Source organism: Buteo buteo, chromosome 15 (genome assembly GCF_964188355.1).
Source record: "Buteo buteo chromosome 15, bButBut1.hap1.1, whole genome shotgun sequence".
In the NCBI taxonomy this organism is placed as follows: Eukaryota; Metazoa; Chordata; class Aves; order Accipitriformes; family Accipitridae; genus Buteo; species Buteo buteo.
The window spans coordinates 21,975,434-22,036,381 of record NC_134185.1 but is presented as its reverse complement, the minus strand read 5'-3'; the positions used below and the strand labels follow the sequence as shown (position 1 = coordinate 22,036,381).

The 60,948-nt window shown below is 39.4% G+C and overlaps 1 protein-coding gene across 1 annotated transcript; it reads left to right on the top strand.

The window, feature by feature from the left end:
- Window positions 1–14,171: 14,171 nt before the first annotated feature.
- Window positions 14,172–50,944, top strand: RFX6 (regulatory factor X6). Its single transcript, XM_075046382.1, has 19 exons — window positions 14,172–14,349; window positions 14,640–14,796; window positions 16,408–16,531; window positions 18,080–18,141; window positions 25,915–25,992; window positions 29,097–29,124; window positions 33,557–33,664; window positions 36,038–36,115; window positions 36,210–36,323; window positions 38,381–38,430; window positions 39,217–39,376; window positions 40,866–41,010; window positions 42,291–42,400; window positions 44,443–44,560; window positions 45,656–45,778; window positions 47,151–47,360; window positions 47,900–48,409; window positions 49,403–49,621; window positions 50,778–50,944. Exons 1-19 carry the CDS (start codon window positions 14,172–14,174, stop codon window positions 50,942–50,944), a joined length of 2,739 nt encoding a protein of 912 aa, XP_074902483.1.
- The last annotated feature ends 10,004 nt before the right edge of the window (window positions 50,945–60,948 follow it).

Here is a 60,948-nt window from a genome sequence, read left to right as displayed (position 1 = left end):
TTCAGGAGTCTGAGGCCAGTGCATGTTGTGTTTTCCCATCTGTTTGGTTGGTCTTTTCTTTTTTTTTTTTTTTTTTTTAAATCAGTATGGTTTCCTTCTTTTCACACAACAACTTGTTTACATAGATTTCCATCACTCACTGGGGAAGTCCTGTTTTCACTTTATTCCTAGTGATAAGAAAAAGCATATTTGTGAGGCACCTCAGAAAACCAAATCATAAACTTAAAAAAAGTCTTGATTTAAAGGGAACTACAGGTCTGATTTCGTAACCAATGGTTACCAAAGTTGTAGTATGAACTAATAACAACTTTAATATCCAAACTCATTAAAATTGTTCATCTACCTCAAATACACTGAAATGCAGCTATTGCTTTCTGTAAAACTATAGAATAAATGTTCTTGTTTACATGGATTCAGAATTCTTTAACATATATGTGTCTAAGAAGTTGTATGTGGGGAACAGATTCTTATACTCATAGAATGTTTGGGTTGGAAGGGACCTTTAAAGATCATCTAGTTCCAACCCCCCCTGCCGTGGGCAGGGTCACCTTCCACTAGACCAGATTGCCCAAAGCCCCATCCAACCTGGCCTTGAACACTGCCAGGGATGGGGCAGCCACAACCTCTGGGCAACCTGTCCCAATGTCTCACCACCCTCATTGTAAAAAATTTCTTCCATATATCCAATCTAAACCTACCATCTTTCAATTTAAAACCATTGCCCCTTGTCCAGTCGCTACAGGCCTTGGTAAAAAGCCTTTCTCTGTCTTTCTTGTAAGCCCCCTTTATATATTGAAAGGCCACAAAAATGTTCTTATTGTTCTTGAGACAATGTTTTGTTTTTAAAAGGTAATGTCATTATTTCCACATACAAGCATTCATAAATCATCAACCAGGCACAATAACAATAAGATGATGATGATAATGATGGTAGGTAGCATTTCCATTAATTTTCATTAGAGTCTGTGAATATATCTATAGGCTAATGAAGGTGATTCATGATTACATGATTCTAAGAAGTGAGGTAGTAAGAAATGTTTCTGCACAGGTACCACATCTAGTCCCATCTCATTAGTGAGAAATTAGAAAACAGAAAACTAAATTATTTTCTGAATTACACCATAGTAATGCACAGCTTAATCCTGAAGAGTCGTTTTGGCTATACTAGACTGATCTGTACCCTCCAGGATTGAACCATGGTGGATCTCCCATTTAGGAATGCACCGACATACCTTCAAATTCAAAACACAGTGCAATCTGTTAACTACCAAGGTCTTTGAAGACAGTATTTTTAATATATGGCAATGTAACATATGCATTGCATTATTAAGATATAAATGTTAATGGAAGAATGAAAGAAAAGAAATGGAAATAGGTCATCTGCAAGAAATACTAGCTTTGTATATGTATTCAAGTAGCAAGCAAAAGCAAGAAGCTGGAACAAGGAAAACAATTACAGAATTATTTTGCCATGAGTATGACTGTCTATTATAATATTCCTGACACACCATTCAGTACATGTTTGTCAAACAGTTCCTCACCCCCCATCCTCTGTCCTTGCACAGATCATGCATTTTGATCACAGACTAACGTTCAGTGCTCGCTGGCAGACTGATTTAAAACAAAGTAGTGGAGCAGTAGACAGTGAGATGTCAAGTTTGAATGCCAGTAAAAGACTACTGTGTTCTATTTAAATATTCCAAGATTACGATGGCATCATTATTGTTTCTCATGCACAAAAAACCCAAATGAACAACAAAAAAAATCAACTATAATCACAAGGGAATCTTCTCAGTAGTAATTATTATACAGCCTTTATTTTGATACCTAAATGACTAGTCCACAGCTAAACAACAGGCAAAACAAATTCCCTTCCCTACCAGTACTGACAAGAAGTGCTTTAAGAATTAAATGGACTTGTTAGTGACAGAACTCTCTTAAATAGCGCAGTCTCTGAAGGGAGGCAGAATGAAGAGATGGATGAACATATGAACTTGATCTAATTTTATCCTAGTAGCCCAACATGACACTAGATACCACTGAGCCAGAAAATTATTGTCATATCTCCTACCCTACCCCTTATCAACAACAGAAAAACTCCTTTATAATAGGAAAAGAAAAAGGAGCACTCATCCTGGGGCTGTTCACCTCTGGACAGTGATCTACACTAAGTAGAATGAAAACCTCTATAGCAGTTTTGCACTGAAAATCCCAAACTCCGGCCCCTGGAGGTTGCCTGTAGTTATGCTTCTCTAGGCTTGAAGTTATCCTGCATTTTCTGGCATAGTAACCAAATAGGAATCAGAAAATACAAACTGAAGAGACATTAAAAATTTAAGTAGGGGGGATCTATTCAAACAAATATTCACTTTAAAAATAACTTTATTGTGTGAGATGAGTAAATAAATAAAAGGAAAACATCCCTGGTCCATGTTCACTAATTGGAAAATTATGTTTCAGAGGATTTAACACAGATGCACTGTCACTAACAATCTCTCTCCTAACCCCTTTTGCACATAAATACACAACTTCCTCTATGCTCACATTACAGATAATATCCTTGTTTGAAGACTAACTTAGGCACAGAAATTTTAAAAGTACTTCTTCAAACTGCCTTCCCAGGACTACATTAATAGAGGACTTGAGGAAGTTGCTGCTGTTTCAGTAGCCATTAATGTGTCTATTGTGGGCTATATAAAATATCAGATAAAAAAAAAATCATTCTTAAATGCATATGTAGGTGTTCAATAAAAGTTTCATATGTGAATTTTAGGGTCAGAATTGTTTAATCCCATTGGTCCAACACAAAATGTTTTGAAGAAACATAATCTCCAGAGTTTCTCATCATGAATTTCATTCCCATGAGAGCTTTCCTGTTCTCACCAGGTCTAGCCCTTATTCAGTCTGTTTTATTTATGTTATTTCCCATTTGTAAACAGTGCATGTCCAAGTGCCTTGTTTTTAATGAAGTGTAGCAGTAGCATTTGATTGGAATTTAGATAAACGAGCAGATAAATCCATGTCTGTTTTCTGCAAGTTTGTACACATATATAAGAAAAATTAAAAACGTAGCTAGATGAAGACCAAAGGCTGGTCTTTGTTACCACATCTTATAATTTTTTACCCCAAAATAGAAAGTATTATGTGATCAACAAAGTTCTTTGTGGGATTCCCCTTACTGTTGAAATAGAAGTATTATGGGAGAATCTTTTGTGGAGTCCTTAGAAATAATAATAGGAGAGTTGCAGGGAAAACTCAGAAAAAAACCTATGCCTATACAAAATTAAGAACTTCTCTGTCATGTGCAATATAATTGTAATGGCCCTTTTCATAAATATCAGCATATACTACTACTTGTAATACTTCTGTAGTTAGAAACTATAAGCACCTATAGTCTACTAGGCACTACGCATAATAAGAAACAGTTCTTCCCCCAAAAGATTTACAGGCTAACTGAACTCAAGGAACCATTTAACTTTATTTTACAGACAGAGCAGGTGACTTTTCCAAGGGCAAATCAGACATGCTAGAAGCAAGTAATAAGACCTGTCTCTTACAGCACCCTTTAGTGAGTACCATCATAATAACCCACCCATCACTCCAGTACGCCATTAACTCGAGCACACGTTAGGTCAGACTGCAGTGGGATGTACTGCTAAATCCCGCACAAATGTTCTGTTCGCTTCATCTGTTGATAAGAGACACAGCAAAGACCTTTCTGCTGTTTTCAAAACACGTAGCAGGTTGAACAGGTGGTATTGAAGGTGTTCTGGGAGAAGAAGAGGACCGGCTGAGGCTGGCTGGGGCTGAGGAGATACTCAGCCTCCTTTGGCTTGGTCTGTAAAACAAGCAAGCTTGCTTATTTAACACCAGTGGTTTGGAAAGCACCATGCCCACCAGGAACCTGACCATTACTGAGCATATCTACTATCCCTTTACCAAGCAGCCCACATCAATGCAGATCTCTCAGTCCTCTCTGGCACGTGGAGCTTCACCCTGTGCCCTCCCCACGGCATGGCTGGGTTTCTGTCCACTGCCCCAGGAATCTTGTCTTCAGCCAGTATTCACGCTCAGAAGCTCTGAAAACAGCGTGACCACTTTGTGGCTGAAGATAAGAGATCTTTGACAGTAAGCAACATCACTTCTCTGACACAGATATCAGAGTTCATTTTCCTCCTGAGCAGGTTCCAGAATCTGCTACAGGCAAGAACTTGTGGTTTTACTTAGAGCACAATACTTCCGTGATCGTGTACATGCGACAAACTCAACCTGTATCTATTGTTTACTTAGCAAATAAGGACCTAATCAAGAGCCCATTGAAGACAGCGGGCAGAATACTATTGCCTCTGGATCAGGCATTGAATTGCTCTGACATTGTCTGTCATTAAGTCTAATATATAAAAAAAATGTTTTTAAAAATATTGTCCAAATACATCATGCAGAAAAACATAATTTTTTCTTCTGTCCCAGAATTTAAAAATAATTGGCTACAATATATTCATTTCTGGCAAGCACCATTTTGTCAGTGACGATCAGGGACAGGTAACTGCAAACACTCCGTTCCTAACCCTAGAAAACACTTGCTGGTATTATTAGAACTTCAAAGCTTCACCCCTGCATCTCAATACAGACCATATGCTACAAATGGGAATACACAAAAGGACAAGTACTGCTCTTGTTTTCAGGTTAATTGAGGGCCTGAGCAACTTCTAAGTGAAGGCCCTGTCTGTCCCTGAGGCTTTCTGTAGACTGTGGCTAATCAGTCTCAAGAAAAAAACATTTTTCTGGAGTGAAAAATAGAATTACCCAAAGCAACAGAACACCAGACTCAGATACACCCAGTCATAGCACATATTAAAAAAAGGAAGAGGTTAGTTATACATTACAGAACTATAAAGTTGCACAGTAACTGTGTGAAATCATTTGTTCAAAGAAGGCTACACATATATTAAAAAAAGCACCTTTTGCCAGATGTACATCACCCATGACAACTATGAATAGGTCTGTGGTTCCACAGGCAGTTCAGCAGATTTTACCACTGCAGCAGTGAAGAAATGTCCCCCTCCACTCTCACATACCCTCTCCCTCCTTTATCCTACCCCATCCTCCTTCTATTTCCCTCAGTCCCAGCTGTTCCGTCCCACCCACACTCTGGCTCTCATCAACACTCCCTGGCTCATTTAACTCATTGAAATGTCAGAAAGCTCTTAATTGCTTTTTCCTGATTGTGTTTTCTGTTATTTCAGTGAATTAAACTGACACAGAAGTGTCTGACAAGTGTTGAACCTGGCAAAATGTTAGCAGGGGGAGTGTGTGGCCAGGAATAGCGTGGACAGAGAGACACAGAAGGGGAAAACAGTTTTCGGCAGTGGTGAGCTGTCTGTGAACGCAGCACTTTAGGGAGCTGTACCCAACTGGTAGTAGAGCCTTTGGGACTCAACTTTACATAAAGAGAATAGTCCCTTGACTTTAGTGGTTTGCTTCTATTAACACCTATTTAGCAGTTATTTGCGGATAGGCTGGATATACAAGAACAAGTGTTGCTAATAGAGCTGTTTGGAGTATCTGTAGAAACTCTCAAAACCACTTCTTCAAGGGTGAACATATCCTCTAACCTCAGCTCTATTCTTGGATCATTCCCAGGGAAACTGGAGATGTTTGTATAGCTGCCCAGTGAAAAACTCGGCTGGCCTCCTTACTTTTTTTTTTCCTGGGTGCTCCCCACCAAAGCACAGTGCAAATACATGAATAGTGAAGTGGCTGGTCAGCCTGCAAGCTTGTAGGAGCATGCACTTATATGAATACAAACATTTTCTTCCAGTTTGGCAAAGGAAAAAAGAATACGTACTGAAAAACAGTGTTTTAAAACCAAGATAAGTAACCTGAGATAACTGTCTAACATCAACTCAAGAGAGAGGTAAGCATGGGAAATTTTTACTTCCATGTAGCTACGTAAGGTCAGACTGTGAAGTCCCTACCTGCCGCTTACCTCGACTACCTACAGAGTGTAGAGTCTCCCTGTGTTTGTAGAGGATAGAGACGTGAACTGTGAAGGGATTAGTGTAATAGAAACATATGCCAATAGTTTATGTATTTTGAAGTTTGCTCTTTGGGGAGAAAAACAGAAGTGTCCACTTCTATACAAAACAGAATGGGTTTTCATTTAAAGATCGTAAGAAAGGGAAGCAAGTAAAATACTGGAAGGTAAAGACAGACAGACATGTCTGGCTTTATCAGCAGGAGATGGAGCAGGAAATACATTATTAAACATCACCATCTACTGGATACCAGCATTTGTTCCTTACAAAGGGAACCCTAAGCTTCTATGCTGAAATAACTTGTCAGACAAGCCTCTGCTTTCACAGATCTGACACTGCTCATATAGTTATTGGCAGGCCAAGGTTTGTGGACCCTTTCAGCACCAGGTTGGGAAAAGATTTTCAGCATTATGAAAACAAACTCCAAAGCTCAGGGTGATATAATACAGGCTGTGAAATTGTTAATAAGACACAATGGGAACTTAAAAAAAGAAGGTGGGGGTAGTCAGGCGTGGGGGCAACAGCATCCTTTGGGTAACAAGTTTGTTGACTTGTGGTATGTTTGGGTAGACACACACGCACATATGTATAGCATGGGGCTGCACTGCTGTCCCCCTGGGTAGCACACGATGACTACAGTTCCATACTTTTGAACATTATCTCTTGGCTGCACAGATAATATTCAACCATATCTGTGTGATTTTACGCCATTGGGACTAGCAGCGGGGCTCACAGAGCTTGCTGAGGGCAAAGGCACCGGTGCAGGTTGTAGTCCCTGGCTGCAGGGGCTGGGCTGGCCCCGCTGGGCAGTGAAGGGTGCTCCTTCCCTTCCCCACTGAGAGCAGAAATCCCTGGCCCCACAGTTAAGGATGGTCGTTTCTTTGCCTGATGCCCAACCCTTTGCAACTCTCCCCACCTCCTTTTTTCTTCAAACTCCAGAGAAGTCACAGCGCTGTGTGGCAGCAACATCCTCCTCCGCCATCAGAACTAAATAAAATATTTAGAAAAATTTCAAAAACGTTGCTGAGGTATAAACACCTTGGGAAGGGCTCAGGAAAAAGCTGCAATAAATGCGCAAAGGTAAAGAAATTTTTCTTATAGTGAGTGATGATCTAAAGCCGTCATTACAATTAGTTTAGCAAAAGGAATGACTGGATAACTACTGGAAACAATAAACCTAAGATTATGGAGGATGCTTCAATGCTTTGACCCTTTAATTCACAGATAGATATTTCCCTAAATAAATTTGTGTGATTAAAAAGCTTCTTCCTGGCTATATCCTTTCAAAAGGCATTGGCAGTGACAGGGCTAAATGCACAGGGGTTTTTAGCTTAGTGCACTAGGGTTTTTTTTTCCCAAGAGCAAAATACTCACAAAAAGTAAACACTGAAATGTGGTAAGGACCAAAAAAAAACCCAAAACAATGGGAAAGCTGTATTGTTTGAAGTGTTGGTAGTTAAAACTGTTCCTTGTAATGAGTTGCAGGAAATGAGAAATGGAGCTTTGGAAAGAGCTAGATTCATGCTATGTCAAGGCAGAGAGAATGACAAAGACTGATGATAATGAGAAATTACTTTATTATTTCCTTGTGGAATACTGGTATGTACCGTACTGTACTCTTATTGTCCTGTCAGCATATTTGGAAAGAAATAGGTGTTAGGGTCTACCAAACAGTCTTGATTTTAACACCATATCAGAGCTTCTATGTAGTTCATTAGTCTGGGGAAGATACGAAGTGAAACAGTTCCCAACACTTGCGTAAACATCATGAAATTACACAGGAACAAATCAATAACAAATTGTATTTCTATTGCTGCATTTATCTTCCAAACCTTTTTCAGTTCAACACACAGAATCCCTCAAGTAAATTGTTGTTACTGGCAAGTCACACTGATCTAAGTAAAGTTGAAAGCATTTTGTTTCAATGTGCTGTGTTGGCAACAAGAAAAAGGAACATTGCAGTAAGACGACATGGTCCAATACCTGAGTGTCAATATAAAAGATATTTCACACATAAATTATGAACAATAATTCTACTGAGCTGCAGAGCACATATATCTGAGCATTTATTTACTCCAGGATGTATAACAGAATCTGTTGAATTTTGGTGGGATTACACCATTACAAAATTCACCTAAAACTAAGCAAAACTTCTAGGCTCGCAGTGCAGACAAGGAAGAGAAACCGATTTGCAAGAGGATAATTTGTTTCAGTGGGTAATTTGCCTGATGTAAATTATCCCTGGGAGACACCTTTTCCTCTCCACTGACTGTAAAGGGAGACTGAGGTGACCAGATTAGACTCAAAAAACTAACTTTGAGAAAAAGTTAAGCAAGACGTATCCTATACTTCATGTCCAGGGACAAATACCATGATTGCAACTAACATATATATAAAAGCGCCATTTTTGAAGAGGAAAATAATAACAGATATATGTGGATATATGTTTTAACAGTTCTACTTCATAGTTTAGGTTTCACTCAGTAATAAGCAATATCGATAGGATCCCAATTCTCAATGGACACACCACCAAATGATAATAAAAATTCCTAGGCACTAGCAGTGCTGCAATGTCCATGGTACTAATGGCTCCAGCTAGCTCAGCTCTGCATCTGCCCCCTCCCTTCTGTCTCCCAAAAGCTGAGATCAGACATCTTGGGTGGACTGTCCACTCCAGCAGCAGGGGGTACAAATGGTGGGTAAGATGGATTGTCCACCTGCCTTAGCTTTTTGTGTCCCTCCTTTCCTCCAGCAAAGAGCTGAAGTATGCAGAACTGCCAGTCAGGGAGGGTGTGTGGATCTCAAAAGAGGATTGAGGTAGGGAGAGGTTGTGTGCTGGAATAGTCAGTCTCTTAATCCCAGGAACAGGAGAAGAGGACAAGGAGGTCCCAGTGCCCTCTGGCTCACTTTCCTCTGCAGCCTGTACCAAACAATAAATTGTCACCAAGAGCTCAAATCTGGAGCTAACGATGAGAAAAAGGAAATTATATCCTAGGCCAACACAAACCACCCTGAGCCTCCCTGGCTTCATCTCCACGCAGTTCAGCACTGCACAGTACTGTTTGATTCTAGTGTCAGGAAATGTTGAAATAGTCTTTCCCATCCCCACCTCTAAGGCACTGCTTAGCAGAAACCAACCTCCCGACTAATACAGGATGGGAGCCGTGTTCCCAGCTTCCTGGGAAACTTGAAATCCACCTCTTCTCAGCTGTGACAGCAAGTGTTCGAAAGAAAGATGAGAATCAGATTTAGCCTTTGGGAAAGGCTTTTCTTTCTTATGGCATTACTAGCTTAAATACCTATTTTTTAGGCAAAATATGAAGTATCTTGCTCTAAAATTATGCTTCTTTGACCCCTAAGACACCTACAGAACATCTACCTGTAATCAGTTCAAGTACGGGGATATTCTCCCCATCTACTGCACTATTTGTTAGGTGCTGCTGTGCTGATTTGCACACAATGCAGGGAGAAAAGCAGTCCCTGCTGCTGGAAGGTTAGTCCTAAAGTCCATTCTTCTAAGCACATTGAGGCTATAGACGGACAACAACTTAAAACTTGAGTTAGATCCTGAAAATTTGTTCCTAGCATGGAACCCATTTTGAAAATTCTGGATTTGCAGCTCAGAGACGTTTGCTAAAAAGGACTCAGAGCACTTTTCTAGCCATGATGCTAGCCTTGGAAGAGAGTACAAGGATAAGAATGTTAACTGATAATGAAAGCAGAATGTTTTGTTTATATGAAATATGACCTTTCCATCAGGATGAATGCTTCTGAGATTACATCAAACAACAGAAAACTCAGAATTAACTCCTTGAGGTAAAAGAGTAGTTCACAGTGTGTTAGTTATTTTGTAAGGGACTTTTTCAGTTGCCTCAAATCAACACCTTCAATAGGCAGGTGTGACAACTTCTTACATCTGAGGTCCAGTAAACAAAAGATAGACTTGTGATGGTTTGCTTACGCTGGAATAGGTACTTCAGAATGCATTAGTGAGACAAAGGCTCTAGGGAAGTCAGGTAAATAAACAAAAATAATAGCAAAGGTGTCACTGAAGGCAGAGTTGAAGGCTGGCTCAACAGACTAGTAAATGGACTTGAAAATGGAAGCAACATGGTACAAAGAGAACGGTAGGAACTGGATGGAAGCAAGAATGGTCTGAAAGAAGGTAATGGGGGATGAAATAAGACAGAAGATGAAGACCAAAGCTAGGGCAAGTGTTGTAGTTTCAAAAGTCTGAAGGTATCATGATTTTTAAGGAAGTTAGAAAGAAAACTGCAAAGCTGCGAAGAAAATTACTTGAGTCTGCAAGCCTGTGGACAACTCCCTGGGGTTTTTGGCAGTCCATGTTGGGAGCGGTGCTGGTAAAATGCCACAGATGTACCATGCAGGTACCAGAAATGTGACAATTAAAACTACTCCGAGAAATCCCTGAGAGCAAAGCATGACATGGTGACTGCTGAGTAGGTATACTCTGAGGAATGGAAAAGAAATCTTCCATGTGATAAAAAAAAAAGCAAAAATAAGTTCAAATAAAGAGAAAAACTAAGTTGAAAAAAGTTGGGAGGCAGGCGCAACACTGGAAGATACAAGGAGATGCAAGGAACTGGTACAGTCAATTTAATCATACTGTGTAGGGTTCGGCGTTCGGAAGATCTCGCGATGTCACGGAAAGTTAGAGGGTTAGTCACAGCCTTGTGATGTACCTGTAATCCCGCCTCCCCTTGTTAGTATAAAAGGAATTAACTGCGCAATAAAAGGCGGAAGTTGGCGCTCACACTGTGTGTGTTATCTGTCTCTTTCCCTGGTCCGGGCCGACCAGTGACCTAAGTGTGGCACCTTGATATGTAGCGAATGCTACAATACTGGGGTTTTTTTAGTAATGAAATGACAAGAGAGTTGGAGAGGAGACAGGACAACAGCCCTCAAATACTGAAAATGTGATGAAAATAGAAAAAGAGTAATCATGTTCTTAGGCAGAAAAAAGCAGCAATGGACACAAGCTGAAGGGAGATTGTTTGACACTAAGAAACATTTTTCATTGACAGATGATCTGGGAATGATGTGACCTTCCATCACCGGAGATCTTTAAGAACAAGTGAGACAAACAGTTTGGGGAATCATAGAGGTATGGCATATACCTGTCTGTAATCCTGCCTTGTTTCCACTGGAAGGGATGGGATGGAGAAGATGATCTCTATCAGTCCATTAAGTCCTTCAGCACTATGGTTCATGACTGTGAAAATGAGGCTGAATGAGAGAATAAGCAAAAATTTCAAGAACATCGTCAGGAATAAGTGGCAGAGGATAAGATACTGAACTTGAAGACTGTATGTCCATATTGCCAAACACACCTACAGCATTAGTATCAATAGGAGGGACAGGCCCATAAGGACAAGAATCATAGGCTGGCTGAGCTGAGCAGCAGTCCCTGTGACTCTGTAAACAGACACAGCACCAACCTCCAACTATAGAAAAATATTTTCCATAAAGCAAAAGAATTTGGCTGTTTTATTGCTACAGAAGCAAATAGTTCAAACACCACAATTCCCCTTTGCTTGCTAGGATTAATCTTTCTGTCCTATAAACTACTTTAATGGCCAATGATTTCATATAGAACCTTTTTAAAACAATTTGACTTTATTAAAGAGCACTGTCTGTCCCCTGTCAGAGGGAAATATTTTATATTTCATTTATTGTATATTACTTATTAAAAAAAATCCCTTATTTCCATTAATTATAGAGTAGATATGTTTGCTCAGATATTGGCACTGGATGATGTACCTGTTCTTGTGCATGCCTTAAACATTATGTGTTTACTTAGGAGCACTGGCCTATGCACTTTTCTTTCTTTACTACTGCAAACATAAGCTTAGTTTTACAAAGCTGGTAACACCACACAACAATCTTTCACTGGCTTTGAAAGAACAAGTAGGAGACCGTTTGTATGAGCCAGAAAAGGTTACTAGGTCCAAGGAGAACTTCTGTTTACTGAAAAAGCTCTTAAAATCATCATCAGTTTTAGGTAAAGCTAATTAAATGAGTGCCTGGCCCTCAGAAGGGACAGGAAGGGACTACAAATGGCTGTTGCCCCAGGACAGAAACTAGCTGGTCCCTGGACTGGACCCCTTACTCAGTTAATCCCTGTGTTGATGATGGCTAGAATTCATTAGTGTCACTGAGGATATTCTCACATCATAGCAAAGGAGAACCCTGATCTTATGCAACAAATAACTACATTTAGCTGTATATTACCAAAAAGACAATGACACATCGGATTTTGCTCACAAAAGATTCAACACAACAATTAGTAGCTGGGAGGTTCTCTTATACTGTAGAAATACTGATCCTCATGAGACAAATTCTGAAGTACTTGGGTCAGCCTAAAGTCACAGAGAAGTCAGAGGGACAAATGCACTTTTACTGTAACCTCAAAAACAAAGCTATTGAAACCTGAAGCTGAACTGTCTCAGCCAGTTACGCTAAGAACTGATGCGCTGACAAAGTCATGTATGGACATAGGCACATGGACAAAGTCATGTACAGCGTCACATATGAAGTAAGAAGGGGACATGGGAACAGTGAAGAAATGTTTGAACGGAGTAACCAGTAAGGAAGGAAATATATTTTACACAGTTAAGGGAAGAGGTGTAAGTAGGAGCAGCAGAAAGTTCAGGCTAATGGCCATTTTTGACTCTGGGACTCTCTCACAGGTCTTCTTCATTTCTGAAGCCCGTCATTCATACATACGACGTGTTTTGGGGCCTTTTGGCAGCTACAGGCACACCTGGGGCTTTGTTAAATACGGCTGCGACAGCTGATAGCTGGTCTGATAATGCATCTGTGCAGGAGTGGAAGTGGTGATATTCTGCTGCTTTGTACTGCTGGTGGGATCAATGACTTGAGGCGCAACGGAAGACTGGAAGAGAGTAGAAAGAAGAACAGGTCTTCACAAGGTTGTGTCTGTGACAGCCCAATGCTACTTGATGGCTAGAAGAATGCCTCTAACATTCCTCTGATACAGCATTTCAGGGCTGCTTGCCACCACAAGCCATACTACGATTTCCCAGCCCTTTTCTGGGAGAAGCACAATGCCCAGGATTTTGCTTTAACGAGGATGTATTAGAACAGTGGATGTTGCAGTGATCGCCCTAATTTTCCATCCTACTGACAACTTTGGAAAAAGCAGGGGCCACCTTTCTGTGATCGTCCCCCGCCATCCCTCTCAGTCAGCACGCTGAAACAGAGCGAAAAGCAAAGCCAGCGTCTGCCAGATCAGCGTGATTTATTTATTCGCACAAAATCAAGATGTTCTGCTCCAACGCCCACCAAATTACGCTAGGAAACAACGGAATACTGACGGTAAGAGACGGTGCCCAGGGGCCTGCCAGCCAGGGCCGCTGCCCCTCTCGGCCTTGTGGCTGCCAAGCGGCTGCTGCCAGGAGCAGGGGGCCCGTCGGCCGCCCCTCGCCCTCACCCGGAGGGGACGAGCAGACCCCCCGCGGCCGCCCCCTTGCCTTCGCCGCGCTGGGGCCGGCGGGCCGAGCGCTAACTCCCTCACGCAAGCGAGAGCCACCGCCGGCGGGAGTTAATCATTAAGCCCCCAGCAGATCCGCTCCGGGCCGGCTCCCCTGAACGTCCCCGGGCCTTCAGCCATGCCCCGTCCCCTCCCGGCCAGGCGGGACCGGCCTGACTGAGCACGGCGGAGGGCGGGCGGCAGGGGCCGGCAGAGCTCCCCGCTGCCGCCCGACAGCGACCTCCGGGACCCCATCCGAGGCGGAGCCCCCCTCCGCGGACGCGGGGGAGCTGCCGTGAGGAGGGAGTGGCGCCCGCGGGCCCGGCCGCCTCAGCCCGCCCGGGAGCCATGCAGCCTCCCTGGAAGGCGCCGTAGGGCAACACCTGTCCCCCGCCGCCTCCCCCGCCTCGTCGCCTCTCCTCCCCTCACGCTGCCGGCGCTCGGCTGACACCGTCTCCCCGCCGAGGTGCCACAAGCCCCGCGCAAAAGGCCGGCGCGGCCCATGCCCCAGCCGGCGCCCTCCGCTCCCTGAGGCCGCCGCCGCCGCCGCCGCGCAACGTCCCGTCCCGTCGGCTGCCGCCGCCGCCCATGGCGGGTCAGGGGAGGCGCCGGTGAGGAGCATGGCCAAGGGACCCGAGCAAGAAGACGCCTTCCTGCACCTCCCGGCCGCGCAGGAGGATCGCTACGAGGGCTTGGTGGGGCGAGGCTTGCTGCCCTACGCCGAGGAGGGGCTGTGCGGCGCGGCGGGCGCCGAGAGGCGGCTCCCGGAGCCGGCGCTGCCCGCCGGCATCAAGGCAGGTAAGAGGTGGGGTGCCGGCAGCGTTCCCCGTCCAGCCGGCGGGCAGGGCAGGTGCGGGCAGGCGCCCCGAACCGTCGCTGCTGCCCGGGATCCGGCGGGGACGCGGGGTAAAGCGGCTGCGGGGCCGCGGGGCGGCCCGGCCCGGCCCGGCCCCTCAGGCAACGGCGGGCAGGGCGGCCGGTTAAACGGGCGCCTGCGGGGCCGCAGTCGCGTCGGGAGGAGGGCGGCGTGCTGCCGGACCGTAACGATGCCCTTGGGTATCTCTTCTTGTTCCCCCCCCGGCGCTCAGAAACACGCTTCGCCAGCGAAGCCCTCTCCTCGGAAGAAGAGGATGCGGGTGCTGGCGACGGCGCACTAAAAGCCGCGGACCAGAGCCCGTCTGCGAAGAAGAGCATCACGCAGATCATGAAGGACAAGAAGAAGCAGACGCAGCTCACCCTGCAATGGTAGGGCTCCGGCGCCGGCGGCGAGCCCCCGCTGTCCGCCCCCGCCCCGGGGCGGCCGCGCTGCGGGGCCGGCGGTGTCGGAGCCCCCCCGGGCTCCGGGGCCGCGGGCCCGGCCCCTCGGCGGGGAGACCCCGGGTCCTCCGAGCCGGTGTGACCGTCAGGCCCAAAGGGACGTTTCTTAAAAAGCTGAGCCGGCTAGGAGGGTTGCATCTCACGGTTCTTTTAGAAATACCTGTCATCTGTGGGATGCTTGGTTAGTTGGGTTGGGTTTTTTTTTTTCGGGTAAGCCTCGTCAAAAAACAAGGACATCCACCCCCAAATTTCTGATTTTTTAAATTGGCAGAGGTTTATCATTTAGCAGAAGTCTCTGTCAGGTTCTCACAGTGCGTGACTATCGATGAAATATATCCAAAAAATGTAGAAATGAAACATTATTTAAGAATTACATTTGTGAATGGATGTTTTAGTTATCCTTTAAGGCTATGACTGTTAGATTTTCACTGCCTTACAATGTATTTTTTTACATTATATTCTAGCATCCTTGGAAGCCCTAACTTTACTTCATTTTATCTGGGCAAAAAATTAACCAAATAAGAGGTCAAATTCTGCAGACATTAACTGATAAGTGTTTCTATTAAGGCACACTTGAAATTAGGGAGGAGCGCTGTTGCATTGAATTGGAATTTAGTTACTGAATGCAGACTGAAAAATGAGAGTAATCCAAATTATCCAGTTTCTTAGTCTAGTTTAAATCTGCCTTCTGAGTGTAAATTGTAAGGATTTGAGTCTGATGAGTCAGTGCAAAATTATTCAGTATGCAGCATTTACTACAAAGTATTTTCTGACAGATTTGTATAATTTGAGAAATAAATTTATTGCACATCATCCCAGGAGTAGCAAATAATGTAAACTGATAAAGAAAAGAAACAAGACAACAGTGAAATACCCATCTGTTTCTAAGAGTTCAGTTCAAGTGAAGACAGACAGTTTTTTACTTCAGTTTTTAAATTTTTACTTTAATGATCATCACTAGGCACTTGTATCCTGTAAACTGATTGGGAAGCTACATAAAAATGCACCTGCTTCAGAAAAAGACAGTTCTTTGCTTTTCAGTATGGTTTCGTCAATAAACAGCTTCAGGTCCAGTGTGGAAATCAAAAAGCAAAAGTAGGAAGAGATGAGACATTACCTCGGTGTTAAAGATACAGTGGGACAGAAGACACAAGTTCAAGCCCTTGCTCTGTTCAAAGGACAGACTTAAACCCAAGTCTTTCATAGTCTAGTTCGCGCTCTTATTTTCAAAGCAAGGCTGCCTCTTAGGTGATGACCATTTACTTATTTATGTAAAGCAAAAAAGTCCAGACATTGAAAAAGACTAGTTAAGAAAAGGGACCTGGCCCCAGGTTTTCCACATTCTGCAACTAACCTAAGCACCAAGTGTGCAGTCAGTCTCTAGTGTCTCTTTTGTTCAGGACAAACTCATCTGTGTGCTCTCGTGGAATTCTTCAGTAAAATTAAAAAAAAGAGGGCAGTACCAAAACCCAGAAGGAGAATAAAATTGGGAAGCATGGCGTGTTGCTTCTGACTCTGGCAGTTTCTTTCTCTATACAGGCTGGAAGAAAACTACATTGTCTGTGAAGGAGTTTGTTTACCAAGATGCATCCTTTATGCACATTATTTAGACTTCTGCAGGAAAGAGAAGCTTGAACCTGCATGTGCTGCAACTTTTGGGAAGGTAAAAAATAAATGCCTTCATAATTTGTTAGATTAATTCTTTGACAGAATCACAATTTAGTACACCTGTGTCAAAATTCGACTCAAATTCACATGTTTTCTACTGCTCGTGTACATGGAATCAGACTAACTACACTGTTCCATATGAAGGGATTTTATGACAGCTTTAGGAGAATGAAACTGAAATTCCCTTTGATTTATTGTTATTTCACACAAAAAAAGGCATTCTCTTCGAGAGCTTTTTTTTTCCTCTTTGATGATGACATTAATAGGGTTCTTTCCACAAAACCACATCTGACATGGAAGACACTTTTAATTATACTAAAGGCAGTGTAAAGTGAGATGTAACGCAAGAAGCAATACAAGAAGGGGAATAAAAATTAATAGCACAGATTGCTCCTGAATGAAAAATTGTTGATTCATCCTCTTTTGTACCCTTCCCTACAATTAATCCTGAAATCATTTAATGAAAGGGAGATGTGAACTCTCCACATTAAATCCTGAGTAGTTAGTGAAACAGGAAACCAAAAATGCTTCAAGGATCATCTTTTTTTAAACATCACTGATCTAGTCATTGTTCATACATAGCAAAATGCATTAATTTAATGAAATAATAATAATGGATTTAAAATCCAGTTCATAAAATCTTCACTTACTAATTTTTTTCTCTTGAATTGGATATACTGAGAAAGTATATGCCTAATTTTCATTACACAGTTTCAGTATAAATGAGGAAGACAATAGTTTTCCATTTAAATATTGTTTTGACAGTGATCTGTCTATTAGATATATCTATTAGATCTACCTCTATTACTGAATTACTTTTTTACTTAATAAACCTTTTGCCATAAGCATCATTCTTTACAGGAAGAGTAGAATGTTTTTAGGGCACTAATCTCAATCTCAGGAGTCCAGTGACAGAATCTTCTGCTTGACTTGGATTAAATCACATAACATGAATTCTTTATGTGCAGCATAGAGCTAACAGAAACTTTCATAGGGTTTCGGTGAGCATAAATAAGTTTAAGACAATGCAGCACTTCGATAGTGGATGACACACAAGTACCTGTTAAGCAAATATTTGCTTGCTTTAACCTTGAGATCACACTTTTCAAATCAAAAATCAATTTGTTTTTAGTTGTTTGACTTTGAAAACAGAATAGCTAGAGGGCAGATCTTTCCCTGGTTCTGTTTAGATCTCTGAAGCAAAAGATACAGTTGTAATTTAGGGACCTGAATGAAACAGGACCCTTGTGAAGAAAACTAGATTTGAAATTGTAGAAGTGAAAATGGAAAGGAAGAACAGGTGGGAAGGGTGGGAAGGAGTTTATGGGTGGGAAGACTGGAGATACACAGCAAGATGGACGGGGATGGAAGGACCCCTGCAGTGTAAAACATGCTTAATTGTTTATGTTGCAACACAAGTGTCACAAATATTTATTCATGGACTACATTATTAAACCATATATTTACACTATGAATTTTCTATGAACAGATTGCTAAGAAAGTATACCAGTGTTAGAAATTAATACAGTTATTTTCTCTTTAGACCATTCGCCAGAAATTCCCTCTCCTTACCACAAGGCGGCTTGGAACAAGGGGCCATTCAAAGTAAGGCACAATTATCTGTGTATCCACTTATAGAATACATTCTAGGAATGACATGTATTTCCATGTCTCCACAATATATACTAACTATCAGGGAGGTTTATTCAGATGACAAGCTGCAAGTGATAACTTTTATGAAACTGATACAGAGTTTGAGTTTGAAAACATTACCACAGGCATAATTTCTAAAATTAAACTGATTGAGCTTGTAAAACTTGTCATTATATTTATAGAGCCATGCATTTGTTGCAAATAAATGTAAAAATGTTATATATAAAAACATTATGTAATACATCTGTCTTTGTTACAGCTGCTCATCTTTCTATAAATAATGTGCAATTTAACTACAATTTTATTTGCCTTTTGCAAACCTAACAACTTTCATTGTGTTCTCTACATAACAATATGGATTAATTTAAAGACACTAGAAAAAAGCGTTGTCTTAAATTGAGAAGAAGGTATACGTCTGCTCTTGTTGTGGGTAATTTAAAAGTACACAACCTGTAGTGCAGTCATTTCATGAATAATGTGTCTGATTAATTTGTATATTTGAGCTGTGGAATATTAGGCTGTAGGATTAGATCACAGATAATTAAATATCACCTATGGTGAAATTTTTATTAGTTCTGGTTCTGGCATCATGCTTTTGGGCATGATAAAGTTAGTGTAAAACTGTGGTGAACAGTAGTAACAACATATTCCCTTACACCCACCCTCGCTCCTATGTCCTGATATCAAGACTGCTGACGAAGGACTGATGAATTGTCCCCAGTCTGATTTTGTTTTTTAATAGTGGAATGCTACTTCTTAACGAAATTAAAAACTGTGTGGTGTATTGATGTAACGAATGTAGAGAAGTCAAAATAATGCTCTAGGGTATTGCTAATGTCAAGCTCTGAGTTAGGTAATTCTAGGAAACTTCTACTCCTGTTTGGAGAGTCACAAATACAACAGTTTTCTGTATTGCTTGAAACCAAGACTGGCTCTGAGCTTTTCTGAGTGCTGTGCTTTAAACTGTTATTTCAGTGTTTATCTATATGTGGTTTAAAAAAAAAAATTAAACCTAAATAGTGTGCCCATATCATTCAGCATAAAACAGAACTAGTTAAATAATTTTGTTCTTTTAAAGTAACTCTCCTTAAACCTAATGGTTTTCAATCTCAAATCAAATTTAGACCAGATACTTATCTGTATATTTCTATTGATTTCAGAATATGTTTTCCTAAAAATAAGATATTGCTACGAGGAGCAAATTAGGATAGATATTGTGTCCACCTTTCTCTGTGTATGCAGAAATTAAACATTTATCCTTAATGCCTATATTTTAGGTGATGCATGCCTTTAAGTACATGAGTAGCCCTAGGATTTTTCTCCTGCTTAAAATTACAAATGTGTTTATGTACTTACTGAATAAGATCCATGAAACTATCCTTGACTTATAGAAGAAAGCACAAAGAGTTGATGGTTAACTGAAACAAAACTAAAACCCAGAAAATTAGCAAAGAAACATTTTGCTAATGAATAAGATAGAAAACCAGAATACTGGTAGTAATAGAAGAAACTCAAACATTCTGTTTGTTTGGGAAAACTCTTTATTTTGAACCGCTTAGCCTTTAAAGACAAAGTTACTCTTGTCTTTCAGTAATTTATAAGCAAAACTCAAAATAAAAGGAGACTGAAAAGGAAAAAAAACCCTACAAGACCATGGTTTTCCTAAGTGCTTTGCAGTGTACTACAAATGTCTGAGATACATTGTTTACTTTTATAATTTTGGGGGGTTGTTTCATGTTATGCTTGGTTTTCTTCCTGTCTTAGAAAGGTAAGAAATAGACAGTTGATTACACCTTAGTTTTGCTGAAGAATGCATAGGAGATGTCATTTGTGAATTTCAGGTTTTGTTGCAGTATAAATGAAGGTGGAGAGGAATTTAAATTCCAAATTTTTACAAGGACATTCTATTTCTTGAGTATGTCTCAAGTATTTATTTTAAATAATCATTAGTAAGAATAAAATCCAAAGGAAATAAAGCCTGCATAGAATATTTTTCCTTTTTTAACACAGGACAGTTATTGCATAGTTTCTGTCACAGTCTTACAAACTTGTAATCCATTGATTTTTGTCAGGAGAGAGTATACAATCTGCATTGTGTAGAGGAAAACTGGAACTGAAGTTCATTTCTCTTTTTGTAGATGACCTATAGATGCTGAATAGAGGGGGTTTGAGGGGAGTCACTATTAGAAAGGTTATTTATAGGGGAAAAGAGGGATTTCATGTATTCTCTGTTGTATTGAAGTTCAGCTATGGTTACAGGCATAAGCTTATGTAGACTTAGCTTTGCTGCTGGTATTGTGTTTAAGATTTTAGGAGAACTGGCATTCACAATCTGTGCAGGAATATTTGACAACCTACTAATCCATCAATGCCTTGGTTAAGTCTTAGTCAGGTTCATAACCCAACGTATTTGGAGAACCACTTTCAGGTTATAATGAATGAGATAATACAAGGGGAAAAGTCTCCCAAATGCTCATTGTATTTTTGTTCTGACATATCTAATGAATTGATAAACAAGGTCCAATTAGGATCCAAACTTCCAAAACATATCGTGTGTCTGCATAATTTAAAGCACAGTAAGTCAACCTCTGTTAAGTGAAGGAGTATGTTTCAAATGTAGTTTTTGACATGGGAATTTAGCTATAAAATAACTCTGTGTTAGGACTTGTGCCACTATATTCCCCTTTTCTCTAAGGCATTTAACAGTATTAACACAGAGATACCTCATGCCCAACATTTCTTCGGCAGATCCCATATCCCTACTGACCTTGGTGGTATTATGTGCCATATTTTCATATGGATTAACTGTTCTTGAACAATTTCCTCAAAGGGATGAGGCACCAGGAGGTTTTGTTTGAACATCTGGCATTTGTTTCTCCTTATTTTTTTTCATTGGAGTTTTCCTCAGAGACTTTTCCTCTGCAATTCTCATTTCCACTAAGATACATTTACATTGTTCTTGCTGTGCAAAAAAGGACCTCACAAAAGGCACAAGTGACAATATCTTCAGTTCAAAGACTGAATACAGCAGCAAGTACTTACAGAGAAATGACAGTATAAATAATGATCTTTGATTATCTATTTATCGATCTCTGATGTTGTGGACTATATTCCCCGCAGAACCTCGGGCTCACTGAGGAGCAAATTCATTTTTGCTTTCACCAGGTAGCAGTTAGTTACACAAATGCAATTTAAAGAAGTATTTCCATTAAATTAATAAGCAAATTAAGGGGCTGTTCCTCAGTTTTTGTAAATGACTAGTCACCCTATGCTTTTATGTCAGCAAGGACTCTAAATGTTGTAAGCTGTTTCTATGTGGAACAAAGGTGGGATACTGGGTAAGAGACACTTCTTACTAGCAATTAAATCCTATTTTTTTAAGCATGGTAGTGTAGTGACATGTTTTATTTTTGTTGTTGCTATCATTATTTTGATATAATATTAGTAGGAGCAGTAATAGTACTAACTGTTCCTAACAGTGGTGTTTCATATGGCAGTATTGCCTAGGAGCTCTCATCATTGTCCAGGGCTCTGCTGAGCCATATGCTGTGAAAGCATGAAAGGAAAATGACAATTCCCCTCCAATGGAATCGTTGTTCTTTTATCGCAAAGAAAAGCTAACTCCCCACCAGTAAAGTGCCTTAATGGATGCTGCATGCATACACAGTAATGTGTTGATAGAGCCTGGCTGTGGTCAGAATAAAGCAAAGAAAATCAGTTACCTTTTCCATCATCTTCAAGGTGACAGAAATTGTTTTTCTCCTGCCCTGAAACAAGGCCAAGCTCTTCCTAGCATTCTCACGAGCATGAATTGGATTTGAGAAAGAACTCCTGCTCTAAGGTGTGGGATACAGGTGCTGTTTTAAGGTGTGAGATACACAAATATTAGTTCCTTCTCTGATTCCAAGCAGCATTTGTCATCTCCAGTTCTGGGTGAAGGAGAGACTTAAAAACAGATCTAATAAATCCCAGAACTTCAAGTCAGAGTCTCTCTGTGTTCACATCCAACAACCCTTTTGTACAAAAGTGTCAATACTAAAACACTCATTTAAACATTTGACCAAGAAGGTACAACATATTGGACACAATTTTGTTAACAAAGTTCATTCATCTCTCATGCCCATGCTAATCACTCCAGATTGCTTAATGTAGGGGAAATTTTCTATATTCCTGCTGAGTGGAAGAAGACCCAGCACAATAAATACTGCAGACTGCTCTCTTCTTAGATTAGTATTTCATAAGCAACAGTTGTCTGCGCAGCAGGTTCTGAATCTGCCTTTTTGCATAGGTAATGTTGAACGTACTCTGGTCACTGCTAGAATTCAGTTATAACTTTCACAGTACATGTATTACCTGGAGCAGGTATTTGGGAAAACGTACATACTGCTCAATCCATAGACACAGAAGACTGTTTGAGCTCAAGTTACAATTTAATTTCTTTGTAGACTTTGATCAATGATGAATCTTAGCTTTTATCCATCATGTCTGAAAACTATTATCTTATTTATTAGGAGTGATTTAGTGGGTTAATAAAACTGATATGGCAGCTGGCCCCATGATAACAAGTTATTGCAAGTCCCTGAACAGCTTAAGCCTATCATTTCCTTATCAGCTATCATTTGTGTCAGTGTATGCTAAAATCAGGGCTACTAGTTGCATAGGAACATATGTTACAACAAACCACTGAAATTAAAAGAGGAAAGCAGTTCAGCTGTTTTTTAAAAGGTTTGTTACACAAATCAAGAATAAGTTCCTTATGATAACTGGTTTCATTTTATTAATTATACATTAGTCATATAAATAGTAAAATACTTATATACTGTACTTTCACATAGACATATACATATAAAGAGACAGAAAGAAGGTACTTGAAGTTGTAGGTTAAAGATGTTATCAGTGTGTCTGGGATGGGTATACTACTCTCAACAGGGAGCTCAAAATAAGCTATTCAGCTAATGACTTTGGCTTGTGAGAGAATAAAAATCTTCATACCTTATTACTGTATGAAGTATGCCAGACAGAGCTTGAAAAGTACAGATTATAATTTTTTCATTGCTTCTGTGTCATGACTAGAAAGCTGTATTTTTTAATACTAAAAATTCAACTACACAAATCGCCAAAGGAAATCAGAATGGTAACTGCTATGCCTTTAATACACACAGAGTAGGTACTGAAAATATCTATTCGCTACATAACAAAATGTCACAATGGTAAGTTCTGATATCTTGGGGCATTCCAGAGCAGGAACAAGTATATTGCCTACCACTGGAAACCTGAGAATCCAAAACATACAACAGTTCCTGTTTCTAGCCCAAATATGTTAATATTGAATTGGATGTTGAATAATTTAGATATTGAATATTATCTATGTAAAGAAGTAATGCTTTTCCTTGCCTCTGGCCCACTCCAACTTTAGCAGTAGGGAATTCCAAATTTGTGGTGAAAGTGTGAAGTTTTATTTTTAGAATTTAAGAAATGGCATGTGCTTCAAACTGGGAGGTTTAGGGTGTTGGAATGAGATGTAGGCAACTGCTTGCTTACATGGCCAATGACAAATGTGCAGATAACATTGTTAAAGAAGCGGTCACAGCTCTATTTTGTTTTTCATCCTGTTCAATGCACAACCTTTGCAATGTCAAGACTAAGTAAATGCTGTTATTTCAAAGAATCCATACATGTATATTTTCAATACCTCTTGTGTCACATCTAAAATTACTTCATTTTCATGAAAGAAGAAAAAATGTCCATGCCTTTAGCATTTGTGTCAGAACTCTGTCAAACATTAGGAGTTTCCACATCCAGGTCTCTGGCCCAAGTCTATCTGTTTAATAATCCTAAACCAAAAGTAGTAGTTGAAAAACATTAGGACTTTAACTCACAACGTAGGTGACACAGTGCTGCATGTGAACCGGAGGACAACAGTCTAGCATTATGGCATTTAATGAAAGGTCCCATTGGTATCCTAAACCACCCTGAGGTGTCACTTTGCTTTGATCAGCCAACTCTGACTTTAATGTATAAAAAGGGAACTGTTAGGAACAGATGGTGCTATATCTGAGCTTCTGAGTTTTAACAGGCATTTAAAAATGGTCAGTTCACCACATCACCATCCCTCAGAAAAATACACCTAGGAGGCAGGAAAACTAACAATAAAGAAATAGGGGAGAAACTTTTGGCCTTCCCTACGGGTCACCAGGTACAAGTGCGATCTAGTGGTATTACGTAGACTCATCAGTTTCAGGCAAACAGTAAAAGCCATGATGTTTAACAGCAGCCACTTTCTGTTACGTTTCTTGGCTGTAAAATCCCGAATGCACACAACAGACTGTCCAGAAACAGAATGACTATTTCAGCTGAGATTTTCAAAGCTATCTGGGCTAAGCAAATGTATCACCCTAATGAACATTTTCTTAAACATCATTTGTATCTAATGCCTTTAGTCAGCTTTGTCAATATAAAGCATTTGAGGGTTTTGTTCTTATCTGTCACTGTCCCATACAAAAGCAAACACTTAAGATTGTGATTTTTTTCAATGGGCATCACCAGGAACAGCAGAGATGAGCTGAAAAGTTTTGTTTATGTGTTCTATGAACTATTTGCTGGGGGGGTTGTGTCTTAAGAGTGCATTTCTTCAAGCTTTTGAGAAGTTTCAGTGAAGTTGGTCAATACGTTGCAAAGTGTTACCTCTGTGTTAAGTCTTGGTTTACATGCAATGTACTTGAACTACAAGTGTTAACTTTGAAGCAGTTCAGTTAAAACAGCTGCCATGGTGTTTTCAAGCTAATTTTAGTAAAAAACAAATGAACATGAGTATACTGTCCATAACATTCTTAGACAAATTTGGTTTAACACAATCAGTTTTTAAATCTATTGAGTGGAATTTATAAGACAGGGCCTATCACCTTTGACAGATGAACTCAAGCAAACTTTGCTATGACTGGTAAAGAAAGAGCTGCCCCCAGCTTGCTCTCCTGCCCTTCTCCTGAAGGTCACTTCTTTTGTAGCAAAATCAATGGAAAGCAGTAAGTATCTACTGCATAGCCAGTTTTCTTAGCACCAACATACCCTCTTTAGTGTCTTTGGTTGAGGTGTTGGGCTTAGCACTGCAGAGCCTGAGCAACAGGCATGTGCTCCTTCTTCCAGCTCTATCTGGGAGCAGTAATCTCCAGGACAGCAGTAAGGGAGACAAATGTGGATGAGAACTGCTTAAGCTGCTAAATAATTCAGAGTCAGTCAGCCTAGCACCTGAGAGAAGAATGAATGAATGACATGTTAGTATTTTTAGTCAGAGGAGGCTGAACACTAATTTATAGGGTACACTGGCAAGTTATTTTCAACTGAGAAGTCCCTTGTGGGACTTTCTAAATGTAACAGTGGTAAGCCTGATAAACCTGGTAGGTCAAACCCAGCACCCTTTCAACAAATGAAGTAAAATGAAAGAGAATGCACATTAGGGAAAAGAGATGTAACATGTTTCTAGGAGATTTGCTGTTCCAGCTACATTCTTGTAAGAGAGAAAGTGTTTTAAACTTAAAGGTCCTATCCTTGAATTTTGGATCAAGTAATGACAATACTGTTTTCTATGAGACCAGATTTTGTTCCATGTCAGTGAAAGGAATTGGTAGACATTGTTAAGAGAAGTTTTCAGAAAGCATTGAAAATCAATTTGACAGTTTGCTTTACTTGAGACGTCACTCATAAACACTCCTCTGTTTTTTTCCACAGGTATCACTATTATGGAATTGGCATTAAAGAAAGCAGTGCATACTACCATTCTGTGTATTCAGGAAAAGGCTTAACCAGGTACAATAACATAAATTCTGAGACTTAGTCAGTGAAGGTCTAACTTTAACCTTCCCTTAGGAAGGTATTTGTAGGACACTAATTTTTATTGATACCAGAACTAGTAATGCTGAATATCTCAATGTCTGGCATTCCCAGATTTAAGTAGCAGCTTGCTCCCTGAAGACATTGATTTTGTTTTAAGAGGTTGATCTACATCTTTTGCTAGTGTCTTCCAGTATGGCCCCACCACAGTCAGTGTAGAGCTGTATCAACTTATAACAGCAGAGGATTCGTTCAAGTTCGTGTGAGGTAGCAAAACACCATTTCCAGAACACTTGTCTCATTTTGTTTGCTTGTGTGTCACCCTCTGAGTTCTTTCCCCAGGACAGCTTCCCATTATGAAACGTCTGGAGAATGGTGTGAAGCTGGCACCTGTGGGCAGGAGGGAGGGGTCAGTGTAGATTAATATTTACAGGTCCTTTGACTGGCTAATATCAGTTTAAACCTAACCCAGGAAGCTCTAATTATATTTATTTAAGGGACAGCTAGCAGGATCAATATGTTACGATAGCTGCCTGTTGGTTTGCCAAAGATTAATAGTTCGTAAAACAAATGTGTCCATTCACATATGGCTTGAATGACGGCTTTCATTGTCTACGGCAGTATACCTGTATAAATGGGGACTCTGAGAAAGGAGAGGAATAAATGAGTTTATAATCACATATATGAAATTCAGCCGCTGGTAGATTTAGGTTATATCCAAAGAGACTTTTTCCAAACAAGAGTACAAGTGTAAAAATTGAGGGTAATGTTGCCAATGATGCTTAAAAGGACGGATCTCTCCATTGCAGGACTTAAGGTATCATAGACTGGAATATGCTGTTTCCTTATCCAGTATTTATCCAGAGCTGCAGAGGTGTTACTGGTACACAGAAAGATGAGGTTCCTCATAATGCAAAATTATCTTGAACAAATTGCTCATTTAATTAACTAAAAGACAGTTATTTTAATTTAAGGGAATATAATCACTCTTAGTCGTCAGCTTTATGTCAGTCAGTGCCCTTTTCATGTAAAGCTCTGTCCTTGCACAATCTAGCAGCAATGAATGCAAAGAAAGTGCAGGTTCTGCAGAATTCCCCACGTCTGGATTTCTGACAGTATACACTCACATAAAGATGGCATAGATACTCTCTAAGATTTCCAGGAGTGCTCACTAGATTCACTAGTTAGGAACCTTTTCTTTGTGTTAGGACTTGTGCTCTCATGTATGAGATGTTGAATTTTCAGGGTCCAGGAGTCAAATTGCCTTCCTAGCTGATTTAGAGCAGAAGTTCAAATGCTCGTTTTGCACGGTCTGGGCCATCATTGTGGTTGGATTTGTCTGTGTAAAGAGAATGACACAGTAGCCTGGGGTTAAGAACAAGCTTCTGGGTAAGGAAAGAGTCAGGCAGTGTAGGGATTCAAAATTGAGAGTGAATCTCCCAGTTGCTTGCTGCTGCATATAATGATCCATCATAAAATCTGTCCTCCGTCTGATGTCTGTTCCGGTAGGTGAGCTATAAAAATAGTTCCTGGCTCAAGCTTGGGGGAGAAATAGGCAGGGAAAATATACGGGTTGATAATGGTATCAGATCACACCATGCCCATGCAGAAATGTAGGCATATGGAGGCCTTTACCAGCAGGCTTGCATGTTAGATGGCAGCTTGTCAAAAGATTAGAAGGGGCAATGGGCCTCAGTTTAGTTGCCTAAATATAGGCCTCTACTGCCATTTCAAACTTAATTGGCATTCATGTATTAATATTTAGGCAATTGAGCTGAGTACAGTAGTCCTTAAATGCAGGGTTGCAGATGCCTGAATCCTTAAATTGCACTGTAAATTTGACCTCCTGGTTCCTTTAAGTATCAAGCCTTGCACTGTGAAAGGAGCATACCTAAGACCAGAAATTATTAGCATCCACAGCACTGTGTGAAGGGTAGCTTTAGCTAGCAATTAAGGCTCTGGAGGAGAAATGCTAGCAGATGCTGCCTCATGTTTTTGCTGTACATTCTGTGTACATTTTGCTGCACATGTGGAAATCCACAGTCTGTAACAAATACATCCAGCTATGAAGCTAATTAACTCCAGGTTGTAATCAACTGAGTGATGCCTTCTTTCATACTCGTCTATCAACAACCAAGGGAACTCTGTAGGTAATATACACTGGATCATCATGTGATGGGAACTGTCAGGCACTTGGCCTGGGCAGGAGGAATTCCACAACCATGCAGCCTCCTTTTTTCTGTCCTGCCAGCAGTGCATCTCAACAGCATGAAATCACAATATTGCCGCTATTAATTATAAGACCTCATGTTGCCCACAGTATCTTATCAGTTGGCAGCTAGCAGAACAGGAAATAACAATAATCAAACAACATTTATCATTATACTGTTCCATTAGAATCTCTATCATTACACATCCTCTACTTTAGTAGTTATAATTTAAATGTGCTTTCTAATTTCTGCACTGAAGAGTTGCCTGATAGTCCAGTGACTTCATTGGGAATCTCTCAACTGGACTCTTAACAGGACATGTGCTATACTGCAACACATTTTTTCCAGTTAATGAATCTTTGATCTCAGAAACGCATTTCATCTGCATTAAAATAATACTGTGGTGAAAAAGAATGGAAAATCACAATGATTTCTTCATTTTCCTGAGAAGTGTAAATTCTAGATATATTTTTTCTACTCTGAATTTATTCATCTGTATTGAAAACTTTATGTATTTCCTTATAAAGACCTTATGGACTTGCAGCTGTGCTGGCCTTTTGCTATTTGTGAAGTTGCAAAGATCCAGAGAAAAACCTGAAACTGAGTTTTATACTCTACTCTTTGGTCAATGATCTGAATCTTCATGTTTCAGAAGACATCAGTAGGTTTCCTTATATCCTCAGGCACTTGCAAACCAATGGAAGAAGTTAAGAAAAAAGCATGTTTTTTAATTATAATTTCATTTGGAAAAGTGTGATCATTTTTCTAATTGATCTATTTTATATATCTATTTTATATGTGTGTATATATATACAAACTCTAAAAATATTCTGCTTATGAAAAAATAATCAAATGTGTTTATTTTCAAAGGTTCTCTGGAAGCAAGTTAAAGAATGAGGTAAGTGCTATAGTCTGTTTCCTTTCACTTCTGGTATAATCCAAATAATATGTGACCTGTGGTTTTCTTCACATTCATTTCTTTGAAAATTACAGCAATATTTTTCATTAAAACCTGCATAACCTTTTTTCATGAAGCTGAGTATTTGCTCCTCTAAATATTCAAAGAAAAATAAGATTGGAAGGCACCTCCTGGGGTTCCTGTTCCAATCCAGTTCCCATAACTGCAGAGGTTCATAATAGATCCTCTTAAGCAAAGGATCAAGCTCTAGCTTAATTTTTTACATCCATTACTTTTGCAGGAGGGCTTTTTCAGAATCTCATTTGTCTGACTGGAAACCGAAAGATTTTTTTTTAATAAACTGAATTTTATACCTCCTGGTCAGGATTGTCTTTCTCTATTTTTTGCTCTTCGTGACATTTTCCTGTGATACGTCTTTTTGCTGCTTTTGCTTGCTAGATGGAACAAGCAGCAGCTTTTAGTCACTTCTGATCAGCCTTATAGCCTTTCACTGTACTTGTTCCTATTTGAATATCTTTATAGAAAAAAAATCATAAAGTCTTCTAAATGGCATGTCTCCAGTTTCTGTTGGAAATATCCTTTCTGATGAACCCTAGAACTGCATTTGCTTTTTTGTTCTTTTTGTTTGTGGTTTTCTTCCACAAGTAGCCTACATTTTCACTACTGTATACTATGGTATAGTCACTGTCATTCTGGTCATATTATACTAGAAATACTCTGGTCGTATTATACTAGAAAATTAGGGATTATTGTACCCTAAGGGTTAAGGATTGCTCCCAGGATTGTTCTTTGACACTAAGTTCAACTGGCATGGAATAGCCTGCATTCATATTATTAAAGTCCTGAACCTACACAACAACATAGGCACATCTCAGCCACATTGCCAAGGAGAAGAATCCCTAGCATGCAGTAGCTGTTGAAGCATGACTGGGAATTGTTTGGGAGACTAACTGGCATGGGCCGAAAGAATGCCAGGGGTCATTCTGAATAATACTGTTCCAGTATTGCCTGGGAATGTTTTCTGACACCGTTTAATTTACTAGACTAAATATACCCTCTGTGACCAACTGATACACAACAAGTCTTTCTCCTTTTTCATTTCCAGATAAGCAACTCCTAGCTGATAGCAGGAATTCTTATTGGTCCCTGAGAGTGTAGCTTTGCTCTATTGATTTTCATCCCCTTTATTGCCATTATCTCAAAGCCATCCAGGTCTTTCTACATGACCTCTTGGTCTTCCTCTTTATTGATGATTTCATTAGTTCATGTCAGCCAATTTAATCTATGAAATGTTCAATGAGATCAGCCCCAAGTCTGATCTTTGAGAATCTTCACATGAATCCCTTTTCAACCCAGTAGTTTCTCTGTCAACAGAATGTCTTAGCATTTCAGCTGAAGTCAGTTTCTTAAACATTTTACATTCTTGTACTAATCCCCATTCTCACCAGCATAACTGATCATTTCCCATGGTGACACCACGTCAAGTATTTTAGTGAGGTTCAGATAGATTAGATCTGCTGCATTTTCCCTGTTCAGATAATCAGCTATCTTGTAAAAAAAAGATAGTGCTATGCCATGGGATATCCCCAACATACTCAACAATTCATGAGCACTACTACAGCATTCATTCTTCCAGAGTTTGGGGATGGAAAATGTCTGGTTCCCTTGGCATAAATGAATGCACATTTACTTCCATCTCTGATGTGGCATTCCCAGTCTGTTTGGGAATTGACAGTTCCATAAACCTGTCTTGTTTCTGCCCCAAAGTTCAATACTTCATTGTCCCAGAAAAAGAATTACAGAGAAGTCAGTGGAAATAAGTTAGAAAGGGCACATCAGTATGAGTTTTTGATTGTCTAGCTCTGTGTTGTCTGAAATTATTTAGGCAAGTCTTAAAAGAAAAAAAGTCTTTCATGGTCAAAACTGAATTTTAACAATCTCAGCATACTGAAAATTTGGCATCATACTTTCCGTTAAAGTGAACAGGTGATATATCCTTATTCATTTGCTTGAAAGTACATGCAATTAGGTATTACAGAAAGATTTACAATGATTGCATAAGGTGTAATTCTCAGTAGGAACATAAAGACATTGAAAAGATGTTAAAGCACTGATTGTCTAAATATACTGAGTAAATGGCATTTGAATGAACACTTATTGAGTGCCAGGGACACTGTTTACTTCTGGTATGTTTTATCACATTTTCTAGTATTCTTTCTGTAGGGGGAGATATCAGCAAATTCTTTTATCTAAACCAGTTAGTGCACCATTAGAGTCTGCATGGTTAATTAGGCAGATAATATTACTGTCATTATCTTAATGTTAAATGGCCATTAGAAACAGATGGCATTAAATTGAAAGGGCAAGTGGCAGTGGGTTAAAATATTAAGCCTAGAACTGAGGCACAGTAATAGAAGTCCATTAGCAAGGTAAAAAACATTGCAGATTATCATCTCTTAAACCTCCCACCACCATCACTGCCTTCTTATAAATGAACTAATCCCTTTTAATCAGAGCTTTTAATATATTTAATGGGTAATTGCATAATAAAATCATTAAGATTACTCCCATTATTAAAAAAAACAAACCTCATGATACTGATAGGCAGTTGTAACATTGCAAAGCATTGACACAGAAGAAGTACTAATGTTTCTAAATTTCTACAATTTCTTTGACTTAGAGCTTTATGTGTATTTGAATAGTAGATAGCACAGGCAAAGTGTGTTTACATAATGTATGCTTTTGTTCCTTGCTGTCTGTTTTGGCAGACATCACCCTATAAAAGTAGCGATATAGAAATGGTGAATAAGTCAGTTACAGCTATAGTTTTCTGAATTCAGTATTTGATAGAATTTCACTTGAAACTGGCCTCCAATTCATGAGTCAACATGTACAGGAAAATACTCCCCATTGCACACTTTTACACTGTATGTTACATTTTATACCTACTATTCCTACTTCAGTGAAATCTGACTGTATGCAAAGGGGTAGGAAGAGAGCACTTCAAGTACTGTTCAAATGCCTCGTGCCAGGTCATAAATTCCATCCATTAGTACAAAGGGAATCTGCGCAGAAGTATTCCGCAGGAATATGCAGAAGGCCTGCTCAAGGCTCTGTACGCTGCCTTGACATAAGGACTGGGTGGGCTAAAATTTAACGAAGGGTTTCAGCCAAATAGTCTTCTTTAGGTTTGAATGCAATCCTATGAGAATAAGTACAATTCAGTCAGTAAGGACAGAATCATAATACAGATTTTATTGCTTCTCTTGAGGGTGAAGGTTTCATCTTAATTATATCATTTGAGAGCTTAATAAGCTTAATGTGGTATGCATTATAAATATAAGCATAGTAACACTATCACTAGAGAATGTTACTGCTCAGCTTTACTGAGAAGTAGACTAATTCAGATTTTGTGAGAGTATTAGGTTAGGAGTCAAGGGTTGATTTACCAAATATTGCTTCATGGTCAGTATCCACACATACAAGGCTGCTTGCTGTTTCATCCTTCAATCCCATCTCTCCAAAGGCTAGCATCTAATAATTATTCAAGATCTTTTCTCAGTCTGTAACTAGTACAAGATGCGTCTATGATATTTCAGATATTTAAGCTAAACAGGCTTAGGAGGTGAACTCCAAGAACTGAAAGAATCTCTCAGTTCAGCAGAATTTAGCATAATTCAGGAGGAATTTATCTTGTCTCCAGGTCAGCATTGACCATGCCTCAACAAAGTAACTGAAGAACACTAAATGGCTGGGAATGTCATTCTTACTGAAATATGAAACTGGTGCTTCATGTCAAGTCTGCCACAATCACAGAGAGCAATAAAATAAATACTTAGTTCAGAAGTGTCCGTAGACCCTACATACCATCACATCCATAACACCATAAAATGTTCTCAAACTTTATGATAAACTAAAATAATGCTTACCATAGTAAAACAGCAGAAATCACTACTGCAATGCTGTCAGAGCAGGAAGTTTGCAGGGGGGAACAATAATATCTCCAGTACTGTACATCCTTGCACTAGAAAGATATATATTAAATAAAACTTAAGTCTCCCTGAGGATGCCACAGTCCTTACTGTAGAGGAAAGTAGTATTCTACTTTAGTTTTTAAACATAGATTAAATCCAAGCTTGTAGGATTCCATGAATTAATGTGGCTCAAAGACTGCATCACTCTAAAAACTATTTGGTGGAGTTTAGATCTAGGCACATATTTAATTACCTTCCTGAGCTGGAAGACAGATCTGGATAAGCATCAATACTTTTGAAGGATTATCTGAATGTAAATATTCTAGAACATTGGTAGACTCGTGAGATAATATACAAGTTTAGCATGAATTATTGGTTTCAGTTGAATCTATATTAGCTATTTCAATGTTCCTGTTTTTTTTTCTCTTCCATTTCAGGGTGGTTTCACTCGTAAATATTCTCTGAGTTCCAAAACTGGAACTCTCCTCCCAGAGTTTCCAAGTGCTCAACACCTTCTGCTTCAAGGGTGCATTTCTAAAGACAAGGTAAAATGTGAGCTACTTCTCTTCTGACTTACAGATCAAAAATTGCCCCAGAATGTTTCTTCATGTCTTAGCCTTTGAGGTATTGACATGAAAGGGCCAGAAATGTCCATAATCAAACAGAGGTGACTGATTTATAGAGGGGGCAAACCTTTACTAACACCGATTAACCGGCTGTCCACTGGAAAGGTGGTTGAATTATTTACCTATTAACTGACCTAGTATTTTACAAACTGATGGTATGTAAGACGGGGAGAGCAAACCAAACAAATAACTGAGAGTTGTATTCATTCCAAATGCCTTTGGATTTAAGGTAAATGTTGTTCTGATTAGATCAGAACAAATAATTCACAACAAATAATTATATGAACTTTACTCTCATTAATTTTTTGAAAAGAGGCTATGAAAATCTGAGCATATATTTTCTTTTTAAATTAGTAAAATCGTATTCTTCAAATCAATACTCAGTATTGCTTGTCCTAAGGGTAACTGTTCAGTTAGAAGTATTGCTGACGTGTTTTATGCCTTTGACTCCTTGCCTCTGTGTTACGTCTGTGTTGTTTCTGGTCACATTACAGGCTGCTACATCCCTGAACTGTGCTAGAAACCTTTTGATACACGTTGTGAACTCTCCAATTTAGCCGCTAATACAGGTCATGATGGTGGCTGTCTTGAGATATTTTGCTTTAAAGCTTTTTGTTTTATGAGCCCTTTCTCTTAAGTTTGTTCTGTGAAAGTAGTGAAGCCTAGGATTCCTGTTGTGAGGAGCTAAACAAAAGGAGCCATCTGTAGTACAGAGATCTTAGCTGGAAATCTTACAGTTCCTAAAGAAAACCCAAGAACTGGTGTACTCAGCAGTGTGCATCACCTGCTACTATAGTCTCCATCAGTGAATTGACATCTCTCATATATACAGCATTCTTGTAACATTTAAATCTGAAGAGCATTTGAGGTTCCTTGCAGACCCAACACAGCAGTATAAGCAAAACTGAATTTTACCACTCCAACAATGAAGAAAAAGATGTGTTTTCTCTTCATTTTGGGGTCAGCAGCATGTAATTGCTCTGATGTTGGAACCAGATGATGGAAGGGCCCAGCAGGTCTTTGCGAGTGACTCTGTCTGGGGACAGACTCATGATGTTATGAGGAGACTATGGGAATAGAGGTGAATTTCTGTGTATCTCTTGCTCACTCTTTCCTGCTGCTCTTTCCTCATTCCTTGTTCTCTTATTTCCTGTTTTCTTTCCTTACTGTCTTTCCCCTCCTTCAGCTTATCTGACCAAGGGTTATTGAACCTAAGATATCTATGTACTCTGTTCAAGAGAGCCCGTACATGAAGTCTGACTGCTGCATTAAACTCCTAAGAAATTGCATGTAGCTGAAATCTCTGGAGAGTCCATAAATGTAGCAGTCTGCATTAAAATAGATTGATAATTTCTGCATTTTATGTTTCTGAAGAAAACTTACCCAAACTTTAAACTTCCATCAACCCTTTCCAAAAAAAATCTTTTAAATGTTCTTGAATCTCACACTTTGCCATTGTTTTTCAAAGATATGTAGTTATAGAAGCAACCCTGAAAGTCGTCAAGGTCCATTTTCAAATAAATCTGTATGCTAAATGTATTGAAATAAGGTCGTACTAGGTTCATTCAAAACGTATATTGGTTTGCCAGAGAATTTCATAAGCTGTGACAAACTTTCTGTGATTCTGGTCTATAAGACTGGCTTTGCTAGCATTTTTCTTTCCTTAAATTTCTTGTTTTATAATTTGCTACAAATTTTAAGATTTACTACCATTTTTTACAAAATCTTGTAACACCTCTGCACAGTTATTAAAATCAGGGAACACTCCAGTCATATAAATTAGCCTGATGAGATGAAAGGGAGTTCTGCTTTTTAAAGTTCAGTTCGTGTAAGGCAGTGATTAAACTTTGACCAAATGACTGGCAGCTATTTTCTCATTTGTCCAACTAGATGATGTTTCAGAACACTCATAGACGCCTATAGTAGCCTAATGATTAACTTGCACTACCCTTTGGGATTAATCTTAGCTTCAGAAAGGTGAATTTACTTTACCATCTGACTGGCTAATCTAGCTATTGCTTTACTTTGATATCCACATTTTCACTTGTATACAGATTCAGATGCTACATTTCTGACAACAGCATTGAGACTTAAAGATGTCAATAAAAACTATAGATGAGTGACCTCTTCATCACTTCTGGATATACAGACTGCCTATTTATAACTATGCATTGTAATACAGTTTATATTCTACATTTAACTACTAGCTGCAGAAAGCAGAAACCTAGATCACTATAGTAGTAGAGGAGAGAGCTAAGAAACTCTGTTTAATCTTTCTTTCTTCCAAAATAGGTAGATACTCTTATCATGATGTACAAAACACACTGTCAATGTGTCCTTGACAATGCAATTAATGGGAACTTTGAAGAGGTAAGGTTGTTTCAACACACATTCTTGGTATATATTGCACAGGGAGCCAAGAAAGCATTATTTATGTCCATGAATCTGATTCCTACTCCTTTAGATTCAGCATTTCTTATTGCATTTTTGGCAAGGAATGCCTGATCATCTTCTTCCCCTGCTTGAAAATCCTATCATCGTTGACATCTTCTGTGTTTGTGACTCAATACTGTATAAGGTAAGCTAAGCATTTAGCTATATGGATAATCTCAACCACGTTACAGCTTTTACTTCTGTAAAAACAGCATTAAAGTTAGAGTAACAGGATGCCATGATTGCTTTCTGCCTCTTACCTGTGTAAATCAGCAAGGATTCCATTGAAATCAAGAACATAAAGCTGGCACATGTAAGAGCTGAACTCCAGTCTCAGCTCTGCTGCACACTTGATGTGTGACTACAGGCAGCACATTAATAGTGAAATCCTGACCTACTTGCTTGAATGTAGCTGGAAGAAACGCTTGTGTGCTTCACTGACAAGGCTAAATTAAACCTGGATGAAAACTGAAGCCTTGTTTTTACTTAAAACATCATTGCCATTTCTACCAGCAAAGAGAGTCTGTGGCAGAGCAGTGAGGTGATTCCACATGAGAATCTGCTACTCACAGGTTATGTCAGGCCATGGTTTCATGTTACAAAGCTGGAACAATACTGGGTTAAGATATTCCTGCCTCTCGTGCCTGCTACACTCCATTTCTGTTGCTATGCTGTTAGATGTACCAGCAAAACTACTGTACTCTGAACTGGTTTGGGTTTAAAAAAAAGTCTAAGGAACATTTGTTTTGTTTTGCACAGTTTATGTGCCGTATGAGTTCTTCGATCTAGTTCACAGCTTGATCACACAAATAGTTGAAACTAAGTGAAACTAAGGAGTATTGCAAGGTCAGGATTAAGCGATAGAGCACTGGGGGGAAGGGGGGAAGTAATGCCACCAAAGTTTCCTGAGTTTTTAATTTGGAAAATCGGATCAGATCATTAATTAATAGCTGCAAAGTACTTTAAGTTCCTCTGATAGGACATGCCATATAAATAGAAGAGGATTGTCATCCTCTCTCTAACACATTTCACAACCACATATTGATGGGAAGAAATAACTATTGGCATAACAGTAAACACCAAGCAGTCAAAGCAAGAAGAGACTTGGGGCTGTTTAGCAGTGCCTTATTGTCATCTGTTTGTCATTCTTTACTGTATAAAAATATGGGGAAAAATCCAGAAAAGAGGAAAATACATATTTCTTAGAAGCATATCAAGCTATAAAGTAAGAAGAGGTGTCTTAGTTAGCAGAGTGAAGTAAAGGTGATTAGCATCAAATAGCATAATTACTACCCTGGAGATAAGTCATTAAGCCTCATTTACTTGTAGAGGTTATATTGTACCTTGAGTTTATGAGTTTTTTCCTGCTCTAAATGTGCTGTCCCAATAGACCCAATATTAGGTTTATTTGTAATAAATATGTGACAGAAGAAGAAATACTACAGGAGCATTAAATTATAAATTGAATAAGGCAGAATTTCTCAAAAGTTCATAAATTTACTATTGTGCCTCTTCTTTGTCTCTCATTATTTCTCACTTGTAATCAAGGTAGATATTCTTGACAGCACAGCTGCCAGAAAGAAGGAGGAATTTTATTGTGTTGTTATCAAACCATTTACATTAGTAGTAGAAACAGATTTTGGGGATATAGGCTAACAACTTTGCCCTCCTTAATAGCATTCCCCAGAAGGCATGCCAGATGGCACAGTTTTTTGCCAAAACAGTTCCACACCACACTTAGCTATAGGGATTTCTTCTAACCTCTGAACACCTTCAGTGCCACATCCAGTATGGCAGAAAGAAGAGTCAAGTGGCTAATAGCACTCAAAGACTTGGGAGATGTTTGAGTATCTGCTATACTGAGACTCACAGTGATGCTAGAAAAGACAAAGTGTTTATGCATCTCACTTCTACTGATTTCCCTACTGTAAGACATGAATGATAGCACATTCTTGTTTTACTGGCATGCTGGCATATATTAAGAATGGGAGCTATCTAGGTATATAAATATCTCATATGTTCCTATCTGATAGTGATAGGAGAAATCTAAGTATATAAATATCTGGACAATAGGTTGAATGGCTTTACTCTGTATAAATTTCCTGTCCTTAACAATCACTTTGCAATCTAAGTGAACAAGACAGACATGAATGAATAAATGGCCAGTGGAAGCTCGATATAATTTTCTGTTACTTTTTAAAGGTCCTTACAGATGTACTCATCCCTGCAACAATGCAAGAAATGCCAGAAAGGTAGGTATTTGACAATAATAATGCTACATTCTGTTTGTTAGGCATATTCCAGGTAAACAGTAGAAATTCTATATCCTAGAGAAATTTTCTCACAATATTTATGCTCATTTTTAGAACAGTAGAGTATGTATGGCAAAATGCTGTACGCTCTGAGGACAGCTATAGAACAGCCTTAAAAAACTACACAGTATTTTGATGTTCCATTTTACTGGCTTGCTGGGTATTTTGAGATAGGTTTCTTCTACACTAAAGCCATAGAAAATAAAAAAGGAAACAAATGTACCCGTGTTGTTTAAGGAAAAATAATTGTTACGTTTTTTCCAGAATACTTTTGAGGTTTGTATCCTATGCATCACCATAATATCTAAGCATTTTTTCAATAAGACATTAATAAGAGGATTACTGTAAATTGTCTCTGAATCCTTTTAACTTTCCTTTCCCTTGAAGGGCATCTTGTTTGGGGTTTTATGTCTGACTAAGGCCTTTAGCTTCAGGTATCTCTAATGGTTCTTGGATTTCTTATGGTTTATTCTTAAAGCTAGTGTTTTTCAACCTATTTTAATTGGCAGATGGCTTACAGTTTTTCTCAGAGGAGGTACAGACCAATATATAGTCAATTTTAGCACTTTGATGATTGGTCATTTCCTGTTTCTCTTTGGTGACATCTGAGGAGTAATTCACAGATATGTCCAGGAGTCTGTTAATCATAGATTGAAACCCAATTATTTAAACTAATGCAAGACAATTTTTATTGATGCTTCTCTAAACCACATTATTTTCCTATAGTTTACTGGCAGATATAAGAAATTTTGCAAAAAACTGGGAACAGTGGGTTGTTTCCTCTTTGGAAAATCTACCAGAAAACCTGATGGAAAAGAAACTGCCTATTGCACGAAGATTTATTTCCTCCCTGAAACGACAGACATCATTCCTACACCTAGCACAGGTAAACAGAATAAAACTGTACATCAAAAAAATTGTCAATTACATTCAGTGCACCTTGCTGGCTATGAAATATAATTAATTATTTTTTTTTAAGGTTCAACGTCAGCCATGGAAGACTTACATCTTGTACTTTTAACCATCAAAAAGGAAGCAGCCATAAATAGATCTGACCAAAACTTCAAACTTTTGTAGTAGGAAAGAGAGAAAAGGCAATGGTTATAATGAACTACTATCATGGAAACTTTTGGCAATCACGTGATGAAGCGAAATATATGGGTATTTGGTTTAGTTCCAAATTGGAAAATAACAGATAATCCTTCTTGCGTAGCAAAGGTTTGCTGTCTTGTCCGTTACGTCCTTTAGTAAGCTTATTTCTTTTTCAGTTTTGACTGAAAGGAGAGCATATGAGTGACAGGTAGCTGAGGGCTCCAAGCCTGTGTTAGCAGGATACAGGTATGTGCAATTAGGAGGCACCCCCATGTGATAGTTTGGTAGATTATACAAAAGGACACAATTCCTTTCAGATAACTTAAGTGCTAACAGCTTGGGCTTTGAGGTCATAGTCCTCATGAATAACTGTGGATGCACCATATAGCCATCTTGACTTAGTTTTCTCTTTCATAAATATTAAGACAGAAGTAGCACATGGGTGACATTGCGAAGATTATCTGATAGGAAGGCACATTAGAAGAGCATTAAAAGTCTAATGGAAGGGAAACATTATCTCACCTGATCTACGGAAAGCCCAGGCATGATAAGAAAATTAAACAGAATATGATTCTTCTCTGAGGAGTTACTCAGATGATCCCCAGGTGTGGGTCTGTGCTGGTTTTGGCTGGGATAGAGTTAATTTTCTTCATAGTAGCTAGTATGGTGCTATGTTTTGCATTTGTGCTGAAAACAGTGTTGATAATACAGGGATGTTTTAGTTATTGCTGAGCAGTGCTTACACAGAGTCAAGGCCTTTTCTGCTTCTCACACTACCCTGCCAGCAAGTAGGTTGGATGTGCATAAAAAGTTGGTGAGGGACACAGTTGGGACAGCTCACCCCAACTGACTAAAGGGATATTCCATACCATATGACTGACTAGAGGGATATTCCATGCCATATGACATCATGCTCAGCAATAAAACTAGGGTGAAGGTTGGCAGGGGGGCTGCTGCTTGGGGTCTGGCTGGGCATCAGTTGTTGATGATGAGCAGTTGTTTTCATTTACATAATTTGTCTTTCTTGGGTTGTATTTTTATCTCTGTTATTTTTTTCCCTTTTCCTTATTATTATTATTATCATCATCATAATTTCTCTTTTTTAATTATTAAACTGTTTTTATCTCAACCCATGAGTTTTCTTACTTTTAATTTCCAGTTCTCTCCCCCATGCCACAGGGTGGGGGGGCACAGGAGTGAATGAACAGCTGTGTGGTGCTCAGTTGCTGGCTGCGGATAAACCGCAACAGGGTCTCAGCATTTTACCTTGCCTTCTCTTACAGATTGCTCGGCCAGCCCTTTTTGATCAGCATGTGGTGAATTCCATGGTGTCGGATATTGAAAAAGTTGATTTGAATAGTATTGGCTCTCAGGCACTCCTTGCAGTCTCGGGGAGCACAGACTCTGATGGGGAGATCTACAGTGAATGTAAGTCCATGGTGATATATTTGTATCCTTAAAAGTAATTCACTCATTCCATGCCACACTAGTCTACTTGGAGATGTACTGAGAAAAGGCACATGTAGGCACTGCATTCTCTAGCCTAGCTCAATGTTAATTTCAGTAGCTTAAGAAAACCAGTTGTTTGCCTTAGCATGTCCTACAAGAACAGAAGCTTGTGCTGGGAAGTCATCCCAGCTAGATGACTTTAAATGGTTGCTGAAAAAATCATTTACATGTCAGTTGCTAAGTGTAATAAAATCTCTTTTGAAGTTTTGTCCTAATCATATGGGGATATTAGCACAGATCAATTCTTGAAAGATGTCTCAAAAATTCTGTATCATTATGGCTTAATTTAATGGCTACTTGAGCTAGTTTACTTTTTTTTTTTGGTATGAATAGATTTTTTTTTTGCTGAAAGTTGATCTTTAAAAAAATACATAATTTTCTACAAAGGGTAACAGCTGTTTTCCTACATAGAATAGAGTGGAGTCACACACAAATTTTGAGGGTGTTAATTTTCATATACATACCTGTTGTTGAAAAAAAAAGATATAGCCATTTTCTCTATTGAAAAAGTAACTTTTGGCATAAGAATCATGTTGATCAGAGTTTGGAGAGCTGGAAAGAACAGCAATGTGTCATCCTCTAAATATTGTTACTTTGATCATAAAACTTTGTTCTCTTTAATGGTTCACAATCCTATTCACATTTTCATTTGAGTTGCCCATTTCCCACTTTTTGTGTAACTGTTTTCCATTTTGTTCTTTGTCTTCTTTCATACTAGTTAAAAAAAGGAAAAGGAGAAGAGAAATAACTGGTCATTCAGGCACTTTTTTTGAAAATGGGAATTGAGGAAGTTAGCTTTATGTTATATTGTGAGAAACTTGTAAAATATAAGGGAAACCTAAGACAGTATATGAATCTGCCACATTACAGATAAAGCTTTACTACTAAACTTATTAATAGAAAGGTTTTCAAGGCTGAATCTTAAAAGGAGTGAAAAATATCAGAAATTTTTTTTGCTTTTATTTTCTTGTAAAACTTCATTGTCTTATAGCCTGTGTCATTGTAATGCTTAAGTAATTAAAATATGTATGTGTGATGGATGTGTGTCTGCTTGCTTTGCTGGGGAATTGCTTGTTTCTTCACTGCTCTAATCCTTTGCTTTTCCTTTCCATGCTACAATATTGTCATATAGCTGGTGAGTGGCTTTTTCTCACATTCAGAATAGCATGCAATGATATGTTCTCCTTTTTACATGGTAGATGACTCTATTACAGTGTTCCAAGAACTGAAGGACCTTCTAAAGAAGAATGCCACTGTGGAATCATTTATTGAATGGTTGGATACTGTGGTTGAGCAAAGGGTTATCAAGGTACCTTTCAAATGTTCTGCCTGATTCAAGACCAAACCCTATTCCCCTTACTCCTTACACAGTCCCTTACTTATGCAGTCCCATTGGTTTCCCACATGGGATTCATCTCTGCTTCCATCTGCTTATTGTAACAGGGGAGTTCTTCATTTGGTATGAAAGGTTCCAGTGCCGTTAATTCTAATTAATCATGCTGAGTGCTGTTGAACAATCTTATGTGTGTGACAAACTTACAAAGTATCTTAACTAAAACATTAGTCAGCACTGTCATAAACTGTACATGAAAGAAACCCATCCACCTTATCTGGGCATGCAGAATCACAGGGTATTGCTCAGTGAGTAAGGTGAGCAAAAGTTGTTCCTTAGAGAAGCAATTCTTTCTTCCACAGTATTTGGATGGTACTCTCTGTGGTATAAGTTAATGTAGCAGATGGATTCAGAAGTAGCTAACCTGTAGAAGGATTTCTATAGAGCAGGATGGAAGATACAGAGGTACAGTTTTGTAGCTTTATAAGGTGCTTAACGCAGTAATTGATTGTTTTGATGGGATCCCCTCCTATTTACAAGATGCTTTATAATCACAAGTATTTTATATACATGTAGTTATACAGGAATGATTACGCTATAGCTCAGAACAAAATAATTGAGTTCTGAGTTATAGCTCAAGTAAGAGATATTTACCCAATTAGTGACTCTAATGAGTGTAAACTGGCAGAATAAAATGTTGCACATTGCTTGCTAGTAGCTCAACACTGGTCTTCTCATCAGGTCTTGTTCTATCTGGAAATGCAATATCTTATCCATCGTTTTAGGGAGCATCTTGATATGAACAGATGCAAGAAGAGGAGACAGTGCAGTTAGCTTTCACTGGCTTGCAGAATAGTGATTCTGCCACTTACAGAATAACCATGGGCATGTCATTTTTCCTTTCTTTACCTGTTTTCTCAAATTTCAATGGAGACAGTGATAATTTCTTTTTTTTTTTTAAAGCACTCTGAGTTTCCTAACATGTGCTGTCACATGTGAGCAGCACAGTGAGGAGTTTGGATGATTCAGGGCAACAGAGCCAAAGCAAGTCCTCATACACACTTACCTAGACACAAAACTCCCACTGAAGCAGTCACAACTTATTTTAGAACCAAATGATTATGGTCTAAAATTGATTCCACAATTTCAGAAGACAGTTCCTCATAAACAAGCCAGTCAAAAAGGGTGAAGCACTCTCCCATTCAGCATCTACTATGTGATACTGTACTATTAAAGTTAACAGGTATGGTTCCTAGCATTGTTTTCCTGTAGTTAAGGGTAAGAAATACCAACAAGTCCTGATATGAGGCTAGGTCAACTAAGCAGAAGCTAATAATTTACAGAACATGTAATCCTTCCATTGCTGTCTGCCTTCTGTTCATGCTAAAGTGTGGTTACTGTCAAACTCACACAACAGCTTCTTTCTGCTTGCCATTTGAGAAAGCAACAGGGCATACATTACCACGCAAACAAATCACTGCCAGAGCAAAGTGACAGTATGAAATGAGCAGCGTTAAAAGTGTCAATGTTACAATAGTAAACATACTATTTTGTAAGAGAAAGTCTGGCCAATATTATACAGATTACATTAAAGTACAAAGATTAATTTCTGTTCCCTGTTTATGTGGATTAACATAGTGCCAGAAGGTGGGGTTTTTTTCTTTCTGCCCTGTACACCTGTATATTTACAGAACAATGTGGCACCTCTAATACTAGAATATGAGGTAATTTATATACCTTCAGGGCACAGCAGAGCCCAAGCAGTAAGCAGTTTGCTTCATCTAACATTGACAGAGCTCTAGTCTGGTTGCATTGAAAAAAGTGAATGATGCTCTTCTTTATCACTTTGGGACACACATTATGAAGACAGTTTGAATCAGGCAGCTCAATCCACCCTGCCATATCAGCCTGAGTCAAGGAGTCCTTGAACTCTCAAGCATATTCAGCTCTCCTTTCTTCTCTCCTGTGTGCAGAAAGCAAGTTAGCATACTTAACAGTATTTTACTATTTTCTTTCAGGCAAGCAAGCAAAATGGGAGGTCATTAAAGAAGAGAGCTCAAGACTTCCTTCTCAAATGGAGTTTTTTTGGTGCTCGAGTGATGCATAACCTAACTCTAAACAACGCGTCAAGTTTTGGTACCTGGACTTTGTAAAAACACTAATATTTTCTACATACGTGCTAGCACTTATCAGCTTTCCACCATTTTCTGAGCAGAGGAACCTGTCCTAGTCTAAAGATTCTTTGATCAAAGCCCTAAATGCTGTGTAACATGTTTTTCAAACTAACATTTCACATTAAATGCTAGCAATATTTTGTTGGTGACCTGTGTCACATGTTCATTTTTAAAAGGTATTTTTCTTTCGAATTGCTGTTTGATACTGCTTTGCCATTTAAGAGTGAGAAGCTCTGTTTATTTTGGTATAGCAATGGAAGTGTAACTGCATATGTCCGTATAGGAGACAAGATTTAAATTATTAGTTTTACATGTGGATCAGTTTGGTAAAAAATTACTGCTGTATAGAAGTTCTTGTGCATGGTATGTTTTCATAAAAGCAAAAGGAATTAGGCAGATCACAACTCATTTAATTCTGGGATCAGCAGACAGTCAATTCAACAGTGTTTATGGTTTTTAAAAATTAAGGTTCATGTGTCCATCTTTAGAAAGGTTTACATTTTGGGGGATTCTCAGGAAACCTCTTATAAAATAGAAGATGGTAGAGCAAGCGAAACTCATTTTAAGTCTAGTACATATTTTCCTAATTTTATTCATAGGTACATTGTTATCTAAAATTCAGAGGGTATTTTAAATGGCTGTAAGGAGAGACACATTTTTAATGTGATATATCCTTGAAATAAGGTCAAAGACTTCACCAGTTATTGTCTGGTTATTTAGCACAAGGCAAACAGAAATAGAGCAGAGGCATTCTAGCAGACTTCGGCCTTATCTAGCTCCACTGTGTGCCCTCTTCAAGTATAAAGCATGTCTCACTTTCATCACTATTTTTCTTTGATGTAATTAGTGGTCAAATAGCCTACAGGACAGTAAACAATTGAGCTAGGTGGGCCAGTGCAAAGAGAGATTAGAGCTAGAAGTTAGGCACTATTCCTTGTTGGTCTTGCCAGGTCATTTAAAGTCCACAATTATTTATTTGTTTCACTCGCTTCTTGTAGAGTGGTGAGAGATGGTCACAAAGATAACTCAGCTACTCTCTCTCTTTCTCCTCCAAAAGGTTCTTTTCATTTGATCCGCATGCTACTAGATGAGTACATCCTGCTTGCCATGGAGACACAGTTCAACAATGACAAAGAACAAGAACTCCAGAATCTACTGGACAAATACATGAAGAATTTAGGTAACTAGAGCTTGGTACTTTTGAATGTACTCTTGTATTTTTAGAAATTGATGTACTTGTTTAACTTTAAACAGAAGCAGCTTACTGTCTTCTCTTGAAGGTGTACTTATATGCAACATTGTCAAATTAAACTGAAAAGCTTGTGACCATTCACACAGCAATTCATTCCTACCTTCCTACCATAGTTCACTTAATAACGTTTTGTGGGAATGTGAATACACTGGATCACTGAAATGACCTTGGATGCAACAAACACTTGTAGGTACACCTGAAGGGCCACAAGCTGAAGTGTGAAAAGAGGTGCAAGTAGCAGAAAGGGCAGGAATTCCTAATCCAGTTTTTCTGCCAAAGCTTAAATAGGTAATTACACCTTGAACTAGGAATGTATTAAATGTTACCAAAATCCAAATATCCCTGCTAGTTTGAAACACAAGTTTGGAGCCATATTTAGCATCTGGCTGAAGTATTACTACGTGGAAAAGAAACAAAATTAATTTAAAACAGTATCCTTAACATTTTCCATCTACTAGTCTTCTTCAAGGTTAGATGGTTTGAAGTCATATGCTCCAGGTTCTTTGCTATAAAATGAGTGAAAATTGATTTGGATCAAATTCTGGTCCAAATTAATCCCTAAAAATCCAGTGAAACTTGACGGGGTTCTGCTGAATTATTTTTTATTAACATTAGCACCAGCAATCAATCTTTAACTTTTTGGTTGTTGTTACTCTAAATCTGCACTTTGCTGCAAGAAACTTGCATAGAATTTGTCTAAGAGTAGATACTGTGCTTTTAATTTAGCCTTCAGGAAAAAAACTTGTCCTATGTAGCAGTTGCCTTATACTTGGATACTTAGGTGAAGTACTTGAAGCTGTAAGGTGGTCGTGGTTTCCACTGAAGAATAGCAAAACTTCCACTGACTTTATCAGTAGTCTGCAGAAAACTGAAGAACTACTGAGTATAACAAATGCTTTTCTCTAGATATCAGTATGAAAATAGCATTCAAGCGTTCTAAAATTCCCATTGTTAATTCTTTAAGATGAAGTGTCATGAGCCTCATTCACTCTTAGTGCAATTTATTTGACTCCTTTGTTGACATTTACTTCAAGGGAATAAATCTGATTCATACCTTCACTATGATGACTTCAGTAAGGAGCTGATACTCTGTAGATCTGTGGTCAGGGAATATGATACAAACAGTTCCACTGGGAAGATAAGACTATAACAATATTTGTATTCATTGGCTACATGCAAAATATGGAGGCTTCACAAATAAGCAACCAAAGATGCTCATATGCTGTCTATATACTAGTGGTGAATTTATATGCAACGAGCATACATAACAGCCACCAAGAGTTTTCACTTACTCTTCCAGATGCAAGCAAAGCCACCTTTACCGCATCACCAAGCTCTTGCTTCCTAGCAAATCGTAACAAAGCTGCTCCTCTGCCCAGCGACACTTCAGTCAAAAATGAGTGTCTAGCAGAGCAAACCTACGTGTCCTTGTCAGCTAGCCAGCCCAGCAGTGTACCTTCTGGTCTGAACACCTTTGCCACAGGAGACAGTGAGAATATGCAGCTGACAGGTATGTATCAGTTCTTCTAGTTTCTCTTATTTGCTTGTTAGTCTTTCAGTCCACAGTAACACATTGCTGTAGGAGAAGCAGTGACCATATATGCATTTATAAAGACCTCTAGTAAATAACATTTCATGAGCTCACCCTCTGGGCTGATTACGGAAGGTGGCAATTGTAGAGCCCTGCCAGTAATAGATCCTCTTGGAACAATGGTAAAACTAGCCTATGCCTATACCTCTTGGCTTGACGAGGTTCTTGTGAGGAGAGAAAGAACCGTAGCACCTGGAGCACACGAGGCTTGTAACTGCTGGAATTTCCTAGTGAATGTTGCAGCCTCCAAGGTGGAGAATGAAAAGTGGGAAGCTTTATAGCCCGAAGCCATGGATTAAAGAAGGTGTGTTGTATAGGTAGGGGCCAATGCATATCCTTTGTAAAGGTTTCAAATGGTAATGTACACTTCGCTAAAGGGTTAGTGTCTTAAGAGATCCTCTCTATTCAGCAGTACTGCAGGATGAACGCTAATCACAGCTAATGCTTATTTATTCCAGGTCAGATGGAGCTGTCTCAAAGCACTGGTCACCTGATGACTCCACCCATTTCACCAGCCATGGTCAGCCGAGGAAGTGTTATCAACCAGGGGCCAATGGCTGTGAGACCTCCAAGTGTAGGTCCAGTGTTATCCACGCATTCACAGTGCTCTTCCTACTCGGAACCCCTATATCAGACTTTGTCACAAACTAATCAGAATTACTATGGAAACAATTCCAATTACCAGGCTATGTTCAGAACTCAGGCCCATTCCACTTCAGGAGTATACCACCACAGAGCAGAGCACAGCCGATTCAATGCCTTGACTGAACAGCAATTCTCCAGGGACTACTTCAGCAACAGTTGTGCTGTGTCTCCATACAATGCCAGATCCCCTTCCAGCTATGGTCCCTCATCCATGTCTCAGGACACACACAATATGCAGTTTCTGAATACTGGGAGTTTCAATTTCTTGAGCAACTCAGTGTCTACGTGCCCAGGAGCAGCGTATCCTGCTAATGCTTCCAATGGTATTAATATATATTTTATTTTCCCATTCTGTTTCTCTTTCCTTGCTGGAGTAGACTGCTTTTTCTCTGCTTTTTTCCATGGAAGATGTTTTTCAGCTCTTATTTATACCTTCCTGTTTTCCACTTCTCTGATGACACACAGAGATTGTAAAGCAGCTTAACAAGCTACTTAAGGATTTATTTTCCTCTGATGAATCCTCAGTTGACCTCAAATGCATCTGCTGCACCTGTGCTAATCTTTCTTTGGCACCATCACCACGTCTTGCACAAAGGAAGGAAAACCAGGATGACCTTGTGATTTAACAATCTCTTGAAAAGCCCCCAAAATATGTACTATGAAATACAGCAGGCATAAGGTAGCTTACCTCTGGGATCAGCATAATGGACCATTCTAGTCACAGCGTCAGGATGGTGAAACAAATTATAAAAAAGTGCGTTAGCATTAGTTTAAGACTTTGAGACTTAATATTTCTCATACTTTGAACGTAAAGTTATTGCCACAGTCTGCTTTAGAGATATAGTCAGCAAACCCACCTCCCTCTTCTGGAGGAGACAGTGGAAATATTGCTTTTATATGGATTTGTATATGCAGTATATATTATCATGCAGATTTTCTTTCCACATATACTTTCCCTGATTGTGTGCTTCAGAAGGGAGGACTGAACTGTGGATAGGAGTCACCATGGTGTCTCTTACCGTCACTGATTGCAGGCTACTGTTTGATTCTGAACTTAGAATGGAAGGGGAATTCTGTACTGAAGCCATGACTGAACTCTTAGGATCTTTTTGCTCCCTCGTTACCACCCCTCTTCTGGGTCTGTCACTGCATATGTTACTAATGTTACTAGGCTGTATGTGTACATAAATGATCTTATTCTTAAGTGACTCAGCTGGTAACAATTACCTTTTGTCCCAGGTTATCACAAGCTCCTACCTTACCCTTTCTCTTCAACAGTAGTTTCACTCTGCTTTTTTCCAATCTCTTGTCATTAGGATATTATGGAAACAATATAAATTATCCAGAATCTCACAGACTTGGAACAATGGTGGATCAACATGTTTCCGTAATCAGCAGCGTAAGCAGCATTCGATCATTACCATCGTACAATGATATACATGATCCACTGAATATCTTGGATGACAATGGAAGAAAACAAACAGGCTCATACTACACAGAGTCCTCACCTTCAATTGTCTGTCGGACTCCTATGCGTAAGTATAGCCAATGACTGAGGAAAAGCTATGAACTTTTTAGCATCCTAAGAAGCGCTGAATATTAATCTGTAGCTCACATATGTAGTATATGAGATGCAATGTAGAGATAAAACAGCTCGGTACCTAGGATGTATCATAAGATGTGTTTTCCTTAAAATTGCAGGACAGTGGGTTTAATAACTCTTTGCCCCCATAAGGAAGTCAATGATCCATTGTCCATGAGGAGTGGAATGACTGGCCTGAATTGCAGAAAAATCTGTATTAGGAAACACTTGCTAACTATTAAGTGAGCTAATAACGAACTGGGCTCTTCTAAGGGCTCTTAAGGATCCTCACTGTCAAGCAGATTAAACGAACCCTGGGGTCAGGGATGTCTAGATATATACTTCCTGTGGTATAGTCCCTTCCTGTCCTGTGCTTCAACAGCTGTGTGTATTAGGCAAAGCTCCCACTGACAGTGAATTTTAGGTGAAATTACCTAACCCCAAAGGGTTTGCTTTGGTATATGCGTTAAACAAATGGCAGCAGCCAGGGTTGCATGGAAGATACAAACCAGGGCACCATTTGTTTCTCCACAATATTACCTCTGCCTACTACTTACCTGTTAACCTTGCACGGAAGATCAGACATTACTTGCCCCATTAAGGCTTTGCAAGAATTCAGTGCTCCTTTCTTTAAAGGATGGTAAAGAGGGGGAAAAAAAACTAGTACCACCATGCAGGGACTGTGTCCATCAAGTATGTTCTGTATTCTATGTTGATATGTGTCAGGTGGTGGCAGTGGTGCCACCAGTGAATATGGACCCAAATGGTGCAAGATACGGGAAGACAAACACAGCGCACGTAAATAGCTTTGCACAATTTTCATAGAAGATGGCTCATATGCAAGCTGTAAACTTCAGGCCCATAGCTGGATTTTTAGCAGAGTTGACTTATATATGGGTTTTGACCTATTCCCTGATGGCGTGAGGAGCCACTGAAGAAACATTATAGAAGTATAGATAAATTGAGTGAATTATAGAAGTGTTGACATTTCAGTCCTTCAAATGGTGTGCCTGGTAGATAAGGGTTTCCATCAGATGAAATTAGATTGTGGGTTTTGTTAAATTCAATAGATAGAAAACTTCAATGATGGTAACCTTTTTTTCCCACAGCTTCAAACATGCAAACCACATCTTCTTCCCAGTGTATGTATGCAACATCTGGTCAGTTCCCTTCTCAGGAAAATCTGGAGTCCCATGGCCCGCCAAGCAGAGAGATGGTGTCATCTTTACCACCAATCAACACTGTCTTCATGGGAGCAGCTGCTGGAGGAACCTAACTGGGAGAGACATGTCAGTGCCTTAAGCTTACTTTCCAAATCCAGACATTAAGGCTATGATGATACCCCCCTTCAAGTTGGTGGAATAGAAAAATATTACATATAGGTGTTAAAGGAGCCATTTTAGAGATATTAGCAGCCCTCCACACACAAAAAATAGCTATATTCAGATTGGGTCCTGCTTGTGAATCACTCAGGATTGTTCTCACCGTTACAGCTTTTCAGTCAGAAATTCAAGGTGAGCAGAAAGAGCCAGTGATTCTTGCAAGCAAGATTAAGTTGTAAAGAAATTATTACATCTATTCCTAATTTATTAAAAATGCTATTTTAGTCTTTCACTTATATCTTTTTGTATAAAAATGTTTATTTAATGCCTGTGTTGCTCATTATTTATTAGGACCACAGAGTAACTGTTTACTTTCTCTTATTTGACAGATCGTCAAATGTATGTATCCTACCTCCTATGGAAATGTTTACAAGGTCAATTTTTACTGTTTGAAATGAAACTAAGCCAAATTCTTAAGTTTTTTACTTTTGTGCTCTGGAAAGCCAATTTCAAATGTTTAGTGCCTACTTATGTAAGTTAAAGTCCTCAGGAAATAAATAAAACATATTGTGGGGAATTTTTTTTCTTTTGAAATAAACCACCTTCTCTTGAAATAAAACCAACAAAACATACAAATATCATAAGCTAACTAACTGCAGTAGCCTGCTACTATAGCTGGATAACTGAAACAAATGAAACTATGCCAAAAAAAGTCATGGGATTTCAAAATTACTTTTGGTATGAGCCCAAAATTTCTACTGGTGAAAATCCACAGAAAGATGTCCATCAACTCTCTTGGGTTTAGGGCAACTGTGTATACTGAGACCAAAAATAGTAAAGATGATTTAAAAATATTGTAACTAGATCAGCTATTTTAATAAAAAAGTATTTTACAAGTGCCATGATATTCTGTATACAAACATGCATTTATGTATGTTTCTGGAGAAGCCAGGTGAAGAATATCCACTAATGGTATTAAAGAGGACAGAGAAGAGAGCACACTTACAAAACAAGCTTCTTGCTACACTTTCATGAAATAACAGGTATTATTTTATAATCAGATTGTCCCATCTGATTCAGATGTTATTTGATGTCCATATTCCCATTCGGTCCGTTAAATATATACCGGGTGTTGTGGAATTAGATAGTAGGGTATTTTTGGTGGAAGAAAATGGATGATACTACGATGAAGTTTTTGTTTCTAATCCTTTAGTGTTTTCTATCATGAGAAGTCTGACTGCAGCAGAAAAGTAATAAGGAACATTGACTGGGCTAGGTCATGAATAATTCCTGATATGAAATACTTGGTGCAGAAATGAGACACCATAGTTCAGTAATTCAGATGTAGAAGACTTCAGCTCAATTGCTTCCTAATTCAGGGTGAAGTCTTATGCTGTCACCAAAAATGTCAAAATGCTGCAAGAAAGTTTTGGTTTCCGTAAGAATTCCCAATGACATGTAGTGGTAATACAGGCTGTTCAAACAAATATTTATTGGGTAAGGCTTTACAGCACACAAAGTAAGTACTGCAAAAGAGTTCGTTCTTCATGATTATTCAGAACAGGATATATTTTCTGCTAAAATTAGTCCTATAAAAGTCAGGTTTCCTATCTAAGCAGAAGTGGGCCACCTCTATGGTCAGTGAAGAGTGATAGATCCCTCCCGTTCCAAGTGAGATAAGATGGGGAAGGGGAATACAAAGGTAAGGGATAGGCCACTATGGAAAGGGATATGTCGCTATCCTGAAATGCTTGGCTCCCTCTGCTGACAAATGGCATGGCATAAATAATTCCTTTAAGCTGGAAACTTCTGGATTGTTGAATTTACGTGAGAGCAATATGTAGAATTTAGAGGAAGTAGGCAGCCACTAGCAGACAGGGTCTTAGTCCGTCAGGCCCTAAATAAAAAGCACAGTTCGTGGTACATAGTGACTCATATGTGATTTATATGCATGATTTACAGTCATTTTCTGGTTTTTCATGTGAACCATTTTGTATTGTGGGTTGTTTTTTTGGCGTAAATTACTTTATCTGTACATTATCTGAGATGTGAAACAATATTAAATGTGCAGATTCTTGTTACGGCTACAAAACAGAGTAGCATGAAGTATCACACTGTTGTAAATTGCAGTTCATTATCGACAGCAAAGGGCAGTAAAAACATATTCTAATATTCAAATAGCCAGTTAAGAGAGCTCTCTCATAGTGTTGCAGAACAAACCAAACCCATAATAATTGTAACTAACAAAACCAAATGAGAAATTTCCATTTTATGACCAATTAGTTCGGTCAAATATGTGGTTTGATGAATTCAGTCAGTTTTGTCTGTGGGAAATGAAATCATTTGTAACTTTTGTGGAGACCCCGTGGGAAAATTTTTACCTTTGGTAGTATAGCAGCATTACAGTAAATATGAAGAATCAAAGGAGTTGCCACTCGATGGTCTTGTATTACTCAGCTCAGTTGCATTTTTGTGGATGCATTACTATGTTGGTTTTAATGTATACATGCCAGAAAATCTGTGATAAAAAATTGTACATATTGAGTACAATCAGTGTCAAATGAATATTGCCTAAAGGGAAAAAAAATAAGCTTTTTTTTTTTCTGAGAAGGAAAGATGAAAAATGAAATCCTTTTGATCTATTTGCCAATATCAGTGAATTTGAACTGGTGCTAGAAAAGGCAAAAGAAATGGATCAACAGGTCAAATCTGCTTCCAATTCTAAAGTAAAACTGATGCTCATACAAATTATATCAACTAAGACAAAGCAATATTGAAGAACAGATTGTCCTGTGTGCCATGAGCCCGTGTCTAGCAACGCAGAATTCATCTGGAAGAGAAGTGCAGCTTTTCGACACTGAAGGCAATTAGGACCATGGGAATTTTGCTTCAGACTCAAAATTAACAAAAGAAAGTTTGCCTTTGCCTTTAAATGTGTAGTGAAAACAGTGAAATTACTTGTAAAAAGTAAACCTGTGTATCATACTGTCATCCCAAAAGCCAAATGCGTCTTACTGGTCAGACCAGCATCCTGCCAGGTATCTGTGTCTAGTACGTGAGTGACCAGTGGTCACAGAGAGGAAGGGAGCCTGCAGTGCAGCGGGTAGAGATGAGCCATTTAGCAGAACCTTATATTTAAGGCAAACTATTAGAAGATCACAGATATGTTGGAATAGGAACAGATGCTTTATATGATGCAGCACAGTGCTGTTTCCCTCGGTGTGGGATCAGGACTGAGTGGACTTTAGGCTTATGAAGCAAGTGGGGTCCAGGGAAGAAACAATGACAAAAAAACCCCACTCTTAGAGCACTTCTTAAAGAAAAACTGTAGAGATGTTATCACTCTTGGAAAAGCAGATATTTGACACTAAAGAAACCAAATCTGTTAGGAACAGAGCCAAAGGTCAGCCAGAGAAATGCAAGAATATGTAGAAGCAAGAAAGTAACGATATATGTCATTAATGCCATACCTCAGGACAAAGAGGTACAGCTGGGAGTTCCACAGCAACCGATACTACTGTGCTAAAACGAAAGGGGCCATCAAGCTACACTTAAAATTGTTGAGGCTGCTTGCTAGTAATTACCTGCTAGGTAATGCGGGATGCCTTAACTGGTTTTGATAACTGGGAAGAGATAGATTAGTGTTAGTTTTAGGGCTGATATGCCCCAGGTTGTAAGTAACAGACTTTTGTATGACTAGTTTTGGGCTACGGTTTAATTGGAATCACTAATCTATCTTTAAGGATTGGATTAAATTCGATATTGGCCTTGGGGATGGAGTCTGTGCAAAGGTGGGCTGGTTAGTATGGGCCTTATGACTGTTGCAAATAAGGGCCTGTAAAGCCATACTTAATCACTTGTCTGAAATAGGTCATGGGTCTTGTTTTTATGATGAACTCTGTTTGTAGGATTTGGGAATAGCTATAACTGGGTTTATGGGCTTGGATTCAGGCTACTATGTTGGCCTGCATAATGCCTGATCTTGGCTTATGGCTCTTGCCAGTAGGGCCTGCATGGTATGTTTAACTTCACATAGTTAATTCAAGAAAGTTTGCTGCTTTCTTCTTAGTGATGTACTCAGGGTGGAGCTCAAATCTGAGTTAGCTTTGGCATTAGGGTTAACTTCAGGGGTTGGGTCAACATGAAGCTGAGACCAGGAGTCAATACTGGATTTAGAAGTGGCCATCAAGCTCGGCTTAATGCTGCTGCTTAGAGGGACCCACAAACTATGCTGAGTTCTAGATAAAACAGAATGTAGGGAGACCAATGTAGATTAATATTATAGTCAGAATTAAAATGAAGATTTACTTGGGCAGGAACTGGTGAAGGTGGGTTTTTTCTGCATTTAGCAGGGGTTGTTGAGTTTATATGAAACCTACTGCCAGACCAGGTGATCTAGTTATGATTCCTTCAAAGTCTAGTCTTAAGAGTAGACTTAAAGTTGATTTGAAATTTACATTTGGAAATGAAAGAAGATGAGCCATTTAGGTTAAAGCCTGGTCTAGAAGAAACGAGTGAGGCTAATTTGAGGGTTTAGGTGATGGAGACTACATTGTCAATCATACTTCTAAGGCTAGTGTTGGGGAATCTAAAGTCAAGGTTGGGATTCAGGCCAACATAGAGCAATGAATCTGAACTAATTATGGATTTAAGATCTGCAAGGATCTATGCTCATTATTGAAATTAGTAAGAGTCACTGACATAGTTGTTAGCTTCAGTTAAGAGTTGGAATAAAAGGCTAGGACTAGGTCAGTAACTGTAAGCCAGGATCAATGCACGTCTAAGTAATCATTAGCTGAAACCTCTCTGATGGAGAAAAGGTGCATCTTTCACAGCCTAAGATGAGAATGATAGCCTTAATGGAAAGGACTGTAGGATCTGTAGCCTCTAGAGAGATGCTGCATCATCGCTAATGATTAGACCTCAAGTAATCAACATTACTGGGATGGTGAAAGATCAGGAAAGCAGGAGATCCTACCACAAACTATGCTGCTTCCATGGTCAACAGACATTTGCAGCAATAACAAGGCTCAACAGAATTACTTCTCATCAGGACCTTTGCCTGCCAACAGAGGCATGAGCAGGTAAAACAGGAGAAAAGCTGGACTGGGATCTAAAATGCAGGGAAGCAAAATATCATGCCCATTGCATAATTAGTGACACCAAATACCGTTTTTCTACATTTTGGATTCTTTGTTATTTGCAGTTTTCCCCCATTTAACAATGGCTGCATGTTACAATGCTGCATGGAGTAATGGTTACACAATTCAAAACATGTAAAAGGTTATATTACCAGCTGAACTAGGAAAATCTACTTCCCTTCCTTTTGGCTTAGTTGATTATTATCCTTGATCAAATAAAGGGCCACATGTTCATATTGCCCTTGTGCCCTGGTTGCTACAGTTAAAAGAGACTTACTGTAAAATAGTATATTTAGAGTTTGATATTATATGCCTTTTTAATTCTTGTCATATTTAATTTTCTTATGCCATTCAGTTTTGTTCAGAAGCTGACTTTATTGATTAGTTACCTGTTTCACATCAAGTTACGTAGAGATCACTCAAAATTTAATTAAAATGACAAGTTTTAGAAAATCTCCACTACAGTAAAAATACCAAATGTATGCAATACAGAAGTGGACAATAAACAGCCCTTCCTTTCTCTCTAATACAGTCTTTACCAAGCTTCATCTTCAAAGTATGATCAACCTTCAAACACTAGCCCAGATGTACAGCATCCTCTAACAGCATCTTTACTTTGTCTCTATGAGTTTTTTCCTACATAAGCGTGCCATCCACTGACTGATATACTGGATCTGTCCTCCGCACCCAATCCACAGCGGCTGTGATTTTCTGACAGCCCCATCTTTCAGTTCTTGGTAAGTACTTTAATTTTAGAGATCACATGGACAAACACCAGGCATGCTTAAGCTAGCAGTTATCCAGCTTCTGGGTCCAGAAAAATAGCTGATGAACTGCCATCAGTGCCCTACATGTAACAGTTCTCTTTCAGTTCCATTTTTGAAACTACCAAAATGCTCCTCATTTTGTAATTGATAGTGTGGATATTTTTTAAAGAATTTTAGAAAAGAATATAAAAAGTTACCTAACACTATTAGGTTCCTTCTAAAATTGAAAGGTGAATTGCATTCTAAATGAAGGGTATGTGGAAAATTCTAGGGAAATTAATTCTTAAAAGAGTAAAATATTGAGGATGAGGCTGAAACGGACTCTGTCCATTGTACTGGGGATGTAACACTTTGCTTAAATAAATAAATATGAACCGAGCCATAGATTAAGTTTGATATTGAGCTATTCCAGCTGATCAAGGTGTTTGCTCATTTGGAAGAAAATCAGATCTCTGATCCTGCTCCAAATTTTACATGAAGCAGAGCAGTGCCATGAGAAGAAGCTAAAGACATATCTGTATAGTCAGCTTGGTTTGCTCCTGTGCTTTGTGGGGTGGTCTTTATCTCCTGATTATACAGTCCATCCTGTTTAACTGCTGGAGTACAACCTGGCTTCACCCCAAACAGTTCCCTCTGCAGGAAAACAGTAAAAAAAAAAGTTTGTCCACTTCAGGGTCCACGTCTACTCTACATCATTGATGTGAACCAGATTTTCTTCCAGAGCCTTTTCATAGTCTTCCAAGAGTAGCCTTGCATGTCTCCTGCTCATTCAAGGAGCTGAGAATGAGGTTCATGCTACTTCTGCCAGGAGTCAAGGCATGAGCTATCACTGGTATGTGATATACCCCTGAGTCCTGGACAACTCAGACACGAGCAAAGCTGAACTATTTAGGCCTGGAACTGCGTCCCTCTCTTGTCTACTTCCAGGCAAAATAGAGTTTGGCAGGTGGCTGTCCCTGAGGGATGCTTTTGCTCAGGAAATCCCTTTGCTTAGCACTTGTTGCTCACACAGATTCTTAGAGTTGTGGCTTGCATGATTTCCATGTGAAACATGAGCCTCTCCACGCATCCTGTGGGGATCCTAGACACCTCCGTTGAGGCTGAGGAGTCTGGCTGGCAACAGGACACGCGGTAGTTATGCCGTAGAGTACATGACAAGCTTTAAGTCCCTTCATGGCTGTTGGCCCTGGAAAGTCTCAGTGCAGTCTGCGCGGTCAGGGTGAGATGTTTGCCCACCTGCTTAGGCTTACTCTGTGAGTCCCTGCCCCGGGCTGGCTGCAGCCCTGCAACAACGCAATCAAGGAGAGTTAACACCAACCTCCAAGAAATACTAGTCACTTACTAAGCAGAGCAGATTGAGCTGGGCATCACACAGCATCTCAGCTGAAATTGGATGATATCCAGAGAGGGTGCAGTGGAGAAGGTGTGTTTAATCAACACCCAGCTATGTGTTACATGTCCCGGCGGCTAAGCTGAGAGGTGACTAGGGAGATAAGCTAACAAGTGCCCAAGCATTTTTAAAAATGGAGTTTGGAGTTCGGCTTTATTAACACTGGTGGGTGCAGAGAGGTTTTGATACATAGGAGGATCTGATCCTTAATCCCGTAAGTAATAGAAGATACCTTCTAAAAATATCCAGGCACCTAATTTATAGAAAACTTACTTCTATAGCAATACTTACCTCTCTATCTTTAAAGAAAAAGATCTTCACCCTTGCAATACGGAGCAGAACAACACATGAAAACATGTACAAAACCCTTGCAGCTGGGAGTCCAGCGCCTGAAGATGCTAACCTCCATTCTTTCAGCTTATTGACAATCAGAAAGGTAAGGTAAGGCTTCCATATCTGCCTGTAGTTTCTCAAGTAAGCAAACAGTTCTTCTGAAGTGTTGCACACTCAGCAGTTCCTGCTGACTGACATTAACAAAATGGCCTTGCCAGGCAAGTACATGCTGAACAGCCACAAAGTTATAAACAAAATTCACAGAGTGGGGGGGGTGGGGGGGGTGTCTTTCTTCATGTCACCGGCCTATGGTAGCACCAGGTGACATGCTACACTTTTTCACAACTACAGCGTGGTACAAGGGTCCTTGTTTAGCAAGGGAAGTAAATAGAAACATGCTGTTTCTTTTACAAAGGGGATAGAAATTAGTGAAACCCAGTATCATTGATAACAGTGGTTATTGCTGTCAGACAGGGTTGAATTAAACAGAATTTCTCACCCACCTACAATCACGCTGCATTGACCAATTTTCTTTCAGCCTCTAGGAATTTTGAAGAAATTGTCGTTTTCCTGAGACAGGTTCATGAAACGAGTCAGTGGGGCAGGCCATGTGGGACACACCAAAGGGTGGCCAGCCCTCAACCTACACGCACAAATACAGCCTCAGGAGTCCTGGCGTGCTTGCACTGCTTGACAGCAAAAATCTGCCTCCCTCAAGCACTGCTTTATCTGCTGTCCCCAAAAAGAGCTTCAGAAGCTATAATGCCAAACAAACTTGGGCTGTGATCAAAGCGTAGGTCTACACAATGTGTGTGATGGGCACGATTCATGGGAGAACAATTGGATCTGATATTTAGGTATATAGAACATTTGCTGTCTGATTTAGCACTTTCATCTGTTCTGAAAGAAAAATCTCCTTTGGCAAACTAGAACAAGAGGGAAAAAGCGAATTCTGCTCAGTACAACTGGGAAGAGTCCCTGCCACTTGTACCTCTCTTTTTTTCAGTACCTCAGGGTTATGTGACAGGATGCGAGAGTGCGTTCCTCTCATGCACTGGTCAAAAGAGCTCTGCTGAGCTGACTGCCTGTAGGAAAATGTAGGTGAACACAGAAAACTGAGGCAAGATGAAGCAAAATTAAAAGACATTTTTAACTAAGGGGTGCACAAAGATGTCTGACCTAGTGATTTAAATTCAGAGCAGCAAATCAGGAATCAAAAATCTAGACTTCTGATTAACTTTGTACATGTAAAATAGGAAACCCCCTACTTTATCTTAGCACACATTCAGCATGCATTTGGATCTGCTGAAACTGCAAACCAACCCAACCCAGTGAAACGAAACAAAACAAAACAAAACAAAAGAATCCCACACGAGTGGGAGAAAGGAAAAGATGCTGACAATTTGTTTTACCAATGCAGAGGAAGACAGTCCAGATTTTAATACCTAGCAGTATTACTATCATAGCTGTTTTGGCTAAGGTCATCTTTTTTGCATTGACTTAGTTACGTTGGTGAAAAGTCCAGAATTTGGTGTTGCCAAGCGCTAATGCTCATTTCACTGGGAATGCTGGATCGTTATACTCCCGGAATGGTTTGCTATGGCTTTCTCCATACTGACTTAGTGCAGCTTGCAGGAGTAGGCAAATCCTGAGGGATTTGTCTAAGATTATACAGGCAGGGGCGCTACTGTTTGAGCAGCACGGAGAACTTCAGATACAAGGTGTTGGATGTCTTGGTCAGCCAGGGAGATACACAGGTAGGTCAACAGACACAAAGAGCTTCGCAAAATCTACTGCTCTGTCTTCTACCTTAACCTTTTCTTCTGTTTTCTTTCCCTAACCACAAAGAGCTGCGGTTCCCCACGCGAGCAGCCCTGGCAGACCCGAGGCTCCATCCCCTTTCCTCACTTCTCCCAGTGGAATTCCTTGGCGAGGGGGGAGCAGTCGGCCAGGAAAGGGAGGTGGTCTGCGAAGAAGCCCTCTGCTTTGCTCCTGGGACCAGGGGACAGGAGGAGCCAGGAGTGGAAGCCCGACATGCACCTCCCCTCGCAAGGAGCAAAAGCTCCGTGAGCTTTTGCACGTTGCCTTAGAAAAAGGAAATTATCCTCATTTTCCCTTTCTACCCGCATCGTAAGAGGGGCTTCGCAATTAAAAACATGATGGCGTTTTGCTCCTGGAAAGAAGGGGTGGAGCGGGGGGTGGGGAAATTGCCCATGTACCATAACAGATGGTTTAAGTACGGTGATTACAAAATCCTGAAGTTAAAATAGTTTAATTACAAAGTCAATACTGCCTCCAACCTCTGCTAAGCCTTTAGTGTAAAAACA

Excerpts from the sequence above, each read along its gene's own strand:
- RFX6 (XM_075046382.1), top strand. The coding sequence starts at position 14,172 with ATGGCCAAGGGACCCGAGCAAGAAGACGCCTTCCTGCACCTCCCGGCC. Across the intron at positions 29,125-33,556 it reads GAAGCAAGTTAAAGAATGAG|GGTGGTTTCACTCGTAAATA; the intron begins GTAAGTGCTATA and ends CTTCCATTTCAG. Across the intron at positions 36,324-38,380 it reads GTGACTCAATACTGTATAAG|GTCCTTACAGATGTACTCAT; the intron begins GTAAGCTAAGCA and ends TACTTTTTAAAG.